Raw genomic sequence first — 72,089 nt, 5'->3', positions numbered from 1 at the left:
TTTTTTGCCAAAGTCAAGATCACAATGACTTTCTCTTCTTATTTTCTAGAAGTTTGATAGTTTAATTCTTTTTTTTTTTAAATTTTTTATTGTTATGTTAATCACCATATATTACATCATTAGTTTTTGGTGCAGTGTTCCATGATTCATTGTTTGTTCATAACACCCAGTGCTCCATGCAGAACGTGCCCTCCTCAATACCCATCACCAGGCTAACCCATCCCCCTACCCCCCTCCCCTCTAGAACCCTCAGTTTGTTTTTCAGAGTCCATCATCTCTCATGGTTCGTCTCCCCCTCTGACATACTCCCCTTTTCTTCCTCTCCTATTATCTTCTTCTTTTTCTTTTTTCTTAAAATATGTTGCGTTATTTGTTTCAGAAGTACAGAACTGTGATTCAACAGTCTTGCACAATTCACAGCGCTCACCGTAGCACATTTAATTCTTACATTCATGTCTGTGAGAATACTAGATCCATTAACATGGTTGTCTTTAGATTTATTTAGATCTTCTTAAATTCCTTTCAATAATGCTTTATAGTTTTAAGTGTAAAAGTTATGCACTTCTTTGTATAGTAAATATATTCCTGGGTATTTTATTCTTTTATGCTATCATAATAGAATTACTTTCTTAATTTCATTTTTGTAATATTCACTAATGTAATTGGCTTTAATATATTTATCATCAACAATAATAGTGAATCTTGCAATCTTGATGACTTCATTAATTATTAGTTTTATTGATGTTATTGGATTCCATAGGATTTTCTATGTAGACGATCATGTCAACTGCAAATAAGATAATTTTACTTATTCTTTTCTTTTGTCAGCCATGGTAGGAACCTCTAGTACAAGGTTAATAGATGTGGCAAGAATGCACATACATGTTCCTCATTTTTGGAGGAAAGCATTCTTTTTCACCACTTAGGGTTATGTTAGGTTGGGTATTTTGTAGAGATTATCAGGTTGAATAAGTTGTTTCCTATTATTCATAGTTTGCAGATGTTCTTCATCAGTTTTTAATCATCATAGATTCGTTTTTTGAATTGCTTTTTCTGTGTTTAATGAGATGGTCATGTGTTTTTGTATTTTATTTTATTAATATGGCGTAAAACGTTATTTCTTTTTATTGTTAAGCCAACCTTACATTCCTGAGGTAAATAGCATTTGGTTATTGTTATACACTGCATGTTTGTGTTATCCCCAAATTCGTATCTTGAAACCCCCAACGTGATGGTATTTGGAGATGGGGTCTTTGGGAGGTAATTAGGTCATAAGAATGGAGCCTTCATGATGACATTAGTGTCCTCATAAGAAGAGACATGAGAGAGCATTTTTCTTTCCACCATGTCAGGATACAATGAGAAGAATGCCATCTGCAAATCAAATAAAAAGGATTCTCAGCAAGAACCAAATGGACCAGCACCTTGATTTTGGACTTCCCAACCTTCATAACTGTGAGTGGTAAATTTCTGTTTTTTAAGCCACCTAGTCTATGGTATTTTGTTATAAGCAGCCTAACTAAAACAATTATAGTGCATAATAGCTTATTTAATTTACTGACATTTTATCAAGGATTTTACATATATGATCAAGAGGGATATTTTTCTGTTCTCTTTTCTTGGGTTATCTTTGGATTGAATAACAAAGTAATGCTAGTCTTAGAAAATGGGTTGGTAAGTGATTCCTCTTCTTACATTAAAAAAATAATTTGTAAAAAATTTATAATAATTCCTTCCTTTGTTTGATAGAATTCACCCTGAGCTTTTCTTTGTGGGAACATTTTCAATTACCAGTTTCTTTATATTTTATAAGTATATTAAGATTTGCTGTTTCTTCCTAAGTCAGTTTTGATCATTTCTTTGTACATTTTCCTGCTTCATCTCAGTTATATAATTTGTTGGTATAAAGTTATTCACAGTAATCCCTTACATATTTTTGTTTCTCTAAGGTCATTAATGATGTTTCCTTTTTTCTTTCTGGCTTTTGGTAATTTGCGTTTTTTGAATTCTTCAAAAAACAAAACTTCAGGTTTCATTGATTTTTCTCAGTTGTTTATCTGCTATTTCATTGATGCCTCTTCTAATACTTTTTAGTTCTTCGCTTCTAGTTGTTTAGAGTTTAGTTGCTCATGAGTATCTAGTTTCTTAAGGTGGAAACTTGGGTTATTATTGAGACCTTTCTTTCTATCCGATATAAGCCAAATGACTATAAATTTCTCTCTAGGCGCTGTTTTAGCTGCATCACATAAATTATGGCATATAGTGTTTTCATTTTCATTAATTTCAGAATATTTTCTGTTTTACCTGTGATTTTTCCTTTGATCCATGTAGTTAGAATAGTGTTGTTTAATAATATTAGGGAATTTTCCATATTTCTTCCTGTTGTTGATTTCTAATGTATTTATTGTAATCAGATCCCCTGACACCAACTCTTTTTGGGTTTCCAGATCCAATTCCAATATGTGCCTGAATGTTCCCCCCTCCCCCCCGCCCTGATACAACACCAAGCAAACATTGGACACCAGTGAAGTATCCAAGAATTCAACTCAGTTGTTACCCTACCTGAGAGAGCATCAGATTCCACAGCTTAAGGGTTCAGTTCTATAAGACTTTCCTCTACCCTGAACCCCCACCCCCTTCAGATGCTAGTTGCAAGCCCTAGGTTGTTATGTATGTTGACAGACTGGCTACAGATTAGAGGTTCTGACCTCCTCCTCCTTAGGTTCTTTTAATTTGCTAGAGTGGCTCACAGAACTCAGGGAAACACTTCAGTAGTTAAATGAAGAGATGCATAGGGTGATGTATGGAGAAAGGGTACAGAATTTCCATGCGTTCTCCAGATATATCACTCCCCCCTCCCCTCATCTCCACATGTTCACCAACCCAGAAGCTCTCTTAACCAAGTCCCCTTGGGTTTTTGTGGAGGCTTCATTGCATAGTCATGATTGACTAAGTCCTTGGCCATTGGCTAGTTCAACCTCCATCCCCTTCAGGGGACTGAAGGTTTCAACCCTCTAATCACATGGTTGGTCCTTCTGGCAACCAGCCCCTGCCCTTGGGTGGGGTCCAAAAGTCACCTTCATTAATACAAAAAAAAGACACCTGCTTCACTCTCAACACTTAGGAAGTTCCAAGAGTTTTGGGAGCTGTAAGCTAGTAACTGGATGAAGACCAAATACATATGAGAAATATATTTTGGTCATCTGAATGAATACGTATTCCTTAGAAATCACAATATTCTATAAGATAATACACTATGTATGATTTCAGTACTTTTGAAAGTAGTATGACTTGTTTTATTGCCTAGCATATGGTGTATCCTGGAGAATGGTCATAAAAAGAATGTGGATTCTGCTGTTGTTGGGTGGAATTTATTATAGATCTCTGTTAGGTTGATAATGTTGTTCAGGTCTTCTATATAGTTTCTGAGTTTTCTGAGTAGTTCTATCACTTACTGAATAAAGTATCAAACTTTCTCATTATTTTTGTTGAATTGCCTATTTCTCCCTTTAGTTCTGTCCATTTTTTATTTCATATATTTTGGGCCAGTGTTGTTAGGTGCATACATGTTTATAATTGTTATCTTTTCTTGATGTATTGATCCTTTTATCATTATGGAATTACATAACATTTCTTTCCTAATGTCTGTTTTGTGTTATATTAATATAACATTCCAGATCTCTTATGTTTACTGTTGGCATGATAAATCTTTTTGTATAATTTTAATTTAAATCTACTCTTTGTCTCGTCATTTCAGGTAAATATCTTGTAAACAGCTTACAGTTGGTCTTGCTTTTATTTTTCTCCCCCCATATACAATCTGACAATCTGTTCCTGTTGATTGGGGTATTTAGACTATTCCTATTCGAAGTGATTATTGATATAGTTGAATTTATCTTTGTCATTTGTAATTTACCTTCTAGTTTCTAATTTGTTATTTATTTTTTCTCTGTTACTCCAAGGCTGCATCCTTTTGTGCTAAATAAGTATTTTTTAATGTGGAATTTGCATTCATCTGTTGATTTTTCAGTGAATTTATTTGGTCATTTTCTGATGGTTGTTTTAAGGATTATAATATGCATATTAACTTAATCACAAATTACTTCAGATTAATACCAGGCCAATTTTGGTTAAATTATCAAACCTTATTCCAGTATACATTCATTCCCTCTCCCTTCCTTTTGCTGTTATTGTCAAATATGTTCTATTTATATATATTCTGAGTCGAAGCAATACAGTGTTATCACTTTATATAATCTTTTGCCTTCTGTAAAAGTTAAGAATGAAGATAAAAGCATATTTATATATTTATATAAATCTACAGAAAACAGATTTACATTTCTATTGTTTATATTAACTCATATGTTTGCCTTTTCCTGTGATCTAAATTTGCTTCTGTGGATTTCATTTGCAATCTGGTGTCATTTTTGTCAGCCTGAAGAAATACCTTTGATATTTCTTGTAAGGCAGTTCTGCCAGCGAAAATTTTCTTATTTTTCATTTCACCTTATTTTTGTAGAATTGTTTTGCAATGCATAGGATTCTTTGTTGACCATTTACATTTTTTCCACCACTTTGAATATGCCATACCACTACCTTCTGACTTCCATTGTTTCTTTTTTTTTTAATGATTTTATTTATTTATTTGACACAGAGAGAGAGAGAGAGAGAATAAGCGGTGGAGCAACAGGCAGAGGGAGAGGGAGAAACAGGCTTCCCGCTGAGCAAGGAGCCTGGTGTGGGGCTCCATCCTAGGATTCTGGGATCATGACCTGAACCAAAGGCAGACACTTAACTGACTGAGCCACTCAGGCGCCCCTCACCTTCATTTTTTCTGATGAGAAACAATAATATTGATGCTCCTTTGTATGTAATGAATTGTTTTTTCTTGCTGATTTCAAGATTTTGACTTTGCCTTTAAATAGTTTGAATATGATGTCTCTAAATATGGATCTCCTTGTATTTATCCTGCTTAGGTTTTTGAGGTTCTTGGCTGTGTAAATATTATTTTAATCAAATTTGCAAGTTTTTAGACCTATTTTATCAAATATTTTGTTTGCTTCATCTTTTCTTCCCTGTAACAGTGATCAGTCTTAGTCAGGAATATGCTTGTCTCCTAACCACATGATATCAAGCTAGTAGACATGGTATGTTGACCACCCCTGCCTTCACTCACGTACCTCTGAGAAGTCACATCCACTGACAGTGTTGCTGGGCATGGGTGTCACCTGTCACCCCAAATAAAGTAAGCCCCCTTTTCATGCTGTAGAGACTCTGATAGTCCTTGTGTCTTAACCCATCCTGGCAGAACCGCCAAGCCAAGTTGGGAGTGCAGGAGAGAATGGGAGCATGTCCAGGCCAGGATGCCATAGATCTCCACTCTTCTTGCTTAACGTCCAGCTGTTTTTAAGTCATAAGTACTTTGCAGATTGTATTTTACTTTTGATTGATTTCTGGAGGACTGAAGTGGTTTTCTTCGTTTTTGTTTTATGTTTTTGGTCTATTGTTTGGCTATATACTTGCTTTTTGAGAAGAGAATTTGCCATTCTCTTCAATTGGTCATAGCCATAATTCCTGCCACTCTTAAAAAAAAAGAAAAGAAAAAGAAAAAAGAAAGAAAAAACCCCAAAACCAAACAAAACCCACTTTATTTTGGCCAATTAATTAACTGGCTTAGGGTGGGTCTGTGTATCAAAAAATTTTGCCTTCAGACTGCATGACACACTGCTTTCTGAAGTGAAGGGGCTTTCAGTTAGGACATTTTGATATGAAAAGTTGTCTTCTCAGTTTTTTTGTTCGAATACAATGCAAAACTTGTTTAAAATATCAAAAACTCAAGGCTTGCATAATATACTGTGGAAGCATAGATTCTGAGAAAATTTATCTTTAATACATATTAAAGAAGTTATTTATTGTTTTTGTTTTGTTTCCCCTTCCATCTCTTGTAAAGAAGGAGGTTCATGCCAGGCCAAATTGAACCTTCAGCTGTTCAAAACTTTGCTCTGCTTTCCTGACTCCCCATCAGGGGATATCATTACCTACAGCAATTTAATTATGATACTCTTTACTCAAACCCTGCGAGAACTCAGAAGTGGGTTAAATTGGGAAATTTGATAAAAGAACAATATCTTGCTTCAATAAAATGCCTCTTTATTTAATGGGGCAGGATAAAAACTAACATGCATTTTAAATGTCTTCACCTGTGTCACTAATGGCATCATAAGTTGCTTAAATGAAACTATTCTACAGTTCTGGTTGACTCAACTATTTCACTAAACTTGGCTTGGTGGAGCCTTCTCCTAAACTAGAGTATTATGATTGAGAAGCAGTAACAAAAAACAAGCTATTACTTTCTGCCTGAAAATTTATAAGAGATCTAAAAAAAAAGGTGTTTATAAACTTTATAGTTTATCTTTATATCTTTATATAAGATATGGTATATATAAAGATATATACCATATCTTTAAAGTATTTGCATTTATGTTTTGTTTTTATTTAACCGTAAAAGACAGTTTAGCTTTTCTAACTACTTATACCCCAATATGAATTTTTGTTACCTTCCTTTTAGTATCACTTCAGTTTTACCTGGGTTTATACTTGCTAAAGTTATTGGCTAAATGTTCTTTCTTTCTTTCTTTCTTTTTTAAAAAGACGTATTTATTTGAGAGAGAAAGAAAGAGAGAGAGAGCAAGCAAGCAGGGGGAGGGGCAGAGGGAGAGAGAGAATCCTCAAGATCCTGAAGCAGACTCCTTGCTGAGCGTGGAGCCTGACAAAGAGCTTGATTCCAGAACCCTGAGATCATGACCTTAGCCAAATCAAGAGTTGGCCACTTAGCTTACTGAGCCACCCAGGTGCTGCTTTGCTACATTTTCTTATCTACTTTGTATATAGGAGTGGCCATGAAAGTTAGCTTCAGAGAGGTAAACCAACATTCCAAATTTTACACAGTAATTTCTTGTGGAGCTGGGACACAAAACTGTACCTTCAATGTCTAATAGAAACTTTTGCTGTTAAAATAACTTTCTAAGCCATCCTGTAGGGATAGGTTAATCTCTAGATTAGCCACAGTTAACTTTTAATATGGATTTCATTCTTAGTAGTCGCTGATCCTATAGAATTTTTTCTTTTAGCTCTTTATGAACAAAATGAAAACCATTCTAGGTAAAGAGAGTTTATTCATATACATTTTAAACCTGATCACATTTGGGTGATGTAATAGTGATGATCTACAAATGGCCAAAGAGGACTCACTATTCAAAAGGTCATAGAATTTCCATCCATCATAAGATTAAATAACAGAAAACAAAGGTGCAACTGCATGTAATGGGTCATTCTGAATGCTGGGTATCCAGTAGAATCAATAGACCATTAGTTCGGTTTTGACCCACAAATGAAAGAAAGAAAATTGACAGATCATAGTTTTCTGATCAACCACTGAAGAAAAAAAAGGTGGACTTAGGTTACATATGGCTTCTTTAAAATGATCCAATATCAGGAATCATGAAAGCAGACATTTTTATTTGAAAGTAAATTTGGTGTTGTTATTGCTGTCATTGTGAGCTTAGGTTTCTAGCACTACCCTCTACCTTCAAATCGTGTAGGATGGAGGAAGCTGTTTTGGTGGATGAGAAGTGAGGATGGGCATTAAAAGACATGGGAGTGGAGGCTTCTGGATGGACCAGTAACTTAGTCACTTCAGTGAGGTCACCGAATCTTTTTACTGAACCTGGTTGGATTTTTTTTTTTTACCTGAAAAATGAGAAGAGTTTCATAATTCATCAATTCTAATGCCTACTCCTCCTACCCCTATTTTTATCCCCTTTAAATTGGAGCACATCTAACAATAAATACCACCTCCTGAGTGAGGGCATGTTTTCAGTCTTAGTTGTACTTAAAATGATGATCCATCTTTTAGTTGATGGTGCCATTAACCTGATCAAACCACCTCAAATCTTATAGAGAAAATCTATTTAAAAAGTTAAATGCAGGATGCCATTTTAAGACATTATCACAAATACTTAGGAATATTAAAATTACTTCAGCTTTTGGGGCACCCGGGTGGCTCAGTCATTAAGCATCTGCCTTACACTCAGGTCATGATCCCAGGGTCCTGGGATTGAGCCCCGCATTGGGGTCCCTGCTCCGCAGGAAGCCTGCTTCTCCCTCTCCCACTCCCCCTGCTTGTGTTCCCTCTCTCACTGTGTCTCTCTCTGTCAAATAAATAAAATCTTTTAAAAAAATTGCTAAAATTACTTCAGCTTTTAAAAAATGACCCTAAACAAGTACTTAAAAACACAAACATTAAACATGCTATTTGTTTAATAATGCCAGACTGTATTCTTGAAATAAAACTTGATTCTCCATTTGAAAAGGATACACAATCTATTGGTGAGTGGTGTGGAAAGAAAACTGAAAGATCAAAATTAAGACATATTTTGGGGATGCTGATCTTCAAGGACAGAGAAGGAAGTTAATGTCTAGGCAGAAAAAGCAAGTTATCAAGGAAGAGGAAAATTTTAAGTTAAGTTTCTTTTCGCAACAGCATATATCAAAAAACTGCAGCAATGTACATTATCTTTTGCATGAAACAAAATATCACGAATAATTTAAACCCAGCCAAATTGTCTTTATTATTTAAATAAAGCCAAGGGACAGACATTCTCAAAAGGCAAGAATTAAGCAATTATATCACCCATCCATTTTTCTTAAAGGATAACAAATCTTGATAATGAAATCCAGCCCACAGAAGAATTAATTCATAATAAGGAACTTAGGACTGAATATATGTGAAAGGGACTGGCACTGAGCATTTAGTCAATTTTAAATAATGATTATACAAGATAATATATGTTAAGAACACTGACAGTGTAAAATTTCAATATAGTTAAGAAAATTGGAAGGAGAATGAAGTTCTTGCTCATCTTTCATAGCAGAGTCAGTTGATAGAGTTTAAAGTTGATTAAACTTGTAAAGTGAAGTTAAAAACTATTTCAACCTCAATATTTCTCACGGTTCTTAATTAAATTTTGTATCAAGATATTCTAGTAATACCTTTTACTGTTAAGACACACTTCTTTAAATTTAATAACTATTTTAGTTTAGCTAAAAGTCAGCATTTTTATTACATATGTTAATTTTAATTGAAATTAATCTCAATATTTAATTTTTTAAAGTACAGATAATATGAATTCATGTTCACTAATGTCTTTATAAATAATAATCTTGTGGTTCTATCTACTTAGCCTGATAGAATAATTTACAAGATCACCATATTACACATATAAATAATATAATATATCATACATATAGAACCTCACCATCCTGAATGAAGTACGCTGAACGCTGGCAATTGTTATTTCTCAGTGGTAGGATTTAGAGTGATTTGATACCTTCTTCTTTACTCTTTTTTTATTAAAAAAACCCTAAGAGCATATCTATTTCTACATTTACAAATGACAATAAATTTAAATGGAAGTTTGTATACATTTCTAACTAAATCCTATTCACCATTCACAGGCTGCACCATGCTTTTTTGCAATCTGCTCCTGCCTTGTGTGGCTATACCCTTTTGAATGCTGCTGGTCTTAGCTGCATTTTTCAGTTTCTTTACTCAGTCTTGAGGAGTCCATACTAAGATGTGGACAATCTCTTGCTTTGCATTCTTCAAGTTACTACTCCTAAAGGGCAACTAAAAATGCCTTTTAAAAAATCCAGCATTAGTTTATCAACTGGAACATCAGTTTTGCATAGTCGTTAAGATCATGTCCTTTGAGGTCACATAACTCTTGGTCACTCAGGGCACTGCCAATTACAAAGTATGTGACCTTGAGCTACCTAGCATCACTCAGACACATTTTTCATTTCTATAATATTGACTTAATGAAAGTATCAAGCTCACAGGGTTATTTTAAAGATTACATTATGTAGCATTTGCAAAGCACTTAGCATAATGACACACATGTAGAGCTTAGTCGGCAAAAGCCATACAAATAATCAATTGCCATTGTCCTAAATTCGGCAGAGGAGATATACAGGACACTGTGGGAGGACATGGCAGGTCCGAACCTGATCAGGAAGTTCAGCAAATATTTCCAATGCTCCGAATCATCCATCCACAACAGCATTTCCACAAATTATCTAGTGTAGTAGGAGACCTCTGTGAATTTCTGATGATGGTAAGGAAAAATGGTTTCCCTTATTACATTAGATTAGAAATCTGTTTTCTGTTCTTACAAAAAAAGAAAAATCAGAAGACACCATGTGAATTTGGAGGAATCACTTGCCTGAGAGTAGCTCATTAGGTAATGAGATGTCAAAGAATCTTACCTGTATCATAACTTTTATGATAACTTTAAGCATAAAAGTGCTTTCCCCCTTTTTAAAATTTTTAATAAGAAGTGAAAGAATTTGGGGGCGCCTGGGTGGCTCAGATGGTTAAGCCACTGCCTTCAGCTCAGGTCATGATCCCGGGGTCATGGGATTGAGCCCCACATCGGGCTCCTGGCTCAGCGAGGAGCCTGCTTCTCCCTCTGCCTCTCTCCCTGCTCATGCTTTCTCTCTTTGTATCTCTGTGTCTCAAATGAATAAATAAAATCTTAAAAAATAAGAAGTGAAAGAATTTGAAAGAGAACTGAAATATACCCTGAAAAGTTTAATCTACTACCCAAAGGAAAAAGATTACCAAAAATTATTGGCATCACAAACAAACAACATACATACTGAGCTGAAGATACTGATATTTTTAATTGTAAATCCTGAGGGCTTTTGAGGTATCAGTGAGTTTTATTTTCCTGACCCAGAAACCTGTATTCAATATACTTTCTGAACTATACCTTATGTACAACAGAGACCCTTCTACCAACTAACATATTAGGAAACACTTACAGTTGTGTTAATAACACCAAATGCATCCTCCTTAGCCCAGGACTAAAATGCCTGCTCCTTCCTCTTGTTGGAAAAATCTTTCTGCTCTGCCTGTGCCACAGAGGGTCAAAGAGGTATTTCAGAGGCTCTGCAGGTTCCTTCCTAGACAACTATCTGGGAATGGCTGTTAGAATGTGAGTGGAGAGCACAGCAGATCCTCCCAGGCATTCACGGCTTTAGAAGGGTTGTCCTAAGCCCCATACTTTAGAAAGTCTAAATTGTGTCAAAGTGACAAAATGTTGACTTAGGAAGTGAGATGGTTGGAGAAAGGTAAGGGGTTGAACAAAGGAGATACTTAAATAATTTGAAAAATCTGGAAGTCCTTTCCACCAAAGCACCACTAAATCTGTGGGGCAAACAGAGTTAGTCCAGCACCTTTTCAGACCTCAGACCATCCTATGTTTTGTTTTGTTTGCTTTTGTCTTCAAATCTTTGTTTAATGACAGCACACATATGTTGGGGGGAAATGAGGGGCCATAGTGGCTATTGCTCAGAGCATCCTTATGTAAGGAATGAAGAGAGTAGCTGCACCTGGGATGACAAGTATTTCTTGGAGTACCCCTCTGTGCGCACACAGGTTGATGGGTATAGCAACCGACCATATATATGTGAAAATTTTCAGAACTAGTTTGAATCTATCTTATAAATATGTTGAAAGAGCAAAAATATCATGAAGAGTCAGTTTATATCCACCCTCCACCCGCCCCAGATGGCACCATCGCTGTAATTGCTTCTCTTGCAAAACGTTTTCTAAGTGCCAAGTTATGCAGGGAATGAAGCGTTACCTAGCAATATGGCCAACTTTCAATTATCCATGGCAATGGGAGACAGAGATAGTAGAGATAATTAAAATTCACAGACTGTCCCCAAACTTGAGTTTAATCATTTACATCATTCTCCTCTTGCACTAAGCTTGTTGGAAGCACTACCTAGAGATGATGTCTTTTGATTTCGGGTTTCATCTCTTTTCATGTCGCTTGTTCTCCAAACAGGGAAAACAACAGAAAGCTTTATTTAATCTTTCTATCTTCAGGCCCTAATAACAAATTTGGATCATAGTGGATGTTAAAAAATATTGAACTGTTAGACTGGAATGAAATGGCTGCAGTTTGGTATTGTGGAGTGAAAGGATCCGTCTAATTCCTGAAGTGGGAGCTGGATATGGTCTTTCCTTATTTCTGCAGGTGAGATCAGCCAGAGTTTCATAGTATTCAAAGAATGCAAATAGCTTTCCTTCTCAAATTATTATACTTAAACTCATTCATTCAGTCATTCACAAATGTTAAGTGTTTACAATGTGCTGGTCTTTGTTCTGAGTATTGGACATTCCCCGAAGAACAGGGTAGTTAAGGTTCTTCCCTTCATGGAGCTTAGATTCTAGTTGGAGAAGCCAGATTAAAAGCAAATTAAAAATATATATATATTAGTGGAATGTGTTAGTGCTGTGAAGAAAATACAAGGAGACACAATACTGTGTAATTTGGGCTGGGAAGCATTCTAATCATGCTTCTAATCATAGCATGATTAGAAATTCCTCTCTGTTGATATATAAGATAGACCCCACTATGCCAGAGAAAGAGCATTCCAGGTAAAAAGGATTTAAGCAGAGAAAGAATTTTAATCTTAGAACAAATATCCAGTAGTATAAAATCTCAACTCTTACATCACTTCTTCAAATGGATCAGCTGGGAGCCAAGAGAGTTATCCTTCTTTCCTGATTCTCAAATAGGAAGCTTTAAAATGCTAATCCCTAGGTCTAAACAAGTGATTCTTCACTGTATTTAGGTCATAGATCTCATTTGCGTCTCTAATTGAATGTGTGGCACACATACATGCAAGGTGCATTCTTTTTAAAGTAATTCTGGACTTCAGTGACAACAGGTCATTTAATTGTTGGAAACTTAGGATATTTTATTCAGTCATTTATTGAATGCCACTTTTTATTCGGTACTGTTCTCAGGCACTAAGGTTAAACACAAAGACCTACTTCTCATGGAGCTTTGTCTATAGCATAATTTTTAGGTGGCTTTACAAATGCCTGTGACCTTATTTTCTGCTCTCACTTCTTTTCAGGCCAAACATTTTAGTGATTGCCACTGCCAGGAGCCTGCTAATATGAGAGATAAATATAGTGTTCTTCTAACTTTGAGCAGTTATCTTGCTATTTTATTGTCTTGCCAAGAAAGCTGTACTCATCTCTATAATTCTGGTATTCAAATTAAGGTAACTGAGTCATACCCCCTCCTTGAGATTGTTGAAGTAAGATAATGTATGCTTTTCGTCCCTCTGAGCAGAAACAAGTTTATCATGGAGGCCACCAACTAGTGACTCTCCAGTGGTTTTTATGAAATTCTTTTCTTTTTTCTTCATTTGCCTCTAGTCACATATCCTAGCACATATGAGAGTTGGGGCTTCACCAGAGCGCAGAGAACAGTGGTAAAATGATGCTTTTAACCCTGAGGAGTCTGAGTTGATGATCTGGAGGAAGTTCCTCCATTTCCACAGTAGGGGGCAGACCTGAAGCCTGGCTTTGAGAACCAGGTGGAAAAGTCCACAGCCCTGCCCTGTTTGTTCATAGGCAAAAGACAGAGGCCCACCACTCTCACTGGTGGCAATTGGAGAGCTTCCTCAGGATGAAGGGTATCTCTACTCCTTTGCAGACATGGAGTGGGCTGCAGAGGCCTTGATGAGGACGTACCCGGGATGAAATTCAGTTTTTATTGTCACTTCCCCGTGTGTACCATCGTGTTGAAGGTCTGTGGAGAGGAGACTGGTTAGCACCATCAGCACCTGGAGTTTTTATGATTGAACAGATCTAATTTTGAAGCTCATGTACTGTAGACATAAATTCTCAAAGTGATTGCTACTCATCAAGTCCAATTTATCTCATCATAAAAATTGTATAAGCTAAAATATTAATAGCAATTTTCTAGGTTTGGGCCTGTCTCCTCCCAGTTGATGATTTACTCACCACCAATAGATTCAGTATACTTTTTTTTTTCATTTGACCACTTTACTAAGAAATAATTGATGTATAATAACCTGCACACATATAAAGTGTACAGTTTGACAAGTTCTGTCATAGGTATATCGCTGTGGAACCATCACCACCATCAAGATAATGAATGACTCATCCTCAAAAGTTTACTGATGCCCCTTTGAAATCAGTCCCTCCTGTCACACCTCCCATCAGGCAACCATTGATCTATCTGCCTCCTGTAACTACAGATTAGTTGGCATTTTCTAGAATATATAAATGGAATCATATAAGTATGTACCTTTTTTTTTTTTCTTTTTGGTCTAACTTCTTTCACTCAACATGATTATCTTGAGAAACCTTGATGGGTTGCTAAATGTATCAATAGATTTTCATTTTTTATTACTGAAATATAATTTACATGCCATCAAATTTACTCCTCTTAAAATATACAATTCAGTGATTTTTTTAGTGTATTCAAAAGATTGTACACTTTCTAATTCCAGAACTCCATTGTCTAATTCCAGAACAATTTTATCTCCCCCACAAAAAAATCCTATACCCATTAGCAGTCACTCCCATTTTCTCTTCCCCCAAGTCTCTGGCAACCATTAATTTACTTTCTGTCTTATGGACTTGCTTATTCCAGAAATTTTACATAAATGGATAACACAATATTTGGTCTTTTGTGTGTGGCTTCTTTCAGTTAGCATAGTTTTTTCAAGGTTCATCCTTGTGGCATTTATCAGTGTTTAATTCCTTTTTATGGCTGGGTAGTACTCCATCCTATGGATATGTTACATTATATTTATCCATTCATCAGTTGATTGTCACTTAGGGTTATTTTCACTTTGGGGCTATTGTGAATAATCCTACTATGAACATTCCTGTACAAATTTTTGCATGAAAATATGCTTCTGTTTGTCTTGGGTATACATCTAGGAGTGGAGTTTCTCAGTCATATGGTAATCCTATGTTTAACCTTTGAAGAACTGTCAAACTATTTTTCAGGTGGCTGTACCATTTCACATTCCCATCAGCGATACATAAGGGTTTCAATTTTTCTATATCTTTGCCAACTTTTTATTGTTTTTTTTTTTGATTATAGCTATCCTAGTGGATGTGAAGTGGCATCTTTTTGTTTTTACTTATAATTCCCTAATGACTAATGGTGTTGAGCATCTTTCCATATGCTTATTGGCCATTTATGTATTCTTGGGAGAAATGTATATTCAAATTCTTTGTCCACTTTTTGAGGTTTTTTTTTTTCATTTTGGAGCTTTTTATATGTTCTGGATACAAGACTCTTATCAGATATATGATTTGCAAGTTTTAACTCCCATTTGGTGGATTGTCCTTTCACTTTCTTGATAGTGACCTTTGAGGCAGAAAGGTTTTTAAATTTGATGAAGTCCAACTTGGCCTGTTTTTTTTCCTTGGTTAGCTTGTGCTTTAGGTGCAATATCTAAGAACCCATTGCCTAATTCTTGGTCATGAACATTTACCATGAACATTTACATGTATTTTGTTCTAAGAGTTTTAAAGTTTTATCTTTTACATTTAGGTTTTTGATTGACTTTGAGTTAATTTTGGTTATGTTGGGAAGATGTCCAACTTAATTTGCCTGTGGATACCCAGTTATCCCAACATCATTTGTTGAAGAGACTATTCTCTCCTCATCAAATTGTCTTGGGGCCCTTGTCAAAAATCATTTAACTATGCATATATGGTTTTATTTCTGAAATCTCAAATCTATTCCATTGATGTATATGTCAGTTCTTATGCCAGTACCCTAGTTTTGATTATGAAAAATGAACATCGAATTATGATCAATTGGTTGGTACAATAGCCAAAACAAATGGAACAGCAAGAAAAGTATTAAGCAAATGAATGGCTATTCAGAATATTCAAAAGTATTTTTCCTTGAGGAATTAAAATGCATTGTTGGCTGAGAGTCAGAAAAGAGAAAGTTATGAGAATGTATTTGAAGTCTAATTCTACTTACAATTTTATTTTATTATAAAGTTCCACCTTTTGATGTCTAAACTGTAATGTGCTTCAAAAACAGACATGTCAGATGCTGAGGTTATTAATGGACCTTTAACTTACTCATGGGTTTATAGGTTCACCACCTTAGTCACAATCCAGTGGGCAAACACAGAGATACTTTCACCACTGGAATTAATCAGCTTCTCAGAGATAATGAGTTGTATTCCATTTCCACATACCATAAATCAAACTAAAATGATGATGAAGAAACACTGATTTGTTTACGGTAGTGTTCTGTTGGGGAAGATGTGGCAGAGGATGGCAGGAAGCAGCCACATCTGAATTTTTATGCATGTTCTCTTCAGCTTTTTTGGGGGGGGGCACTGTTGAAATAGAGCATGATAATTAAGTTCATGGGAGCTGGCTAAGATCGGGCAGCCAATTCACAGGTGTGGGAAACATCTGAGTCAACCCCTTGCAGTGGTGAGGGTGCCAAAGTGAACACCTGGCTGCGCATAGGAGTTGCTTTGTCTGCCAAAATCGTTGCTGTAATGATCAGCAGAATGAACAGCAATCCAAAGACTGAGCACAACTGAACACAGAATGAAAAGAGGACCCTGAGGATAAGAAATTCAAGATTGGGAGCTAAAGGTTGGAGCAAATGCTATTTAAATGCAGCAAACAAAATAACTTTTTTGATTACTGTTGTCAAGGATTTTGGGCCTTGGAGAATCGTTGATACTTCATTAAAAAAAGCATTCCAAATTCTTGTGATAATACAGTGCTTTGTTTATAATATTATAGTAGCAAGAAATTTTAAAGATCATTTAGGTTAAATGGATTGTCTGATATTTGAATATCCCTATAGCTAGGAACTGAGCTACGCATGGGTGCATGGAGGTGAATGTATAGTGTTCACTTTCAGAGAATTCATAATGCAGATAAACTGTTGATATAGCCCATTTTGGTAAGTTACAGTAGTAAATGTATTACAGTTCTATACAGATTCTGTTATAAGGGGCAAATATAGGAAGCAAAGTTAAATTAGAGAGCATAGAATGCCAAGCAGGGCTTTGCACAGGAGAATATCAATTGTGAAGGACAGAGTATTTAGGTAGAAGGTGGGGGAGGCATACAATAATATAGCATGTTCAGGCAACTATATGAAGATATTCCATTTGTGGGCATAGCACCTTTGCATATGTTTTTTAAGTCCTGTCTCTCTTTTGGCTGTTCTTTCTACATCAGCTGAATAGGGCCAACTTTCTAGAATTTCCACTATGTAGCCATATTTAGATCACTCCCTAGGATTATAGTGCTTCAATTTATAGAATTACACTTGGTGAGTATGGTGGATTATATTATCTAATAAAAATTCTTCCTTTCCTCTCTGCCCTTGCTTCACTTAAAGTGGAATATTCATCTCCATTCCATTTATGTTGGGCTTGACTTTATGACTTACACTGACCAATGGAATTTAGAAGGAAAGGATACGATGCCAGTTTTGAGTCATGTCCTTAAAGAAGCAGGTTGCCACTCATCTCTCTGAAGCTCCTCTGATCCATTATGAGATAAAAAAATCTGCCAAATCACGAGCATGAAATAAAATGTTGTGAGCTACTGAGATTTTATGGTTGTTTTTATACAATTAGTACTGTAGCAAAAGCTAATAAAGCAACTGTGTTCATTGTTAAAAGCTATTGCAAACTAGTTATTGTTGCTTCAGATGAGGAATATGAATTTCAGTTTTTGAAGCAACCTATTACTATAAAGATTACAGGATTAAAAACCAAATACAATGAAAACATCTAAAGAGTGGAATAATTGCTGCAAAATAAGATCATGCCATGGTCTTGTGGGACAGAGCCTTTCAATGGCAATATGAGGGTAATGTAGAGGATTAAAATTTAAAAAGGTAATAAGTAAAATTAATAGGATGAGGGACCCACACAATATTGGGCTTTGCAATAAAATTTTTGTGGTGATATATGACAGAAGCCTAATTCAAAATACTTTTCCTGGCTACACTATATCAATTTTTAACACCTCTTTACCTTCAGCAGCACCCATTATCCTATTCTGCTTCATTTTCTTTTTCTGAGCATGTGTCCTACCTAACACACTTTAAATAATTACTTACATATATATTTTTAACTATCTCTCCACTAGCGTATGAGCTCCACAAAGTCAGGGCTTGGTCTGTTTTGTTTGTAGCTGTGTTTTTATTATCTACAATAGTGGCCAAGCAAATCACATGTAATGAATATATATCTACTGGAAATTAAAAAAGAATAAATGGCTGAAGCAAAAAGGAAATTACATGTTCAGCTAGAAAAGATGCACTTTACCTAATCAAAGAAAAAAATTACAAAGAAATAATTTCCTCAGAGGAATCAGAAAATGATTAATGCCTCTAGAATACCCTCTCTTTGTCCTTTTTTTTCCCCAATACCACGTATCTCTGCCTCTTTGTTGTGTATGTGTATGTGAGCACATGCACATGTGTGTGTATGCATGTGCATGTGTTGGTCTTATTTGCTCCTACTGTAGATGGTCTTCCTCCATGCAAGTAGAAAATATGGCCACTAGTGTTTGAGAAATACATGATCTCATTGCAACCTCAGAAGGAAAGAGAATGCTTCTTCCTCCTGGACATCTTCTATCAGTCCCTAGCAAGGCATATGTTTTTAGGTCATTTGTTCACTCTTTGTAAGAATTGCTAAAATGGGAGAACAGGTAGTGTTATTGGAAGGCCTGAAACACATTCCCATCAATGAAGTTGGCAGGGTGAGGTGGACAGGTATGTTTAGTAGTATATAGATTGGAGCTGTAGCCAAGTGAATGAGGGCAAGGTAATTCTCTAAGTGAAAGGAAATATGCTGCCTGAGCACTATGGGTTCAACTCCACTTATAGTTGAAGGGAGATTCTGCAACCTATATCGTGGGTAACTAATTTTAATCAATAAATATGCCATTTCTCACTCAACCTGGGTATGGCCCTGGAATCTTATCTTATTGAGGCTTGATATGGACTCAGAATTCATTTCTGTGTAGACTTCCATACATCTCTACAATTTGATTGATTTTAGACCTTCATATGAAGCCCATTTTGTATTAGGTCCTAAATAATTGCAGACTACCAGAAAAATGTACAAATAATGAGTTTGGAAATAAATGAAGTGTCATGGCTAATAGATCTGTCATAGAAGAGGTAATTCTACTCTAGTCCAAGGAATGGGGGTATGTGTCAGCTCTGCTCCGAGGTCGACAGATATGGATAATATACCAGGTGGGATGTTGTTATTTCTAAGAGCCACAAGGAGTAAAACTCTTCCTGAGGATGATAATGTGAAAAGTGAGCAAGAAGGGGTTGCTTAGCAGCCACAGCTTGAACAAGAGTACCTATTCAGATCAAGATCTAGAGATTTAAGAACAACCATGGTAAAATTGAAGGTGAAATCAGGGAATCCAGGAATCCACAGAAGAGAAGGAATTGGAAGATCGATAGGATATTGAGTAAATTCCCATGAAATTGCTGTGGCACAGTCTGGTTGATCTTTTAGAAACTCCAACTCAGGGCTTGTGGAGAAGCAGCTGAATCAGACATAGAATCCCCTTCTATTCATATTGGTCTAAGTCAGTATATTTAGGTAGCAATTTTCATCACACAACCTCAGTTAAAATAATGTTTTTCTATTTTTCAACTTCCAGTAAATACACCATTTGCATGATGGGTTTGATTCAAATGATTATTTTTTTGGATGTCAGCTGAGGCCACTTCCAAGGCCCCATCCCAGTCACTATCATTACCATTTAATACCTACTCATTGCTTGAATCATTTTCCTTGGGAGCTCTTTTCACAACCTCTATTTCCCAGCCCCCAAAGAAGGAGTCCACTTGAGAAATGGGTTTCTCTTCATTCTGGTTCACCACCATCACTTTAGCCCATATAAATTACCTATACTAGCAAGTCAATTTTAATTCAATAGTACATAAATATTATCTTCTTCCTTTGTAAAATTCAGAGCTTGTTATTTTTTCCAAGTGGCAAGCAACAGTGAATGTAATCTGGACAAATGTAATTGTCCTAAAGGGCTCTGAGGGTATGCGGTGACCTACATTAGTAGAAATGTTTCATCTATTGAAATTCACTGATCTGTTTCAATACATCAGTTTGTGGGGCTCCTGTTGGCCATAAGCCTTTATGTTTCATGTTAAACACCATATAAAAGATGCTGGTGATTGGGCTCTAAAACATTTATATGCATCAGTTAGTTAATAAACTTATATAGAATGAATCATTAATTTCTTCAAAATAGATGGTTTTTATAGTTATATTTTACTTAACAGGTAGGACTTTCTCCTGGTTTGCAGGTTTTATCTCTCATTAGTTAAATTTTTTTTCCAAGAAAAAAAAACAACAACAAGCAAAGCAGCATTCTGTCTCTTTTCCCTCTTCCTAAAGCAGAGGAAATTTGAGTTAAACATTTTTTTTCTGGCAGTGAGTATATATAGTGTAAAGATTGAGTTACCTTTGGCTTAGATCCTTGCCCTGAGGGTTATAACAAATCTAGATTTTGTGGTCATTTGAGAGAAGGCTCTGCCTGGCCAGATTAGCATGAGGGTTGTGGGCTGGAGATGATTTTGTTAACTGTTTTTAGCACCAATTAATCATGTGAAGTTGATGGATCTGTGTCTCACCAGTGTACTGAGTGTATTCAAATGCCCTGACCTTATATTAATGATGTGGTTGGATTTGGTCAGTGGTTGCTCCAAATCCAAATTTTGTAGAAAAAGTTAGCAAAAATATTTGCCACTACTTTCCCACATACTTTGCACTCAGAATCTAATATAGGCATACCTTGGAGATACTGTGGGTTTGATTCCAGACCACTACAATAAAGCGACTCAAATGAATTTTTTGGTTTCTCAGGGCATATAAAAGTTATGTTTACACTATACTGTGCCCTCTTTAGTGTGCAATGACATGTCTAAGAAACATATAAACCTTAATTAAAAAATACTTTTATTGCTAAAAAGTGCTAATCATCTGAGCTCTTAGTGAGTTACAGTCTTTTTGCTGGTGGAGGGTCTTCCTTCAGTGTTGATGGCTGCTGACTGATCAGGTTGGTGGTTGCTGAAGGTCTGGGTGGCTGTGGCATTTTTTAAAATTAGACAGCAATGAGGTTTGCCATGTTGATTAACTTTTTTTTCACAAATGATTTTTCTGGATCATGCAAGACTCTTTGCTAGCATTTTATCCACAGAACTTCCAAAATTGGAGCCAATCCACTCAAACCCTGCTGTTACCTTATCAAATAACTTTATATTTTGTTGTCATTTTACCAGTGTTCACAGCATCTTCACCAGGAGTAGATTCCATCTCAGGAAACCACTTTGCTCATCTATAAGAAACAACTCCTCTATTTAAGTTTTATCATGGGATTGCAGGAATTTAGTCACATCTTCAGGATCCACTTCTAATTCCAATTCTCTTGCCATTTCCAGCACATCTGCAGTGACTTCTTCCTCTGAAGTCTTGAACACTTCAAAGTCATCTATGAGGGCAGGAATCACTTTCTTCCAAGCTCCTGTTCATGTTGGTATTTGGATCTCTTCCCATGAATCCACAAATGTTTTTTTTTTTTTTTAAAGATTTTCATTTATTTATTTGAGAGAGAATGAGAGAGAGAGAGAGAGAGAGCATGAGAGGGGGGAGGGTCAGAGGGAGAAGCAGACTCCCCGCTGAGCGAATCCACAGATGTTCTTAATAGCATCTAGAATGTTTCTCAGAAGGTTTTTAATTTACTTTGCCCAATACGTCACCACCATCTATAGCAGCTCTAGCCTTACAAAATGTATTTGTTTAAAGATTTATTTATTTATTTAAGAGAGAGGAAGCAGGGGGAGGGGCAGAAGGAGAGAAACAGACTCCCTGCTGAGCATGGAGCATGACTCAGGGCTTGATCTCACAACCCCGAGATCATGACCTGAGCTGAAATCAAGAGTCCAACACTTAACTGACTGAGCCACCCAGGTGCCCCTCAAAATGTATTTCTTTCTTTTTCTCTTTTTTAATTATAAGCAACTAATGAATCATTGAACACTACATCAAAAACTATTGATATATTATATGTTGGCTAATTGAACATAGAAAAAGATATATATTTCCATATTCCTAAATAAAATTCCTACACTGCTAAAAAAAATCAAAATGTATTTCTTAAGTAAAAGACGTGAAGGCCGAAATTACTCCTTGATCCATGGGCTGCAGAATGGATGTTGTGTTAGCAATTGTGAAAACTACATTAATCTCTTTGTCCATCTCCATCAGAGCTCTTGGGTGACCAGGTGCATTGTCAATGAGTCATATTTTGAAAGTAATCTTTTTTTTTTCTGTGCAGGAGGTCTCAACAGGGGGCCTAAAATATTAAATAAACCATGTTATAAACAGATGCGCTGTTACCCAGACTTTGTTGTTGTTCCATTTATAGAGCATAGGCAGAGTGGATTTACCATAAGTCTTAAGGTCCCTAAGATTTTCAGAATGGTCAGGGAGCATTGGCTTCAGTTGAGTCACCAGCCCTGAACAAGAGAACCTATTTTTTGAAGCTTTGAAGTCAAGCATTTACTTCTCCTCTCTAGCTATGAAAATCCAAATGACACCTTCTCTCAATATAAGACTGTTTTGCCTGCTTTGAAAATTATTGTTTAGTGTAGCCACCTTCGTTAATTATCTTTGCTAGATCTTCTGGAAAACTTGCTGCTTTACCTTACACTTTTATGTTATGGAGAAGGCTGCTTAAACCTCATGAACCATTTTCTGCTAGCGTCAAACTTTTTTTCTGCAGCTTCCTTACCTCTCCCAGCCTTCACAGAATTGAAGAGTTAGGGCCTTGCTCTGGATGAGGCTTTGGCTTAAGGGAATGTTATGGCTGGTTTGATCTTCTATCCAGATGACTAAAAGTTTCCCCATATCAGTAATAAGGCTGTTTCACTTTCTTATTGTTCATGTGTTTACTGGAGTAGCACTTTTAATTTCCTTCAAGAATTTTTCCTTTGCCCTCACAACTTGGCTAGCTGTTTGGTACAAGAGACCTCATTTTGGCCTCTTTTGGCTTTTGACATGCCGCCTTCTGTAAGGTTAATCATTTCTGGCTTTTGATTTAAAGTGAGAGATTGGCAACTCTTCCTTTCATTTGAACACCTAGAAGCCATTGTAGAGTTATTAATTGGCCTAATTTTCAATATTGTGTCTCAGGGAATAAGGAGGCCTGAGGAGAGGGTGGGAGATGGAAATGGTTGGTTGTTAGAGCAGTCAGAACATGTACAACATGTATTGACTAAGTTTGCCATCTTGTATGGGCAGTTTGTGGTGCCCCAAAGCAACTACAATAGTGACATCAAAGACCACTGATCAAGATCACTGGAACAAATATAATAATAATGAAAAAGTTTGAAATATTGTGATACTTATCAAAATGGGACACACAGACACAAAATGACCAAATACTGTTAAAAAATGGTACCAATAGATTCGCTTGATGCAGGGTTGCCAGAAACCTTCAGTCTGTAAAAAACACAGTATTTGCAGAGCACATTAAGGGAAAGTGCAATGAAATAAGGTATGCCTGTACCTGGGCTATCAAGATCATTGGTAGCAGTTTCTGTTTTTTGCTTTTATTTTTCTCTCTCTCTTTTTTTAGATTCTCTGAAAGAGTATTCTACACATATCAAGTTTGTTGGAAGTATGGCTTGGGCTTCTCCTCATCCTTCTGTTTTGTAGTGTTATTAGATAAGAATATATTACAAAATAGTGAGTCTAATGGGGCAAAATGTGAGCTTGATTACTGGCTATACTGGATTGGGTGGAAGGGGGAGCATTTGTTTTTCTTGCTTCAAATCCAAACCCTGGGATATATAACTTTGTCTGTTGATTTAGTCAGTGGTAGGGAGGAACACTGGAAGAGCTAGAACATAGAGCATGCCTAACACGCCTAGCGTGCCCAGATGGAAACAGGTTTGGGAGGGCCAGAGGCAACAGGCTGGATTATACATTAAGACTGAATCTAGCAGGACTCCACGCACTGGGAATATGAAGCTTTTAGATTAGCGTTCTTCTTCCCATGAGGAAATGCCAGAAAAGGGAGAATAAATAGAAGAACCAAGATTTTTTTACCCAGTGTTATCACACTGTAGGTGGTAAGAGGAAATATCCTGAAATCTTCAGGGAAATGGCTGTGTTGACTCTTTCTGTTTACATATAGGTAAGCCCTGGCATAAAACTGAATGCAGACAAAAAATAAGGATAAATTTGAGATTACATGACTTAAAGATATGCTGTTCTTATCTAAAAGTAAAATCCATAATGTTTGGTACTGATATTTGGGTTAGCTGTATTGATGTTTGAGCCATAAAAGGTAATACTTCTGCATAATTGGCGTTCTTAAGTAGTATAAAATATATGTGTGTACAACAACTCTTTAGAAATCTTTGCCTAAATTAGTATTTCCTGGCTATTTGTTCAGGGTAAACCTCAGAAAACATACCTTCACATTTGAGTACAATTTTTTTTTTTTTGTCACCACCATTACTGAAGTTGGAAGTAGAAAATGAAGGAGTTGCATCACTCTACTATGTTACATTGTGCTTCTAATAATTCTCATTTTTGATAGAAATATATTTTTAGGTTTGAGATACAACTCAGGGCAAACATACTCAAAGGTAGTAGCTGTTTATTTTTATATTTAGTGGGAATCACATATCTGAGAATTGTTATAAGCTTTGGATCTTTTCCCTAGAAAAATACATATTACATACATACGGAAAATTCAACATATGTTTTTATAGCGTTTATGGATAATCCAGGAGCTCACTCCCATTCCTCAGTTTTAGAGTCCCTAACTGGAGACAAATCTTCACTCAATGAGTTATGTGAGTGGTTAGTGCAGTGGAAAGAATCATTTTTCTGAGTTTCTTAACCATCTGAAAGAGAGCATTTACTTATCTCTGCCTTCTTCTATATCATGTATTTTGGAAAACAGAAAGAGTTATGACCTGGAATAAATGTATTGTAATAATTTTATAGATTTAAGCGTGAGGTAGTGTTATCCAAAGGTTCAAATGTAGTGCTTTGTACTGTTTGTTATCCTGAACTACACTGTGGGCTTTTAGGATTATTGCAGTAATGAAGGACTATTTGGCTGAGGATTTGCTTGTTTCTTATGTGACTTTCAGTGAAACCCAATACAAGAAAAGATTCCCAAATTATCATATAATAAAAGCTACATTACATATATCATTATAATGTATTATTAACATATATAATACATATGTATGATATATATTTGTGTGGGCATATACATAAATTAAAGAAAAAATATATGTGTGCATGTATGCATGTGTACATATATGTATATGTGTGTATATGTATATGTACATATACATATATGTATATAATATATATGGAGAGAGGGAGAGGGAGAGAGAAGAAGCATGTATTTAAAATCTTCCTATACAGCTTTCTAAAAAGGGAGGCAAACACACCATTACCTAGTCCAAGAGATTGAGGAATTTTTTTTTATATCCTTCTCTATAGCAGCAAGGAAGTACTTTATTGGCAGTTCTTCTCAAAAGCATATCAAAACATTAAATGCATATAAAATGACATGCAGCAAGCCAATTTCATATATTGCCTCTACTTCTCCACAGCTGAGCTCCCAGCCTCTCTCATTTACATTGTTCCCAAACAAAGCCTTCCTAGCCTTAATCTTGTGGAAATGGCTGCAAGAAGGTATGCCTGTAATGAGACTGAGCCATATGTAGGAGTCTTTTCTCTTACGGCTCATTCCACACACCATCAGTGGGCTTTGTCTGGTGCATATGGTTGAGGGGGAAGTTAGTTCAAGAAGTTGCACTGAAAGCTGAATTCCCCCTTGCAGTACTGAAGGCAGTTACCTTCTTGACTTTTATTTGGGGGCATTTTCTTAACAGGAAGAAAAACCGCTGAAGTTGTCTTTGTCCTTTTTTGCTAAAAAACATTACTAACAATTATATTTGCTTTTTTTTAAAGGTTTTTATTATTTATTTATTTGACAGAGAGAAAGAGACAGAGAGAGCAGGAACACAAGCAGGGGGAGTGGGAGAGGGAGAAGCAGGCTTCCCGCTGAGCAGGGAGCCTGATGTGGGACTCCATCCCAGGACCCTGGGATCATGACCTGAGCCGAAGGCAGACACCTAACAACTGAGCCACCCAGGCGCCCCTATATTTGCTCTTATCCTTTATTTTGTTGAACCGAGCTGGTCCAAAAATGAAACCAATGTTGATTTGAGGAGTAAGCTCTTCATTGGCTTCTGAATCCAATTGTCCATACTTTACTGCCTTCCTTTAACACAGTATCCCCACTGTGGAGGAACTACTTGAAGTCCGCTTCTCTCCCTGTTCTATATCAAAGTCCAGGCCAGATCCTGACAACATTTGTGGATGAGGAGATACAATTCCATAGTGGATTCAAGTAGATTTATTGAGGTCCACTTATGTGCTAGCTACTGTATAAGGCATTTAAATTATGCTTTCTTATTTAATCTTTAAGATATCCCTACGGAGTAAGTAGGCTAACAGTAGTTTATAGATGAGAAAACTGAAGTTCAGAAGGGCAAAGTAACTTTTCCAAGATTACACAAATAATAAGTAGCAGAGTTGGAATTTGGACTTGGTTTTTCAGGTCTTTTACTTCCCAAAGACAATACTCAGAGGACTTAGATTTCAGGAAACAGCTCCAGTCTAGCTCTGACCTTGTAGCCTACTTCTATAATTTGGAATTTCTGCCTCATTCCTGAGACAAAGCCACCACATTTCACTCTATTCCTGGTAAAGATTTTGCTTGAACATTTGTTTGAATAACATGCCCAGATTTTATAATGCCTGCCCTTGTTCCCAGAATTTTTCTTCTGCATTCCTTTACTGAAAGGTGCGCTATAGATCTCTTCCTGCTGGTATAGATCTCTTAATAGTGTTTGGTCATAAGCCTTCTATCACTAGGATACCAGATTATCTCTTGCTGGACAATCCCATTTTCAATAATTAACCTAGATTACTATTTACTGTCAGCCATAGCATTCTTTGGCATTCCAGAATTTCCAGCTACCTGACTGAGATGTTTTGTTTATGTAGCCAGTGGAATAAACTATGGGGTAAGTAGGTGAATTTGTGAAAAAACAAAAACAAAAACAAATAAAACAGCTATAACAAAACAACCTCACATACCCTTCACTGTTTGAGATTGAATATTAAGTTTAAATGTCTGGATTTTTCCTTATCAATATTTCTTCAACTTTTTAATCTTTCTCAGATTTCTTAAAAATTATCTATAACTGCAGAAGTGGTTTGTATGTTCTATACAAATCTAATATAAAATTTGCTTTTGGAAAAAAATCTCGAGTTGTTACATTATCCTTTCCTCTGGTGAGTTATTAACAATATTTGTTTTTGTTTTGTTTTGAAAGGACCATACTTTCTTGGGTGAGTTTGAGTACAAAAATGGACTGATTTTACTAATGGTAATGCTCAGTAAACATTTATTAAATTAAATATTGTATACTCAAGATAGCCACTAGATTTTATCCAAATCAACTCATACCAGTCAGTACTGGCTGCTTGTTTCACAGGTTTGAAAGGAATTGAATGAACCCTCTTCAGGTTTATTGGGGAAAATGAGGATCATGATTGATCAGTGGTGGATACCATGGAAGTGGAGGGGGAAGGGAAGGTAGTATCATATAACCTCAAATTTGCTCAGCACTATGCTTTACTTACCTTAGAAGACTTGCTCCCATTGCTTAGTCTGCAGTGTCTTCTCTCCTTTAGTGCATTGCCCTGATTATAGTTCTAGCCTCTCTGAATTTTCCTGTTGTATTGTTGTTAATCCATAAGTGTCCACTGAGTCATTAGTCATAGCACCAACTTGACAATTCTGAGGTAACTTTTTTGTCTACACTGAGGAAAACCCAATATCATTATATGATATTCAACGGTTGGACAAACCATTTAGTACTTGATAGGAACCAATAGAAACGGCAAGAACCAGCAAAGGTCATAGCAGAGATGCCATGCCCTTGATTTTGACTGTACAAAACCATTCATACGCCTTGGGTAAGGCCCTTGCTGTTCCAAATATAATCTATAGTTACAGTTTAATCTCCTCATTCATTTTTATGCATACCTTAAGTACTAAACAAATTAAATTTGCTGCCTCCAGAAGCTGCCTTTTTATTTACTTATTTTTAATCAGGATTTTTGTATGGGCTGGTTTCAAAGTTGGGTCCACACAAGGCCCTTTTTGTGGGACTGGGCCTATGTTAGGTCCATCTCACAATCAGGTAAATGGTTCTTCACTGTCTTTGGACTTTCGAGTTGAATTTTAGGGGTTCTAATCATAGCTCTACTAATATATGAATGCATGAGAATTATTTAACTTGTCTGAATCTCTATTAAATTATCTTTAAAATGGCTACAATATACTGCACAAAGCAATTTACACATTTAATACAATCCCCCTCAAAATACCACCAGCATAGTTCAGAGCCAGAACAAACAATCCTAAAGTTTGTATGAAACCACAAAAGACCCTGAATAGTCAAAGCAATTCTGAAAAAGAAAAAACTAGAGGCATCGTGATTCTGGATTTTAAGCTGTATTACAAAGCTGTAGTCATCAAGACGGTATGGTACTGGCACAAAAACAGACACATAGATCAATGGAACAGAATAGAGAGCCCAGAAATGGACCTACAACTATATGGTCAATTAATCTTCAACAAAATAGTAAAGAATATTCAATGGAAAAACAATAGACACTTCAACAAGTAGTGTTGGGAAAACTGGACAGCAACATACAGTAGAATGAAACTGGACCACTTTCTTACACCATACACAAAAAGAAGTTCAAAATGGATAAAAGACCTTAATGTGAGAGAGGAAACCATCAAAATCCTAGAGGAGAACACAGGCAGCAACATCTTCGACCTTCGCTGTAGAAACTTCTTATTAGACATGTCGCCGGAGGCAAGGGAAACAAAAGCAAAAATGAACTATTAGGACTTCATTAGGATGAAAAGCTGCACAGCAAAGAAAACAATGGGAGAAGATATTTGCAAATGACATATCTCATAAAGGGTTAATATCCAAAATCTACAAAGAACTTATCAAACTGAACACCTAAAAACCAAATAACCCAGGTAAGAAATGGGCAGAAGACATGAATAGAAGACATTCAGATGGCTAAGAGACACATAAGAAGATGCTCAACATCACTCATCATCAGGGAAAAACAAATCAAAACCATAATGAGATACCATCTCACAGCTGTCAGGATGGCTAAAATTAACAACATGAGAAACAACAGATGTTGGCAAGGATGTGGAGAAGGGAACTCTCTTGCACTGTTGGTGGGAATGCAAACTGGTGCAGCCACTGTGGAAAACAGTACGGAGGTTCCTCAGAAATTTAAAAATAGAACTACCCTATGATCCAGCAAATACACTACTAAGTATTTACCCAAAGGATATAAAAATACAGATTCAGAGGGATACCTGCGCCCTGATGTTTATAGCAGCATTATTAACAATAGCCAAAGTATGGAGAGAGCCCAAATGTCTATCGACTGATGAATAGATAAAGAAGAGTGGTATATATATATACAATGGAATATTGTTCAGCCATCAAAAAGAATGAAATCTCGCCATTTCCAATGACATGGATGGAGCTAAAGTATACTATGCTAAGTGAAATGAATCAGTCAGAGAAAGACAAATACCATATGATCTCATTCATATGTGAAATTTAACAGAAAACAGATGAACATAGGGGACGGGGGAAAGAATAAAAGGAGAGAGGGAAACAAGCCATAAGAGACTCTTAAGGATTGACAACAAACTGAGGGTTGGTAGAGGGGAGGTGGGTGAGGGATGGGCTAGGTGAGTGATGGATATTAAGGAGAGCACTTGTTGTGATGACCACTGGGTACTGTATGTAAATGATAAATCACTGAATTCTACTCCAGAAAACAATATTGCACTGCATGTTAACTACCTAAAATTTAAATTGGGGCGCCTGGGTGGCTCAGTCACTGAGCGTCTGCCTTTGGCTCAGGTCATGATCCCAGGTTCCTGGGATCAAGTCCCGCATCGGGCTCCCTGCTCCGCGGGAAGCCTGCTTCTCCCTCTCCCACTCCCCCTGCTTGTGTTCCTGCTCTCGCTATCTCTCTCTGTCAAATAAATAAAATCTTAAAAAAAAAATTTAAATTGAAAAAAATGGCTACAATAACAATTATCACATAGATTTGTCATAATAAGTGAGCTAAGGTATGTTAATACACTTAGCATATAGCATGCAGTCATTAATGATTTATAATGTAAGTGCAATTTTTATTAGTGAATTAATTCTGTGGGTGAGACTGAGATTTCTGAAATGCAACTGATTATAAGACCAAAAGGTGGATAACTTCAGGTATAAATGGTGAAATGTACTTTATACTCTCAATTTATTTAATGTATTCAACTTTGGGGGTATTTTATGAATAAAACCAGTAAAACCAAACTTCTGAGTCTTTATATAACTAATTCTCTTAAAGGCATTATTTTTCATGCATTATGTAACATTTCATTATTGAGGTTCTTATATTACTTTCTAAGTCTCAACTCAGCATCTGACAAATACCATTGCTTTGGTACTTCCTCTCTGCTGAGCACTATCTACTAGGATCCCAATACGTGTCAACTCTATTCTTCATAACTTTATAAGAGAGATTTTATTATGTCAACATTACAGATAAGGGAACTAAGGCTCAGAGTTGTTAAAGTTACTGGTACAGTTAGAAAAGAATTTCAGATTGATTTAGTTTTGATTCAAAACCTTATATTCAGTGCACTACCCAAAGTTAAGCAAGAGGGTTTCCAGCTCTGCCAGGTAGACACTCATTAATAAAACTAGTGCAGGTATGATCATTATGAGAAAATCATTGTGAAGCATAGCAAGTTTATTTAAAGTTTCACATATTGACTCTCCTATCACATTCTCATTAGCAATAATTAGCATCATTATGATTGCTATGAGTCCATCAAAACACATTGTAGTTTAGCTCATTTATTTGAGGGCAGATTGTGGCTGCACAAGCGAGTGGACTGAGCCCAAAATAAGTCTTTTGTTTTCATAACTATCCAATTAACTTAAATAGACCTAAAACAGGTAACCTCTCCCTACAACAAACATAACAACATGAACAAAGGGACAATATACCCTTAATATTGACTGTTAAGTATTAAATTACTGTAATGTTTTGGGAAACCAATCGTAGTGTTTGGATTGGCATATTTCCCATTTCATAGGAAGAAGCTAATGTAATATATAAACATTGTAAATCAAGGTTTTAATTAAGTTAAATGTATGTATATGTATATATATTTTTAGAAGTTAAATATATGTTATATATGTGTGGATATGTATACACATCCATACGTATTCACAGTCACTTTCTGTCTTTAATGTTTCTCAGTTTTTATGGTGAAGCAACAGCCTCACTGAATTATCTCCCAACTCATGCTTCAGAGAATTAATCCATGATTGGAGAACAACAATCATAATTACTCAAATGGCTTTGAACAACCAATGCATTGGAATTGGAAATTGACAAAGTCAAAGAGAGCTCTAATAATTGCAATTAGGAGGAAGGAATGGTATCAGCAGATGCTACACTAACAGAATTCAAGTTAGTCCAATTATTGGTGGCACATTATACCTGTAAGCAAATTATAGTGCTTGTTGCAAGAAATTTGGAAAATTGCTCACGGTGAATCTGTTATTCATTTGGCTTTTCTGGGATGAGCATCAGGCTGGTAAAGCTGACTCTGCAACTGTAGAAGATACTTTTTTGCCATTTATAATCTCCCATAATTGAAATAAAATTAATAACTCATCTTAGCCAAGTGTTGGGTTATTTTGGTTGCTGTGAGGAGGAACTACTTTGAAATTTAAAGCACTGTCTTAGTTTAACAAATTGTTGATGTCTATATATTGGGCATTTTTTTCCCCTTTCAGTGTGTCTTAACACAGAAGATGAGTAAGATATCACCTTCTTCCATATACCCAAATTTAAAAAAATGAACCCCAAACTGCCAATTATGATTAATATCCTTAATCACATTAGTCTCTACAATATTATTTTACCTTGAGGGAAGGTATTAAAGATAAGTCTAAGTTGGACCTAATTAACAGTAGTAATAGTTAAAAATTCCTTAAATAATCCTTTTTAATCTTTTCAGCCCTGTAAAATAAATATTTTATTAATTTCACTTTAAAGATGACAAGATGAAGCTTAGAAAAGTTGAGTGCTTTGCCCAAGCTAAAAACTGAAAGAATAAATATTTAAGCACCCAGACTAGTGTTTGCTCTTAGTCATTACATTATACTGCTTTTTTGAGGAGAGTCTGACTGTAATAACCCATAAAAGCTGTTATGATATATACATTTAATAGACATTCATTTAATATCTTAGGTGTTCCAGGCATAATAACAACAAACAATACAACAGTTTAAAGACATGACTGTTCTTTTAAGAGCACTTGTCTGAGAGATAACATGTGTATGAGAGATAACATGTGCCCAAATATAACAATAGTCATGAATGCCAAGATACAGAAAAAGTATGATAAGAGGTCAGATGTGAGAGCTAATATTGCTAGGCATAGTATAGTTAAAGGCTATAATAGAAATGGGAAAACCCAGATACAGTGTGTAGTGAAGTACCTGTGTTTGGAATTTCGCCTTTGTTTTTTAGTAATGTGTCTTTCATTGATAAAATTGTTCTGACAGGGATGCCTGGGTGGTGTAGTCAGTTAAGCATCTGCCTTCAGCTCAGGTCATGGTTTTGGGGTCCTGGGAGAGAGCCCCGCATTGGACTCTCTGCTCAGTTCGGAGTCTGCTTCTCCCTCTCCCCCCTCTGATCTGTCTCACTTTCGCTCTCTCTCAAATAAAATCTTAAAAAAAATAAAATTGTTCTGACATTTTGTAGTTATTGTTTAATAGAGCACTTGGTTTTCTGCTCAGGATGTTGCCACCTGATTGCTACTCTAATTACCAATTGTATTGATTACATTTGTCAAAGGCAACCTTACTATGAATGTCTTTTCTTTAATAAGTGATGGATGAATACTTACATAGCACTTACCGAGGTTCAGTAAATTCCGCACTTTGCTTTTATTTCTCTTTAAAATGTAGCCACAGTAGAAATGTTCACTGTATGGTTAAACAAAGTCTATCAGGAATTGTCCCCCATGAATTGAAAAATACTCATAGTCTCAGAATTCTCTTAAATAGAATTGTTGATTTGTGTGTTTTGAGACCTGTATTGGTTGATTAGAATAAGGCCATTTCAAAGTTGGTGTTAAGATTTTGTCCCATAGTAGAAGTTGGATTCCATATAGTGTAACTGAAAGGCTACTAGGAAGAAATTTCTTTTTTTAAATATTTTATTTATTTATGAGGGATAGAGAGCACGAGCAGAGAGAGGGGCAGAGGGACAAGCAGAATCCTGCTGAGCAGGGAGCCCGATGCGGGACTCGATCCCAGGATCCTGGGATCATGACCTGAGCCAAAGGCAGACGCTTAACCGACTGAGCCAACCAGTGCCCCTAGGAAGACATTTCTACCCATAAAATACCCCAAGCTTTCACACTTGCTGAAATTCTTCAATAACATTCATCCATCTGAATTAAGCATTGCCCCTGACTGTAACCTCTTTTAAAACATGGATTTTCTGAAGAGCCTCTCAATTAAGACCCACCTGATTTAGTCAGCAAATTCTTTAATATCCTAATGAACATCGAGGGGCAGGAATAGAGAGATAAGTACATAATATCTATATATAGATGATACATCATATATATAATATAAGGCATGATTCCTGTTACCCTCTTAATCCTCTTATATTCTATGGAACATTATGATTAGTAAATAATATTTGGCATCCATTAAATTCCATTAAAAATTCAACCATATGTAATCTCAGTATAATGTGATATGTCAAGCAAAATGTAACTACAGTCATAAAAATAAGAATTAATTCCAGATGGAATAAAGATGGAATATGGCAATTTTGGAAGGAAGAGATAACATGGAATATTAAAGAGAGAAGGTGAAATCTGAATTTGGACTTTGAAAAATGACCACAATAGGATCTAGAGTTTTCTGGGGATTCTTTGAAAGCTAATCAGATGAGAGACCAAACTGGTAGTACTAGGATTCTATTGAATTGTTCTGAATCCCAATTCTAAGTCACATAATGCATAACCCATTAGTAATCTGCTGTGTGATTCTATGTAACTAGTTTCTTCATTAGTACTTTTGCAACCTTGCCAAAGAATCAATCCTAACCTGAATATCCTTGAACTTTCCCCCTTTCATCTATATTTTGTCAATGAAAATAATGGCATGAATATCGGATAATATAAATACAGTTTGGATCTCACAGTATGTCTGTGTCATCCAGTAGAGCAGATATTCACATAAGGAGAAAATATTCTAAATAAACTATAGAATTTTCTGCAGTAATGGAAATGTTCTGTGATTTGCACTATCCAGTATGGTAGCCTGGCTACTGAGCATTTGAAATCTGGCTAGTATGAATGAGGAACTGAATTTTTAATTATATTTCATTTTAGTTAACTTAAATTTAAATAGCCACACATGGTGTATTGGACAGTGCAGTTCCAGGAGGAGCAAAAAGTAGGCCCAGAGGAAAAGATTCATGTGTATTCAGAAATCAGATAATAATTTGTAAATGCTAGAGCATAGATGAATGCTATAGTGTATTTGAATATGAAGCTGGATAATAGCCTATGGTAAATTGGGAAAGATTTCCAATAGCAAGCCAAGCTGCAAGGTTGGCCAGGGACATTGAAGCCTGACTGACATGATGAAATCTCTTTTAGGACAACCTTGTTGGCATATGAGAGAATAATACAAGATAGGCGACAGGAAGTAGATATGGGATGAATGTTACAAAGAGACAAATGTAATGAAATTATAAATTAGAATTGTGACTATAGAACATAGAATGAAATAGTTAAATTTAAAAAATATTATAAGAGTAGAATTGACATAACTTATGATGGTCTGGGGTGTGTGTGTGTGTGTGTGTGTGTGTGTGTGTGTGTGTGTGTGTGTGTTGGTGAGTAGGGGAAAGAATATAATCATGAAGATAATTTGGAGATTACTAGCTTAGGTAATTAACAGATGATAATAATGTGGGAGCTAGAGGGAAATCCGGTTTGAGAGAGTATTCTATCAGTTAACAATTACAATAATGCTGTATAGCAATCAGCAGGCAACTCTGTGGCTTTAAACACACATTTGTCATTTCTCATAGGTTTACAGGTTGATTGGGTTTTGGCTGAGCATTTCTTAGAGATAAGGAATGATAATATTACTTAGGGATATTAGCTGGTTATCAGAAATTTTTTTTTTTACTAATTAAGAAAACTCTCAACTTGGTTGACTGTCTCTGTGACACATATCTCAACCTCTGGCTGGCAAATCTAAACATACTCTGATGGAAAACCAAAGGGAGTATCAAGTACTTTTTAATCCTCTGTTTGTGATAAGTTTGCTAGTGGCCTTTTGGCCACAGTAACTCATGTAACCAAACCCAGAGTCCACATAGGAGGGTGGTACCACAAAGAACATGAATAGAGAAAGACATGAAAACTTAGAGGCACAAATAGAATCACTTTACCAACATCTTCCCTCTGATTCATGTCTTTTCCACATGTAAATACTCCATATGCATATCCCATTTCCCTTTAATAGTCTATATACTCATTGATCACTATATTAGACTGAGAGTCCAGGAACTCATGCTTTACATGAGGTCCATATAGTTTAGTTTGTCATCATCCAGAGATCTATACATTAGAAAGACAAGTTATTCTCCTCCCCGCCACCAAGTCTTTACATACTCATAACATAATCAGGTAAGTACAGGATAACTGCAATAGTCCATTTCATTTAAAATGTAGGGTGGGATATGGACTCTGAGAAACAAACTGAGGGTTCTAGAGGGGAGGGGGTGGGGGGTTGAGTTAGCCTGGTGATGGGTATTAAAGAGGGCACGTTCCGCGTGGAGCACTGGGTGTTATGCACAAACAATGAATCATGGAACACTACATCAAAAACTAACGATGTAATGTATGTAATGATATAATGTAAAAAAGACAACTAAAAAATAAAATGTAGGGTGGGGGTCATGTAGCAGTCACTGCTTCATAAAAACTGTAGAATCCAGTTGGAACAATGTTACAAATTCCCACTACCCCAAGTGTGGGCGGGGTGGTGTTTCTTGATTAGACCAAGATTTGCTCCTTGGGATTGGCTCTCTAGACTATTGTTCTCTATTGTTCTATGTGAGTAAACTCTCTTTTCCATTATTTTTCACAGCTTAATGGCTCTGCACATTGGGATGTCTTTCCAGGTCTATTACCTTCACTTTTTAACTTCTGAAAAGGTCATTGAAAAGTATACTCTTTCAGCTACTTTCTCAGCCTGATCTTGCACATAGAAAGGTATATGTCCCAAAATCTTTTGAAAGGCCTTGAAATATATTTTGAAATGCATAGATTCTTTTTAACTCTAGGCCAATGGCACTTTCATCAACATTGAAAAAGTATTGTGGGTTATCTAAAAAATAACAAATATTGTGGCTATCTAAAACACTTTTTTGATTCCATTTTATGCTTGAAGTGTCACACCAAGAATTTTTTTTTGAGGCATGCCTGTCTCTCCAGACTTATTCAGTGATATTTTGTGTGTCACTGTCTGCAGTGGGATAATGCCTTTCTGACTTTAAGAAATCCTTTTACTTAGTTAGGTGAGTCTCTCTTGATTTGATCTTTGCTCTTAGGTATTTTACTTTTTTTTTCCCAGTTGAGAATTTGGAGACAAGAGACAATTTTATGCTCTCTCCTGAAAATACTTGTTCATCTATCTCATATACATAAACAACTCAGAAAAGCCAACACACTTTCCACTTTGTGCCTGGAAACCCCTGTTGCTCAATTCTGAAATTTTATTAGGTACATTTTACATCTTCCAACTTACTGCAAGTGACAATTACACCAGTTGTTTTGCCACTATAAAACATTTTTTAGCAGCATTCTCAGTATTGTTCTAGTCTTTGTTCAATGCCCATTCGAGAAGCCAATGAAACATGTTACTGTTTTTTGTTATGGTACTATTTACTGTCCAATGCTTCATTGCTTAGATCCTTAAATAATGGTGATTTACTAATGTTCATGAATCTACAAATGATATTCGTATGGCTTGTCTGACCATTTCTTTTGGCCTCAGCTTGGGATGCATATGTGAATGTTTCCTTGCTGTTGGCTGATGGCGTAAGATTACTGGGATGAGTGTACTTAATCCATGCCTATCAGCCTGCAGAAAGTGGACCTGATCATATTCCTAGGTGTCCAAGAATGGAAGTAGAAATATGCAAACACTTTTTTGGGACTTTTTTGCATCAAGTTTTGTGTTGTCCCATTGGCCAGAGCAAATCACATCACTTAATAAGTCCAAAATCCATGTGAGAGAGTATTAAAAATGCATGGGTACCAGGAGATATGGAAATTGTGTGTATCAGTGCAGTCAGTCTATCACAGAGAGCACAGAATGAGTTTGGTTTTGTATAAGAGAGGAGGCGAAGACGCCAAAGCAATATCATTGAGGTTCTTTATTCTAGGCTGTAAAGTCTGTATCTGTACTGAGGGGAATGAGAAAATAGTGAAGCATTTTAAGCAGAGGATCAATATGATACGGTTTTTCCCCCTGACAAATCACTCTGCAGCACTGTATAGGGATTTATGAAGATTATGGCTCAGAAGCAAGGGGACCAGTTAGAAGAATATTGTCTTAATTCAGGTGATAAATCATAAGTGCCCAGTAAATTAATAACAGTAGGAATAGAGGAAGTACTGCAGGATATTTGACCAGGGGAGAGAGGAATTAAAATTTGAAATCAGTACTTTTCTCTTACTATTTCAAAGAAGTGAAAGAAAAAAAAATAATGATGCCACTAATCCGAAGATAAGGTTGAAAATTTTTTCATTAAAAATGATCCCCAATTCCCTTCTTTTAATTTACAATTCTTATTTCAGACAGGTTTAGAATCTCCTCTAGATTCACAGTCTCAGTCTCAGGTAATTGACTGTAAGAAATTTGTTGATCCCCTCATTTGAAAAAGCTAACATAGCTTTCAGGAAAGGAAGCCTGTTGTGTTTTGAGTGTTATTCCAAACAAAAGTTCCTCTAAGCTTTGATTATTAATTTTTATCTTCCCCTATTAAATCACACTTTAGGATATGGACTTAATTCAGTGGTGTGCTGGAGCCGGCTCACATTGACCTGAGTCATCTTCGCTGTTGCTTCTGTGCAGTTTGTACCAGGCACAGTGAGACGTGAGACGCACACTTCTCTCTTGGCACTTAGTGTTGCAGGTGTTGAAAAAGAAAATGGTCATTTGTCTCACTGAGGTTGAACTGACTCTCCTGAAGTGGTTTTATTATCCAGGGTAAATGTCTTAGGGAATGTTTGCCAAATTGAAACATAATACTGCAAAGAAAAAGATACAGATGTAGGGATCCGAAGGGGTACGTGCACCCCGATGTTTATAGCAGCAATGTCCACAATAGCCAAACTGTGGAAAGAGCCAAGATGTCCATCGACAGATGAATGGATAAAGAAGAAGTGGTGTATATCTATCTATCTATCTATCTATCTATCTATCTATCTATCTATCTATCTATCTATCTATACACACACACACACACACACACACACACACACACACACACACACACACAATGGAATATTATGCAGCCATCAAAAGGAATGAGATCTTGCCATTTGCAATGACGTGGATGGAACTGGAGGGTGTTATGCTGAGTGAAATAAGTCAATCAGAGAAAGACATGTATCATATGATCTCACTGATATGAGGAATTCTTAATCTCAGGAAACAAACTGAGGGTTGCTGGAGTGGTGGGGGGTGGGAGGGATGGGGTGGCTGGGTGATGGACATTGGGGAGGGTATGTGCTATGGTGAGTGCTGTGAATTGTGTAAGACTGATGAATCACAGACCTGTACCCCTGAAACAAATAATACATTATATGTTAAAAAAAAAAAGAAGAAGAAAAAAGCAGGAAGGGAAAAATGAAGGGGGGAAATCGGAGGGGGAGACAAACCATGAGAGACTATGGACTCTGAGAAACAAACTGAGGGTTCTAGAGGGGAGGGGAGAGGGGATGGGTTAGCCTGGGGGGATGGGTTGTGTATAACTGGGTGTTATATGCAAACAATGAACCATGGAACACTACATCAAAAACTAATGATGTAATGTATGGTGATTAACATAACATAATAAAAAAATGTTTAACCTTAAAAAAGAAAGAAAGAAAGAATAATATAATGAGATATTTATGAAATAGTTCAAGAAAGATGCACACACACATACATAAATATGTTTGTTTGTTTTTTGAATAGACTCCATGCCCAGTGTGGAGGCCAATGTGGGGCTTGAGCTCACAACCCTGAGATCAAGACCTGAGCTGAGATCAGGAGTCAGATGCTTAACTGACTGAACCACGCAGGTGCCCCTGGGTTTTGTTTTTTTTTTAAATTAGGAATTTTATCCATTCTTTAACAAGTACAATAACTTGTGTGGTTGGGGGAGAAAGAAGTTAAACTCTTTTGGACATGATTTTGAAAGCAAAGTAGTTCAAGGAAAAGGCAGCCTGACTGAATGTCAAATATTGAGTGGGGGCCAATTCAGAATTAATTCTAAAAAAGCAAATTTTAGAGGAAAGCAAAGATAACCTCTTTAAAAATATTTTAAGGAGTAACTCATCATAGGTAACTCCAGTACCTACCTTAAGTTGCCTATAGTAAAATGCTTTATAGGCCTGTTTGTAGAATTTTTGCAACAGACTTAGTTCAGATTGTCTCCCTGTATGTATTGTTTGAAGTTATGAATTTGGATGCACCCATTCAAGAAACACTTTTAAGAAAATCCCTATCCTGGAACATAACAGAGAATCTTTACCTTGGTATCTAATGAAATAATTGATATTCAGATAATAATTGACCAAGGCAAATCAACAGTAAAATTTAAAAATAAGTAAATTTATTGGGTAAATACATATCTACTGTGATTCTCAGCCTGTTTATATTAAATGCCTTTTGCATCTAGTTTTATGTTTATTTTTCATTTTACATTCTGCTCACTCCTTTATAGTCTTCTCACCTGTGAATAAAATTTATAATGCTGTGCTGAATCTCCACTGATGAGGTTAAAGACATGAGACATAGCCTTTAGTCTTTGCAGTACAGGAATGGGCAGTGTAAGGCAAGGATTGCCTTTGATGCACAGTGTCCATGGAGAGAGGAGGAAGGGGTGATGATTGTCTCCCTTGTTAAATGTTTCTCTGTTTCTCATGCATTTGCCTTTTCCTTGTTAATCATGAGCCTGGGTAAACTGAGTTTCTTCACTCTAGAAAGGAGCAACTTCCTTTGGTTTTATCTCAGGCTAGGGCAAGACTTAGGAGCTTCACACCTGTGCCTCTTCCTAGGACACCAATCTAGAAGAGAAGTATCTAGCCAGACTCATTGAAAAAGGATTCCATGAGACTCAGGTGGTCCCACCAGGTCTTGGTCATGTTACCACATTTAAAATTGTAGTTGGAAGAGAGAAAGGATAGTATCAGAGGAGGAGACATGGCAATAGACCCATCACTAAATGGTGGTATGATGGATTAAAAATGGCCACAGTTCTTTCACCACTTCTAGAATCTAGACTGAAATCTGCTGAAAGTAGATCTTAAGAGTTCTTACCAAAAACAAACAAAACTATGTGAGGTGATAGGTATGTTAATTAACTTGATTGTGGAAATCATTTCACAATGTATACATCCTGTTGTACACTTTAAATATATACACTATTTGCCAGATTATGCCTCATTGAACCAACTGGATGATAGAACTGGCCTGTGAACTCCTGTGATCTGGTTCCAGAGTCCATGCTTTTGGACTACCACACTGTTATTGCCTTTCAACCAAGCTGCCTGCAAATGTTAGAGGGATTTGTCTTCCCATGGAATGCCTTTGAGAAGGCCTTGTGAAGACTTCTGAGCAGATAGAGGACACAGCCTTCTCATTATATTATAGTCATGCTGTGTATGAGAAAATTAGGGAGACATTTTTCATTAAATCTCTGGTGTGATTGCATTGCTACTTAAATTGCAATCTGAAAATGAAAGAGCATTTCTTTAGTCATTAAAATCACACCAAAAACTGATGTGGAAAGGAGGATTACTATGCAGTGGGTGGCAAAAAGGGGCTGATTTAGTAATGACATAATTTGTGTTTGCATGCTTAAGCTCTCTCTCTCAAGCATCCTTGAATATAGTAGATGTGAGCCTGTTAATCAATTGTGTTTGTAAAAAAAAACAAAAACCAAAAAAAAAAAAAAACAAAAAAAACCTTACACCACTTACTCTTCTCTACGAATAATTCATATCCTTGGTGCAATTGATATCCCATAGTGATCCCTAGTAGTGTGTGCATATTGCCAAATGTTAAGAAAGCTTTAAAAATAACTAAAATGTACCATGAAAGTAATTTAATAGAACTCATATTGTGATCCTAGGTTCTTGATTGACTTTTATCATCTTTGTTTGCTCAGTCAAGAGCCTGCCGTCACCATGAAATTAACAATGTTCAACCCTATTAAATGAAGCTTAAAAAGTTATGGAGTCTGAATGTTACACTAATACCATTTTATAACTAAAACCTTGTAATTCATTTCCTTTGAAACTGTCTTATAAATAATCTCAAATTTGCATTTATTTAAGCAGTCATTTGATATGAGGGGTTTTTTTTCTTTCTTTTTTTTTCTTTTTGGCTTCTAGACTATGAGATTAAGTCCAATAATTTTAAACTGAAATGTAAAAATCTAATTGTAGTCTTTCTGATTCTATCGTTTGGAACTTACTATATTTCAGGATTAGTGAATTTGTTTCATATTTTCATTAATTATGAGTGGAAAGAAAAAAGATAAACAGTGTTTCCATGATTGAATTCTAGCCCCAGCTATGCATGGTTTTGTTGGAGGAAATATTTTTTGTAAAATCTCTTGTTGCTCCCAAATCATGTAACAATAATATAGAACTTTTGAAAATGAATAAGTGATCCAAGGAGAATAGTCTACCTTTGAATAGATAGAGATGTAAAAAACTAATAACAACAACCAACATTTATTGAGTACTTGCTGTGTGCCAGGTATGATTTAAATACTTTACATACACTTCTGATCCAATTGTTCAACAACCCAAGCTAATGTTTATTAATATTGGAAATCCACTCTAGATCCCTTTACTCTTTGGATTCTACTTCTACTTACCATCCTGAAGGAAGAGAACCAGTTATCTGTAATGGCCCTCATAGTCTAAATTTGATCCATAAGCACTGGGAAGGGAAAAAAAAATCTGTCATTCTGTTTCCTAGATTTGCAGAGAACTTATAGGCAGGAGAGGACACTGGGTTGTTAGAGAAAACCCTAACCTATAGCATGTCACTGTTCTTATGCATGGATGCTGGATTTAAGTGTATCATGTGTTTCTCCATTCTTTCTTTTGGCTTTATTCAGTAACTTTTTAAAAGAAAAATACAGCCATAAAAGTGGTAATAGCTCATAATGTGATTATAGTAGTGAGAAATTAGAAATGACTTTTAAATGGAGAAATTATTACATATGTTTAAAATTAAAGAAATATTATTTAGATATGAAGACTGCTTATAGTGCCCAAACCATATTTTCTATAAATATTAAGAGGGAAAGGCTGAAATGTAAACTCAGTATGAACATTGGACTATATAAAATTACCTTTGTAACAACACAAGTTGAAAAATTAGAATTTTTTTTTTTAAGATAATGGAACTTTGGATAACTTTATTTCTTTGAGAACTTACTTACAAATGTAAAAGTAAAAATCTGACGGAAGAATTACTTCAAAAATTAGCAATGACATCTTGTGCATGAATTTTCTCTCTTCTGTGTCTACTAAAAATAAAGCAAATGGTTTCTAACCGGAATGTATTTTTGAGTGTACAAATACACAATTACTCATTTAAATCTAAAGTTTTATTTTTAATGTGTCACTTGCTATAGTACATCAATCAAAGAAAGCATCCTTCGGGTTTCCAAGGTGGTTAGCACTGTGTGGAACACATCTCTATTTCCTTAGAATAATTTTAGCTTAAATTGGAACTTGCACTGCTCAGGGTTCAATATAGTCCAGAGCACAGAATTCGTTACTTCCTAGTAAAAGTTCCTGTCCATTCATAATTGCCCCAAGATACAGTGGGTGATTTCCCTAGTCAATTTAGAACTTTCTGTCTTGGTTAGTTGTAGCACTGTGTGTTGTTCAATACCTCTATATAATACCACCTTAAAAGTTTTATGAGAAAATGTGGTATTCCTCTAGGAAAACAAAGTAGAACAAGTATCAATATTCTGGCACAACTATGAGGCAAAGGAATATTTAAAAAAATCAGAAAAAGAAAATCACTTAAATCTGTTACTCAAACATTACCTTAGGGAGTGGCTCAGTTGAGACAGTAAGTAGCCTGTGTCTCCAGCGTCTCCATCCCCTGCAATTATAGCACATTTAGAAATCAACAGAAACCTTGAAGTGTCAGAGATACACTGTGCCCTCTACATCTGCAGTTACAGAGATGCTGCCAGGGTGTTTGAGGCTTCAGCAAACTTACCCTCATTCCACAAGGTGGGGTTGTTTCTGTGTGAAATAAAAGAGCAAGAGGCTCAACCTGAGATAGGTTCTTACCCTATTTCTAGAACAAAAAATCTATTTTGTCATTAAAGAAGAAGAAAAGACAATTTTGTGAATGTATAAGATGGAAGTTCTTGGTGAACTTTATTTTATTTTTTTTTAATTCTAAGCAATGCTTTATCCAGATTTGAAATTGAGATGATTCTGTTCCTGACCCAATAATTAAATAACATGAGTAATATTTGTTAATTCAACAAATAGTTATTGATTTTCTCCTATATGCCAGGACTGCCTTTCACAGCTTGAATATAGGGAACTGAACAAATCAGTAAAAAGCAATCACAACAAAAGTCTTGATGGAGCTTATATTCTCTCAGGGCTGTGGAGGGCCCTCTGAGTTGAAGATGGAACACACAAAACAAACACATAACCCAATCAGATAGCATACTAGATGATAATATGTTCTAGGGAGAAAGTAAAAAGAATGGAGGATGCCCAGGGTTGGGGGTAGGGTATTGTTACAATTGAATGATTTGATCTCTGAATACTCCCCTGAAAAGGGGATACAGCTTGCTAATGGACTGGATGTGGGAGTAAGATAAATCATGATTCCCAGATCACAAAACTTATTATATTGTCAGATATTTTTTCCAAGTCCATAAAAAGTGCTCCTAGAAGTTTAGCTTTTGGCCTGTATATCTGGTTTGGGATCAGTATAGGCTATCCAAGACAGCTTGTATGCACTTGAAGTCATGGATCTTTAGATCTAGTTGCATCCGTGCCGTTCTTTAGCTGAGTGACTTTGAGCAAGTTACTTTTCATGAAAATGATGGATTGATGGATCGCCATGGTGACAGCTACTACTAGGGCTGACAACACGGCTCCATGTTCCCCTGCATTTCCCATCCTCATTTGCTATCACCTGAGGCTCTCTGACTGGGTGATAGCCAATGGGATGTATTAAAAGGAGATTTTAATACATATAAATAATAACACTTTGTGATAGTGGAGCTTCATCATAGAGTAATTAGCAGTTTTTCCATTTAAACACCTAAAATAATGGTACTTCCTATGATCAGTGGTATCTTAAGACTCTGAAATGCCAGTAGTATTATCCCTAATATCTGATAGTCCTTAACTTATTCTCATAGGACATTTGGTTTTATGTTTTGCATAGATATGAGATTATTACAACATAAAGGTGGAAAACTATATTTCTAAAAGTGGAACTAGTTTTTGTGAAGATTTTCAAATGAAGAGAGGAAGAAAGCTCACGGTTATTGAATATTTTTGTCCAGTCCTGGGCTTGGTGTTTCCATTCTAAGTATCTAATTTAATTATCACAGTAATTTAGAAAGAGGAGAAAGCTGTGATTCTGTCCATTTTGCATGGGCAATGAGATTGAAGGGGTTACGAATCTTGTTCAAAGTCATTCAGCACATATGAGGTATGGAGCAAAGACCTAGCCTTGGTCCTTTGTCTCCAAGGCCTACGCCTTTTACACGTCCCAGAAAAAAACAAAGGAGATTCATCAGGAAGACTTTTTAAAAAGAAATTATAAATGACTGTTAAAGAGTACAGACTTGGAAGCCAAGCACTACCATTTGTGTCTCAGCTCTTCGACCTGGTAGTTTTGTGACATTGAGCAAGTTCCTTAGCTAACCTGTGCTTTGAGTTTCTCATCCATAGAAGGGGGAAATATTAGTAGCTAGCACATGGAGATGTTGTAAGGATTCAATGAATTCAACGAAAGAACAAATTGGTGGAATGAGCAACTGGTTCTCCCTTTTTCCTAGTCACTCAGACTTGTCCTTTCTCCTTATGTCTGGACCTGGACTGATAAAGATTCCCATGAGGAGTGATCTTGCTGCAAATTGGACAGCATCTCTGAGAACTCAGTTCCATACTCGAAATGGCAGTATCAGCCTGTGTTCAGAAACTGATGGACATAGAGGGTTTCTGGTCCAGCTGTGACAGTAGCAGAGGCAACGATAAAAGAGACAGCAGGATGGAACGTCCACTTGATCTGTGGTTCATAGGTCAACAGTGGCGAGATTTTCTGCATAACTGCCCTCTTATCTTCTTCTGTCTCACAGTGCTTTCACCACTTGTTTGTTTCACTAATGAGACTGATTATGCTACTGGAACTGATGGAGGCCCACATGCTTCCAAATTGAAGAGATTGGAAATGACACAGATTGAGTGCTGGTAAAACTGGTCCACTTAACTTGTGTTTAAATACCTGTTGTGTGGCTTGGGTATTTGAGTATCTATGATGTGAATAGGTATGATGTGTACCTATTACATGAACCAGATCTTGAAATATTGAAGGAAATAATGCCTCGAAGACAACAGAATAAAATATTACATAATGATAACATGGAGTGCCTTAAAATGAGTGCCAAAAGACACATAAGTTCTGTGTGGTATGGTTCAAAGGACAATTATCATGTCTGGCTTATGGAATCATGTGAGACATTATGGGGAAGATGTGTTTGAAATGAGTCTTGAAGAATGATGCCATCTAGACAAATAGATAGCGAGAGAAGGTACTGAGCTCCTTCCTCATCCTCCCCTCAGTATATGTAGCTTACTTGGGGGTGGAAATTGTAGTAGCTGGCTTGCAGTATCATTGGAAAATTTACTGAATTCATGTTTCAACATCAGAGGTGTAGACAAGATAACATTTTGAGGGAAGCTCACAAGATCAATTTTTACAAAGATTTTTATTGGTTAAGATCTTTTCCACATTGCAACATATTTACATAGTTCTTCCCCATTAAAGCTTTGTTTTCTTACAACCACACATGTATCATAATAGTTGGCATGATGTTATTAAGAGAAAGCATGAACCTGCAATTAAAATCTTTATTCACAGTTTGGAAGTAGAATTTCTCAGGAGTCACAGTTGTTAACCTCATTGGCCTGGACAAGTAAACTGATCAGTTTCTTCATTGTTGGGAAACTCTGACATTTTGCCAATAATGATATTGGTCAGTTTCATAAACTTAATTTCCAATGTCCAGTATCAGTACTTTAAGCCTTCCTAGAAAATGTAGGGAAAAAAAATAATCCAGCTCTGTGAATGTACATGAATTAGAATGAAAAGACTCAAAATCATCTTTAGATAAAAAATACATGTAGGCGATGACCAAAGATACAGGATGAAAACCAGTTCTTAGAAGAGTGCTATAAACATAAATGAAACAAACTGATGTGAAATGAAGGCCAAAACAGCACTGAAATATCCATTGACCACAGACTGCTGCTCTTTTGTGTGTGTCTCTCAATGCCTTTCCATGGATTTGTTGTTGAACATGAACTTGGGTTTGGCAGGCTGCCCATGTGGAAAAATCCAGCGTGGAATTGGAACTGCTGATCTCAGTCTCTGATGAGAGGTCAAAGCTAGAAATGTAGTTGTGAAAATCCCTCACACAGATATGATAGTACAACTATGGGAGTGTTTGGCATAAAAGGTTAGAACAGTGATTATTAATCCTAAGGATTACCCCAGCACTGTATTATAAAAACACAGATCACAGATTGTATACTTGACCACTTGGATCAGAATCTTTTATCTCCATGTACACATGTATAAATTGTTTTAATTCAGGAAAAGTCTTTCAAAAATAACCACAAATTTGAAAACAGAAGCCATTTTTCTTTTTATATATATTAAACAAATCCAAAAGTATTTCTGTGCTCTATAGCTTATGCATTATTAGAATCAAAGAAATGTTGCATTAGAAGTGCTTTTATATCTACAGTATTAATTAATTCTTTAACTTGTGCCAAATAATTAATTTTTATATAAGCATTTCTTCATTCTGTTTTACCAAGTATCCATTAACTGTAGTCTCTACAACTGCTAATATTTCATAATTAATGCATAATTCATAAACAAATAGCTTAACATGGAACCTTGTTTATTAACAAGTAGCCCCACAAAGGAACTAATCTCTCAACAGTACAAAAGAGTGTTTTTAAGAATTGGAGATCTAGGGGCACCTGGGTGGCTCAGTGGGTTAAGCGTCTGCATTCAGCTCAGGTCATGATCTTGGGGTCCCTTCTCCCTCTGACCCTCCTCCTGCTCATGCTCTTGCTGTCTGAAATAAATAAAATCTTTATAAAGAATGTGATAGTCCCATTTCTTCCTTACACATTCTGAACGTGGAGATAGCCACATCCTCTAAATTGTAGATGGTTGTGCTCAGATGAAAGTAAGGCCCACTTGTTTTGCCACTTTCCATAATCAAGGTTCTTGCTGAAGTGTCCAGGTTTGCATGTTCTTCTTGAGCTTCCCCTCCATTAAGGTAATGACTGTGCCTTTGGTGTAATCATAGATTTTGAAGGATTGTGCTGTGAACTAGGCCAAGCGAATACTACTTTCTACTAAACTCCAGGAAGTAGTTCCCCTCCACAAATGCATTTTAAATTATATATTTTGAGGGGCGCCTGGGTGGCTCAGTCATTAAGCGTCTGCCTTCGGCTCAGGTCATGATCCCAGGGTCCTGGGATCGAGCCCCGCAGTGGGCTCCTTGCTCTGCTGGAAGCCTGCTTCTCCCTCTCCCACTCCCCCTGCTTGTGTTCCCTCTCTCGCTGTGTCTCTCTCTGTCAAATAAATAAATAAAGTCTTTAAAAAAATAAATTATGTATTTTGATATTTAACTCCTTTCATATATAGCCTATCACCTGCCCTTTTGCCCTAAGAAATTTTCAAGATGGGGCTTTCATTGCCCTCAAGAAACGTTATAAAATTCTTTTTATGTTATGGCATCAGCTCAGCCTGTTTCATTTGCAATCCTGCTATAAAATATAGTCTCACACTCAGAGTTCTAATTATTGTAAGTAAAAAGAGAACATGTGTGTGTGTGTGAGAGAGACAAAGAGAAGCTATACCCTAAATCTATGATTATACATGATTGTATAAAAAATTTTAGAGATCAAAAATTTAATAGCTCTAAAGAAAGAAAGGTACTATGGAGGTGAAGCATTTCTAAAGCAAAAGGCTGATAATACTATAGGACAGAGTGAATAAGAAAATTGTACACCTGGGCAAGTGATAACAATTGTCTTGGTACTGATGAAAATATGTGGAATTACTCTTAGCACACCAGGATTTGCCCTACTGCTTTATTTTTATTTTTCCACTTATATAAAACTTTTAAAGAGAAAAAAAACCCTAAAAACATATAATGACATAAAATATATGTTAGAAATTCTGGCAATGCACTGTCAAGAAATCGAAAAGCAAGTTGAAAATTATTTTTTTAAAATTTGTTCTTTCAGCGAATACTTAATGAGTTCTTATTTTGAGCTGAATGCTGTTCTAGATGCTTTGTGGCAGTCAAGATAGACTCAGTCACTATTTTCATGACATTTACTTTGTGGAGATAGAAATACATAAGAATCAAGTAATTTTCATAAGGTCTGACGAGTGTTAGGAGAAGAGACATAGAAGGTGCAGAGGGAACTTGTAACAGCGTTGGGATACCATAACCATTCTGTGCAGGTGATGAAGCTGGAGGGATATCTGGTCAACAGGAAGACACAGCCAAGGTTGTGAGGTCTAAGAAAAGCTGTGGGGTTCCAGAGAGGGATGGAAGTTCCAAACACCTGGCAGGTGGAAGCACTAGACGTGGTGCTGGACACTGGAAGATCATCACAAGGAGGTGAAAGCGGGAAAGAAGGACAGGGCCCCCATAGAGGCACCCTGACAACTGGGAAGCCACTGAAGGATTTTAAGCAGAAGAATGAGCTGGTTAGATTTTTGAAGCTACTCTGCGTGCTATGATGGAGGAGTTGGGGTGAATCACATGGAGACTGTAGGGAGGTGAGAGAGTGGGTAGCTTAGACCAAGCAGAAGTCAGGAGGTTGGAGCTGTCATTAGTTACGTCCTGCTCTGTTAGCCTGAGAAACTTATCAATGGGCAGAGGCCTCATGTTATATTTCAAGAACATGTATGTCTTCTTCCGGAATTCCTTCTCCCATAAGAAGTCCATTCAGTTCAATGGGTTCCCCAAAATTATTTTAACTACTATTTGGCTTTGAGCACTATTTCATCATTTTGTATTTTAGGAGTAGATTATGAGCTAAAAATGGTAAAACTAGTTTGTGTTTACTACTTACCAAGTCTTTTGTAGATAGTCTCCAAAATCTCTTTAGAATATATGAGTAAGAGGGCACCTGGGTGGCTCAGTTGGTTAAGCATCTGCTTTTGGCTTAGGTCATGATCCCAGGGTCCTGGGATCTAGGCCTGTGTCAGGCTCCCTGCTCAGTGGGGAGTCTGCTTCTCCCTCTGCCCCTCCCCCTGCTCATGCTTGCTAGCTCTCTCTCTCTGTCTCTCTCTGAAATAAATAAATAAAATCTTTAAAAAAGAATATATATAAGAAGTATTCTTAGTTCCTGTATTTGAGGACTCAGCCATTGTTGAAGTAGGAAATCTCCCACTTAAACATAATAAGGTATATTAACATAACAGGTTGTCTGTTCTGGTTACTACTGTTGCTTGTGTAAGACCTTCATCTAAGTACATTCCGGTTAACATAGGAATGTAAAAGTCGATGAAGTACTTTTTATTTTCCAAATGTGGCTGTACATTTGGAAATGTACACATGTATCTCCCATCCCTTGTCCTTTTTGAACTTTACTACTCTACCATCCACATGTGGTCCCCAATTACCCTCTTCTTGGAATCTGAGCTGGCTTGAAGTTAGTTTGTAAACAGTTCAATTTGGCAGAAGTGATGCAACATGATTCTCAAGACCTGGTCATAAAAGGCAACACGATTTCTGGCTTGTTAGCTGGGAAGCATAACTTTGGAGCCCTGAGAAATGATGTAAAGACTATCTTTAGGGGACCATGCTGTGAGGAAATGCAGGCCTCATGAAAAAGCCATGTGAAGTATTCTGCTCAACTGCTCTGGTTCTGGTTCCAGCCAGTAGCTAGCACTGGCTATCAGACACGTTTACACAGTCCTAGCCCCCTGTGTTCAAGTCACCTCAGCCTTTGCACCTTTCCAGCTGAGGCTTCAGATGAGGGACAGACACAGATCGTTCTTGCTATACTTTATTCATTACAGACACACAGAATCCATGAGCCTAATTTTTTTAATCATTATTTTGGGGTGGTTTTGTTACACAGCAATAGTAACTGGAACAGTTAATGTGATTCCCAAACATTGTGTTTACAGAGGAGAGTTAATATGAACCAATAATATTTAAAAGAGGAATGCTGTCTTATGGAAATTAGGATTTAATTTAAAAAATACAATGGTCAGGAATATCAAGTCCTTTGGTTTTTCTATTGTTTGTGTAATTGGGTCAAGGTGAGATTAGAAATATGAGAGAGAGAGAGATTATTGGCACTAAATAAACTTATTTGAATTTAGCCTTTTCAAAAAAAAAAAACACGAAAAACTCTCTACTTCTTAGAATTTCATTATAAGACCATCCTTAGTTTTCAAGGTTTTTCATTTGTTTTGCTGGACTTTGCATCAAAGAGGGAAAAAATGATAAAACACTAGATAACAAATAGATGCTTTTATAATGCTGTGAAAGATAAGAATAAATAAGTTCTAGGATCTGAGAAACTCACTGAATTGTTCATCATAAAATGCACTCAGTTAATTTTTCATCTCTTTTTTTATTTCTAGATTTTAAAGGAACATAATTATATGTGTGTTGTGTTAAGACTTAATCAAAAGGGAGAGAAGCAGAGAGTCACATAATTTTAACAATCCAAATTGTATTCTTTTCCAGAAGCTGAGGAGCTCTTTAGACTTTATCTAACATTCTGTGTGCTATCCTGCCATGACACTGAGGTCTGTAGCTTCTAGTTAATGCCACTTAAAATCATCAGGCTTATGTTGTGTCCCTTTCTCATTGCATGAAGATTTACAAACAGGAGATAAGATCAGTCAAAATTATGCATATCAATTCAGCAACGATAGATGAATCTAGGCACTTTCCTGTTTACAAAGGAATGAAATACATTTTTGATCAGAGAAAGTTGAGAGGTTGCTTGTGTTTCTTGTTGCTCATAGCTATTGAGTAAGATTATGTAATTATTTAAATACTGTGCAGATTTTTACAAAGCCTATGCATGTCAAACATGCAAATTTAGTTCATTGGAAGCATTACAAAATTCTGTTAGTCTGGTATAAATATAGTGCTGATGAAAGATGGCCAACATGGATAATGAAAGAATATTTTCCTACAGAACCATGTGTTCAAGTGGCCATTTAATAAATATTCCTCTTTACACTACTATAATGCGTTGGTGATGGTTTCTCTGCCAAGTTTTTCGGTTATGCTGTATCTCTAATCTGGAAGACTTTCTATTCAAAATGATAGAAAAATTGTAATAATTAAAAATAAAACAATAATTAAAAACTGCCTTATTGAAATGCATTAAAAACCATGGAAATTCAATTGTTTTCATAACTATTATGAAATGCTTCCAAGAAATACTGTGAAAAATAAGACAATATGATAAGCATTGCAGGAGGTAAAAGAAAAATTAATCTGATATTGTTCCTGACCTCAAGGCTATATAAATATTTTTATATAGAACAGGAAGTGTGATGGGTGTTAATAACCATAAAACAAGGAAACAGAAGAGTGGACACCTCCACAGGCTTCTCATCTTTTTTGTTCTGTTCTGAGATCACTTCTGTCTGTTCTACACACAACAGCAGAAAGACCTTAAAGCACAAAAAAGATAACGTCTTACCATATTGGGACCCTGTCAGTGGCATTCTGCCTCATTCAGAGTAAAATCCAAATGTCTGATAGAACCTCCAAAACCGTATGTAACCTGGTCTCTGGCTGCTTTGTTGACGCTATCTTAGGCCATTCTTTCCCTTCTTTACTCTTGAGTTACACTTTGTTTTTGGTGTTCCTTAAACATTTCTGCCATGGTCTTGCCTCAGCCTGGGTAAAGTGCTTCTCTAGGGTTTCCCATGGCAACATTGTCTCTTAGTTGAGGTCTCTGTATTACCCTTGGAGAAGGGGATTGTGTAGGCCACACAACTCACGTTGTCTCATGACTCAGATGTTCTTCCTCATTGTGAATTAATGAAGTCAGTTTAAAATGAACAAGTGGGGAGCGCCTGGGTGGCTCAGTCATTGGGTGTCTGCCTTCGGCTCAGGTCACGGTCCCAGGGTCCTGGGATCGAGCCCCGCGTCGGGCTCCCCGCTCCGTGGGAAGCCTGCTTCTCCCTCTCCCACTCCCCCCTGCTTGCGTTCTGCTTCTCACTGTGTCTCTCTCTGTCAAATAAATAAATAAATAAATAAATAAATAAATAAATAAATAAAATCTTTAATAAATAAATAAATAAAATGAACAAGTGGGAAACAATCACAAAAGGTGGGAGACGAATAGGTGGGATTGGATAGTCCCACCACGCCGAAAGTATTGGTAGTACGGGTCCAGGGGGGTAGTTGCAGACATCTGGATTTCAGTGTCCTTGGCACCAAGGATTGGAGTTCCTTGTGTAACCGAACCAATGTGAGTTTGCTCCTTCGTGAGTCAGAAAACTGCACCAGGTTGAGTTTTTGCAGCAATTAGGAGGATTGTGGGAGTGGCTTCTAATGCCATGACTCCCTGAGCAAGGGTGAATGGGTTCCTTTATTTAGGGTTAGGATGAATATTTAGATAGGTAACCCTTGTCATCATATGTAGAGGAGGGCATATGGACACACTTGTACCTTAAGGAAACATGCTTGTACATACATTGTGTTATGTAAATGAGGCTCGTGCTGCTTCGTCTTTTTTTTTTTTTAAAGATTTTGTTTATTTATTTGACAGAGAGACAGCAAGAGAGGGAACACAAGCAGGGGGAGTGGGGGAGGGAGAAGCAGGCTTCCCGCCGAGCAGGGAGCCCGATGCGGAGCTCGATCCCAGGACCCTGGGATCGTGACCTGAGCCAAAGGCAGACGCTTAACAACTGAGCCACCCAGGTGCCCCTCGTTCTTCTTCTTGGGTGGAGATTTTAGTATTATAAATGAGGTAAAGGTAGTTGTTGGTCATTCTAGAAGTCACTCCGCAGTCCGTCTGTGCAGGTGTGAATCGAGGCTTACACTCAAACTGCTCTGGGTGGTCTGGGCTGGCTTGAGGTTTTGTCAGGGTAGTGACTATGCTGGAGTGCTTGCATTTTCCTGAGTTAAGAGAGAAGTTGGAAAGAAGAGCTCAAAGAAAATGTGGGATAGAGGTCAGTGAGTAGAAGCAGGTGGGCAGTAAAGGTCAAATCTTGGAGAGTAGCTGGTGGCACTTGTCCTAGTGAAGTTTACTTTCTAAAGAATAGGGTATAAGACTTTAAGGCTCTGCCTAGTGACCCAGTTGTAGGTAAGAATAATTTTATATATCCATACATGCATCTCCATCTATATCCATATCTATCTATCATCAGACATAAAGTTCTTAACCTGTTCAATGAACTCTAGTGCCTCATTAATATCAAATGGAAATGATGATATATGTATCTTCTCATAAAATCATCATCCATTGAATAAGTACTTGATAAGCACCCCCCATGGCCTCTAAAGCATTGGTAAACTGTTGTGTGACAATCTAATGTGAGTGGGGTTGAGCTCAAATAAAATTCCCTGAGCGCTTGCTTTGAGTTTGGGTGCATACTTTTGATAGCGCAGCCATTATTCATGTGTCAACAATAAGCAATTACTGTTGGTTTGGCACAGCTTAAGGTAAAATCCTTAAAGACAAAATAAAAGAAATCAATTTATGGAAAACCACTACAGGGTTTATAAGAATAATAATTTAATCATTTAGGAGATGATATTAATGATGAAGACCATAAAGATGGTGGTGATGATAATTAACACATATTATTAAGTATTTATTATGACCTATGTACTTTTAAATAAAAGGTACTTAATTCTCAAACAATCCTGTACTATAGATACCATTATCCCCCTTTCACTGATGAGAAAGAACGAAGTGCACAAAGAAGTTAAATAACTTGACTAAAGTTGCAAAGCTGATGATTGACAGAGCCAGGACTTGAATTAAGGTTGTCTCTCTCCAGCTTCTAGAAATTCTGACAGTGAGATTTATTCTGAATTATCAACATGATAACATGTTTATGAAGGTAAGTGAAATTGGGATATATAGAATACATTTTTGATATTGATAAGAATATTTACCAGTGACTGTGTTATATTCCCAATAGTTTAATTGGGAACACTGTTAGTTCTGAGTGTGACTGATTGTACAGAGAATAGTGGTGATGAGGACAAAGGTAGAACATGGAGACATGATTGGCTGACCTAAGTAATTTCCAGTTCCAATTACCATGAATTTTTGAACTGTCAGGAAAAGAATTCTTGTTTGAACTAGCTGATTTTGAGCAAATCACTCTTCGGGAACTGATCCTAAAAGATAGTCTCAATCATTCTTGGAGGCAGAGGGACTGATGCTGTTTGACATATTGCTGGCATGTTCCAAATCCACATGCCTGTCAGGATTTTGAAAGACATAAAAGTAGTTTTCAGCTATGAAGCTATTCAAATTGGGGGCTTGGGGGAGACTCTGAGTCTCACAATTGGGAAAGAAATAAATTGTGACATGTGTTTACTACTCAAATCCTCTCTCAAAATTGGCATGTCAGATTTGCAGGAGAGAGTGGACCCTTCATGTCATTTCCAGTAATAGTAGGGAAGAGCGTTTCAGATCTGCAGCACTGAACAACACAGAAGGGGTGGGAGATACTGCTGTACAGATTGGGTGTCAAGATTAAAAGGTAGGGAGGCAGTGCCGGAAAAGTAATCATATTTTTATAAATGTGTCCTGTTTCTACTTTTGTTACTTCAGATGCTTTTTAACTCTGAAGCTACAGCAGGCATTTCACCAAAGAGTTAAACAGGTTCAGAGTGAGTCCCAAGTCATTAACCAATATGAAGTCTTCATTATTTTATCTTAAAAAGTATTACTGCATCTTCACATTGTGAATGATACAAATACCACAGAGACATGTAATACACAGAGTATACATACGCTGCTATTTTTAGTTATACTCTTTGAAGTAACCACGTATTAGCAATTTCAAGTTTATCCTTGCAGTTTTCATTCTGTATTTCGCATATGTATGTATACATACACAAGGTTTTGTGGCTTTGTGAACACTGCTTTTTTAAAAAAAAATTTTTTATTTTAACAATGTGTCATAGACGTCTCTCCATGTCATTCTTTTCAAAGGCAAGTTGGAGTTTAAAGATAAGCATGCAGCATAAATTTAACCAATTATATATTAATGAGTATTTGGTTTGTTTCTAATTTTTTTGTTGGTACTTTTGTTCTTCAACACAATGCTTTAGAAACTCCACATCTGGCCATGGTTGGGTAACTGGTTCCAAATTTACCCTTCTGCCATAAGGAACTATACAACTGCCCAAAGTGTATGACACAGCTCTCCTCAGGCCTTGGACAACAGGCAATGCAATATGGTGATCCTTGGGAGAAGTCCCTACCTGTGTCCTGACCTGATGCCTGATGGCACTTTTCTGGAATACTGTGTAGTGGGCTAAATCCCAGAAGAGCAAGGAGGTCTTGCTGAATTGGGACATTCTAGACCACTGGAACACCTGGAATTTGGAAAGCAGGGAAGTCTAAGGGAAGAAGCTGTGCAGGGAGGCGGGGACCAGAAAGCTGGTGGGTTGCCTGAGGATCATTGTGCGAGTGCTGAGCTAACAGAAGACACAGCTCCAAGAGACCCAGCAGAGAGGGGCTGCTATGGAGCTGAGGGCTGAACGGTGGTATCCAAGGTAGGGAAGTGCTGGGGGGCGCTGGAATTTCACCCCAGCCATTATAGGAAGCCTTGCTTACTGAGCACCTAAGACATTCAGTTAAGACTCTAGAAAGGATACACCTTATCAGTAAAGACCAAACTGTTGAGTAAAGTCCAAAAACGGAAACAAAATAGACCAGCCGTGACAAAACATAAAGCCAAGGGCATCTGCCAGTCACTTTGTTCTGACAGGCAGATCAAAAGTCAACATCCTCTAAAAAAAGCAACACAATCTGGACTCCCTATGGCATATCATCCACGATTTTCAGCATAAAAATGTTTATGTTGTTTTTCTAGACATATAAAGAAGTAAGTTTCATCCATTATCATAAAATGTGTTCGATATAAATAGGCTGTGAGATGGCCCAGGTATTTGCAATTATCAGATATGTCCATCCGCCTTTCTTCCTTCCTTCCTTCCTTCCTTCCTTCCTTCCTTCCTTCTCTCCTTCCTTTCTACTCGTACATGTACTTTAAAACAGATATTGTAAATACATTCAGGGGCTTGCAGAAACAGATGCAATGAGTGAATAGATAGGAAATATTAGCAAAGAAATGGAAACTATGTAGAAAAAAGAACTGCTTAGGACTGATTTAAAAGGCACATTAATAGGTATTATAGAGAGCTGAAATTTTGCAAAAATAAAGGAACAATGATGTGTGGAACAATATTACTCTCTCTAGCATATCTGTAATGGGAATATTACTATGAGAGAAGGGGGGGACAGGAAAAAATGAAGAAGTAATGCCCCCAAATGTCCCAAAGTAGTTGAAAATATCAAACTTCACAGCCAAAAGTGTCAGAAAAATACTAAGCAGGATAAATACAAAGAAAACAAAATGACACCTAGGTGACATATATAACAATGGAATGCTTTAACGATATTCAACTTTGTCAAAGTATTTTAATACTTTACTTTTTATTTTGATTTCAGTGGAAATAAATACTTGATTCTTCTCATTTTGCAGCATACTATGTAGAGGTGTCTCTGTGGGAAGCAATTCACCCTCTTGTATAAGGAGGCAATATACCTTTGTAAAATATACTTTTGTAGGTCCAATCTGGCATCAAGAGGTCTGTGTGATTCCAAGTCTATTAAGGAGTGTTCTTTCCCAGGCAGCTGGAAACAAAAATCTGGTGTTAGGAATATCTGGCTATTAATCGAAAGTCATGCCTCGTGAACAACAACAAAAGAATACCATAGAGAAATACAAATGCAGCAGTTTCAAATAGGAATGCCAAAAAGACTGTGCTAAACATTTTAAAAGCAAGTTTAGGTTTTCAAATGACATTATTTTTGAGCCCTAAAATGAAAAATTAGGCAAAACAACTTTGTGGTTAGTGATTCAATTCTGGAAAAATGTGTAGCCATTGGCACATTAAACATTGTATATCCTCCTATTTTCCTATTCTTTCCCCCTTCTTATGATATTCCTAATAGACTATATCAGACCTTTAAATTCTGTTACTCATGGAAAATCATTATTTTTAAAAATGATACCCATGTTTTTATTTCTCTATGCTCCATTTTGGGTGATTTCCTTAGACACCAAATTCAGTTTAATAATTCTTTCTTTGGCTTTGTGGAATTTGCTCTTTAACCTATAAACTGAGTTTTTATTCCAAGTCACTCTATTTCACATGCATGAAAATTTTATTTGATTCCTCTGTAAATATGTGCCTATTCTGGTTAATATTATTTGATTATTTTGATTTTGTTTCCTACTCTGTATGTTTTTAATTATTTTAAGAAGATTTTTAAATAAGTTTGTTCAGGTGCCTTATTATTTTAGATTCCTTTCTTGAATGTTTGCATTATTTACTATCACTCATGAAAATTCATTTATTCATGTGGTTTGCAATTATTTTAGTTTTCATTCATAACTGGCAAGAATGTTATCCTTTGTGGGAGTCCCACAAAGGATAACTTTCGGCTTTGAAAGTGGATCCTATAGGAACAGCTTTTTATTTCAATCAGATCAATAGAAGTTTTGACAGTTTGATACCAGATTTTGTCAATTTCTCAGCAACATTCTCTCTCACTTCCTAGTGTGAATTTGTACCTCACATCCATATGTGGTATTTGGTTTTGTGTTTTTACCTGCAGTCTAGAAAAAGCAGCGCTTACAGAAGAGGACTTACATGCTATTATTTTAAGGGAACTATGATGTGGAGAGTAGCAGTAATATGGGACAAGGGGAGTGTGAATAGAATAGAGAGTTGATGTGCACATGGGTTATCTGGCTGCTAAGTGTGACTTATAGTTTCATCCTTTGGATCATATCTCTGAGCAGCCTTGTAAATTGCCAATCAGTAGCATTGCTGTGTCTTAGGCAGGGCTAGGAGGGAGAGAAAAAGGAGAAAGAAATTTGTCTGGGATCTACTGGATTCTGTCCTCCATTGGTAAAGAGTTCAGGCTATACCCGTGAACTTCCCTGCACTTCAAGGTTTCATTTGCATGGGTGTCCAGAAGGATTCCTCATGTTTGAGGAAGACCCAGGACAGAGGCAGGAAGCATACAGCATGCAGGCAGGTAAGGGGTATTGTGTGGTGAGGTGGGGAGTCTTAGTTAGGTCTTGTCTGGGTACTCAAGAGCCACCAGGAGTACAAACGTGTTGGTCATTTTGACTCTTACGAATCTCTGGTTAGCGGCACCTGGGTGGCTCAGCCGTTTAGTGTCTGCCTTCGGCTCAGGTCATGATCCCAGGGTCCTGGGATCAAGCCCTGCACTGGGCTCCCTGCTCTTCAGGAAACCTGCTTCTGCCTCTCCCACTCCCCCTACTTGTATTCCCTCTCTCGCTGTGTCTGTCAAATAAATAAATAAAATCTTAAAAAAAAAAAAATCTCTTGTTAGCCTGGATCTGGACCCTGAAAAGAGTCTGAGTAATCATCAGACCTGGTTTGATCAAAAGACAAGTATGTGATCCTGGAAATTACATAATGCAATGTAGTATATTTTGGTTTCATTTTCCTGTGGAGTACATTTTTTCTTTCCTTTTCTCTTGATAACTGATCATCTTTCTCAGTTTATATACATGGATGGGTAGACACATGTCTAGTTCCTTTATTTTCATGGAAGTAGTAGCTATTTTGTCTTCCAGGTTTTATGCAGAATGTCAAAATTCCAAGTATCCTGCTTCATCTCATGCACAGGTATATTTGGCAAGCTATTGTAATGATCCAAGTGAGAGAGAATCACATATATATGTATGTAAAACTTTCTTCCTCACAGGGGATGATTGAATAAGAAATGTAAAGTGAGATATGTATGATTTTTAAAAACTGTGGAATACTATGTACATCTTGTTCTTATATTGGTGTTTATTAATTTATGAAGTTTCAAAGAGAAGAGAAATTTATATTTTTAACACACCTCAGTTCCAGTGACAATGTCTTAGTGTATAATTTTAGGCATTATCTCACCCAGTTTCTAGTACACAAATGTTCTTGCTCTATGGGTAATGTCACTCAGATATTTTGGATGCTTTTAAAGTCATCTGAAGAAAAATGCATAAATAATCTAGACAATGTTATTTATTTAAAAAGATTTTGTCTAGTTTCTATGTTTAAAAGTTTAGCTATGTTTCCTTCATGTGGATCTCATTGCAGATAGATCTGCTTCTGTTTTGTGTCAGAATTGGAATGCTTCCACAACTATATAAATTGTACAGCTTCCAACATTATGGGCTGAAAAAGTTTATAAGTTTCTAAAGTGTGAATCAGCTAAATTAATATTAAAATATTTAAAATAGTATATTTGATGTGGAAATATGACACAAAGTTTAGTAATTATTTTTATTAACTATGTCACGGCAGATAGCTAGAAAAGCTAGAAAAGACAAGAGTAGTTCTATTTACCATTAAGCTAGAGCTAAAACACAAAGGAGGAGTAGATTGATTGACCTTCAAATAATAACAATAAAATGATTTTCTATTTAATTGCCTCCTTCACATCTGGGTTAGTTCTATAAGCACTATAGGTCATCAAAATTCTTTGTATTTTTTTTTCTCCTTATTTAACCACATTGATGCCTTTGCAAAGTAGACCAAGGGAGAAGGTTTTCCACTGGTAGTCTGGGATGAATGAGCAATTATGATTAATAAATCCCAGATTATTGCACATTACATAGACAGTTGCCTTTCTGAGATTTTTAGGCAGTAAAGGACTTAAAAGCCCATGGACAGCAATTAAAACATAAGAAAATAATATTTCCTGACTAGAGAATTATAAGAAGACATGCCAGAACGCAAACCCAAATTTAGAAACTTGGAAAAATAATTGCAGGCAACCAAATCTTGTTTGGCTTAGTGTACATATGGCTAGGGTTTTTCTACCTTGTGACGATGTTTGGACTTTGAGATGAAGCTTTCCCATTTCACCTCTTCTGCTCACCTCTCTTGCCATGGTCTCACAGAATCTTTCAGTATCTAGTTCTTTGTAAGGGAAAAATAAGTTTGTTTTTAGGATTTTTAGTTGATGAGACTTGAACATTTGCTCAGTAGCTTTTAAGTTAAAGGGAGAGAGTGAGCAGAACTACCAACCCAAACTCTTCCGTTTAGAATATAGAGAATACAGCATTCTATGGGAAGAAATAGATGATCTTTGTGGATACATTATTTATGAGACAGTAACTTTTCCTGTATAATAGGAATAAAAATTAAGTAGCACTATAAAACTGGTTATGTGTTGACCCAGCAGTGACACTTCTATCCCGACAGATACGGCACAAATGAGTACTCAACAGTGTGAATACACTTAGTATACATGTAGTGAATACACAGTGCTCAGCTGTATACTTAAAAATGATTAAGATGGTAAATTTTATGTTGTGTGTATTTTATCACAATTTAAAAAGAACCACATTAATGCATTTATTATCCTACACCATTTTTGAGGGCCAGGAATGCAAAAGCAACATAACTGAATGTTTCTGGCTTTGGGTCTGCCATGAGGCTGTGGTTAAGCTATCCGCTCAGGTTGCAGCCATGCAAAAGCTTGACTGGGGCTGGAGGATTCATTTTCTTTTACTTAATTTTTTTTTTTTTTAATTTGAGGATGGTTGACACACATTCACTAGTTTCAGGTTTATAACAATAGTGATTCAACTTCTCTATACAGTATGTCATGCTCACCACAAGTGTAGCTACCATCTGTCACCATACAACACTATTAGAGTATCATTGACTATATTCCCTTTGCTGTGCCTTTTATTCTCATGAATTACATGTTCCATAACTGGAAACCTGGGTTTCCCGCTCCCTCTCACTTATTTTGCTCATCCTGTACCTCTTTCCCTCTGACAACCATCCATTTGTTTTCTATTATTTATAGGTCTCCTTTTGTTTTTTGTTTGTTTATTCATTTTATATTTTAGATTCCACATATGGGTGAAATCACATGGTATTTGTCTTTCTCAGACTGACTTATTTCTGTTAGCATAATACACTCTAGGTCCATCAATGTTGCAAATGGGAAGATCTCATCTTTTTTATGGCTGTGTAATATTCGTGTGTGTGTGTGTGTGTGTGTGTGTGTGTGTGTGTGTGTATACATATATCACACTTTCCTTGACCTGGAGAATCCACATTTTTTTTTTTTTCCTGGAGGATCCATTTTCAAGATGACTCACTCATCTGGCTGTTGACAGGAGACCTCGTTTTCTCCTGATTCTTGGTAAAAGGCCTCAGTTTCCTAGTCTTTGACCTTTTCACTGGGCTTCCTGTCCTTATGGCATGGCATTGACTCCTGGAACAAGAGTTCAGGAGTGAGGCAGAAGCTACCGTGAGTTTTTTGACCTAGCCTCAGTAGTGATGTACATTCTCTTGTGCTATATTCTAATCCACAGACCGAACCTCATGGACTCTGAGAAGAGACTGCGTAAGAGTGAGAATATCAGGAGATAGGGATCATTTGGGCTCATCTTGGATGCTGGCTATGGGACCATTCAAAACTGACATTTGTTTCTTTTTCTTGCGACACAGTATATTATATTGGATTAACTTATCCATCAAAATATTTCTGAAAACTGTGTAAGATACAAAGATCATTTTTGAGGCTAGGAGAAGGCAAACAAGGAAGTCAGAATTTGAGAGGCCAGGATACCTGAGAGAGTCCACATGCTTCACTGAGACCCACCTTTACCTGCTTTTTCTGCTGAGAGCATTTGCTGATTTGTGGCACTGAGCACAGAGGACAAGCAAGCAGCAGTGACAGTTTTCTGGGGCTGGGGAAAGGAAAATTGGAGTTTGGGGTTGCATGCTCAACCAAGGACCAGCATCTACTCAGTTTTATAGCTGTAGGTATTGGAGCAGACAGTAAGACTTGAGGATGTTGGCCTGCATTATATATACTCTGTCTCCTCGTCTCTTTTACTTCCTAGCCCCTGGCATTTGATGAATATGATTTGGTGAACTTTTTATATCAGACTGGAAATATATGAGAATCAATTTTGTGATTAGAAAAAAACAATAAATTTTACATTGAAATCAAACCCCAGGTAATAATAATAGTAATCATAATAATAAATACTCTAATTGTTATGTTGGCCTTTTCCTGTGTACTCCATTGGTGGCCTCAGAAGGAGAGGGATTGAGGCATGTAAGATTAAGCTAGTTCTGGTCCATATATTGTCTTTATTTATAGAAATAAGACTTTGGCTTATTTTATCAGGGCAACAATAATGCATGTGTTTTCACCTAATTTGGAAAGTATACTTGATATTGCTTTATTTATATCCTATATATAATGGTTGATTTAAAATTCACTTTGCACAGTTATACACACGCTCTTTGTATAGTTATATACACGAAATCATGCATATAATAATAACACATAATATACACAAAATAGTTATACACACGCTCTTTGTATAGTTATATACACAAAATCATGCATATAATAATAACACATAATATACACAAAATAGTTATATAAATATATAACTAATATTATATATGCTTGTTATGTGTGTTTATGTATGTATATGTACTTGATTTTATTTATTTATTTATGTGCTTACTTTGGGCAGACACTTCCAGTGCTTTATAGACATTACATCAGTTAATCTCTAGAGACATCGCTGTGAGGTAAATATATCACTCAAAGTCAGGCTTACCTGCTATAACACATTGAAAACATATGTAGAATGATATGTCTAATATACTAGTTCTAAGAAAGTATTCCATGTCAGCAAGTGTTTTCATTTCATATAGCATGAAGGGACCTAATTCATTCTGTTTTTTTCTATTCCTCGAGGTATCGTCCTCACTTACATAAAAAAGGTTGATGACTTAAAATTCAGGTTTTAGCTGGATTAAGAAAAAGTAAACTGCAAGAGGAACATGAAAGAATACTCTTAATCTTACAGATGTAGGCCTAGAAGTAGCTCTCATCACTTTTACTCCCATTTCAATGGTGGTAACATCTAAATACAATGGGCTTGAGAATATAGTCCCGGTTATTTGTGGAAAACTAGCAGTCTTCCTTATTATAGATATGATAGAGATGCTGGTTGTTTCTCAATATATTCTTCCCTTTTACTGTGGTGATACAATCCCTACTTTTTGTCTTCAGGGAAGTCCATCTAAAGTGGATGCCATATTTTCCAGCCTTTTTTTGCAGCTGGATATGGCCCCATGTCTAATTCTCGCCAGTGGGACATAAGCCCTTTGTGCCATATATCTGCTTTTTTTAGAGTCAACATCTGTTTACCCTTTCTTTACCTCTCCATATTCCTTCCTTCCTTCCTTCCTTCCTTCCTTCCTTCCTTCCTTCCTTCCTTCCTTCCTTCTTGGTCACATCAAAATGCTGCTTTCTCTGATCTCGGAGATAGAGGCCATGACAGATAGAACAAGTTCAAAGGATTCTGGTCCCTTGATGCCATTCCCATCTTCTTGCTCAGTGTTTTATATGAAAGAGCATAAACTTAAGTTTTGCTTAGGTCTTTGTTACCGTTTGGATTTCTGTCACTAGAAGCAAATATAATCCTAACTGATGTAATTTGATATTATTATCATTATTTATTTATTTTTTTTAAGAGAGAAAGAGAGGGGAGGGAGGGGCAGAGGGAGAGGAAGAGAGAGAATCTTAACCAGGCTTCATGCCCAGCACAGAGCCCGACACAGGGCTTGATCTTGCAACCCTAAGATCATGACCTGAGCCAAAACCAAGAGTCAGACACTTAACCGACTGAGCCACCTAGGCGCCCCTATCCTTATTCTAATGACAAATGTGTGGCCAGTGAGGTAAATGATCTTGATTTAGGATATAAACCCAATTTGTCTTGCTCCAGATTCAGTGCTTTTGCCCCTGTACACGTAAGCCAAGACACAGATGAAAACAAATCACAATTTTTTTAGTACCAATGGGAATATACATATGTCTCTTGAGGCGAGAATTTTAGTAAGCTGTTTAGTCAAATCACTGTGCGCTGAACCAACTTTTTATGTCAGTGTGTCAAAACAGTGCTAGCTTTCCTTTCCTTAGCAAGCCTCATCCAGGTAGCTCTTTGTAAAAGCTCTAGAATTCTGAGCCTCAAAGGAAGAAATAAAGAAGAAAGTTGGATTTGTTGAGTTAAAATTAAACACCAGATAAAAGTAAACAGGGAAGTGTCATCAGTTGAGAGAATAAACATTGTATTTATTCTAGTCTGTGTCTCCAGTGCCTTAGAATGGAAGGATACAAATTGAATCTCCTCTCTCTTTATTTTCCTTTCTGGACAACAAATGTTGTGAACATTAAATCAGTCAGAGTGCTTGTGGGGAGATAGGTTAGCCGATCCTTCCCAATGATTGACATCTTTGAGTTGCAGAGAATTGACTGAGGTAGAGATGATCTAGTCTTTTGACCTTGAGGCTGTTGTATTGATAGTGTCATGGGGTTTGCACTGGTTACAAGTTGCTGACTGAACCTGCTTTTTTTCCTCCCATATGAACTAGGATTATGCATTAAATGGGGGAAAAATGAAAGCTTAAGCTGCAGTAATAGCCTTTTCTCCTAATAACAACATTAATATTCTTAATGTGTTCTGAGATGCACATTAGGCGTGTAGTTACTGATTAAGCCATTATTATAAAATATTCTCTTATAGAAAATAAAAAAAGATAATATTGCAGGGATTCACTTTGGCAGTGTGGAAAGAACATAGAAAGATAAAGATATGAGTTCTAGACTCAGCTCTGCTACTAAATCACAGGGTGACCTTGAAGAAGGAAATCACCTGAACTTTCTGAATCTCATTTTCCACATCTATAAAAATAAGAGCTAAACAACCTCTGAGGGGTCTTTCAACTGTAAAATTAAAAGGGGAAGAATCTGGACTTTCATTATCTCAATTCTAATATAAACCCTTTCTTGTGCTAATTTCTGGGAGCAGGAATCACTCTCAATAGAACTACTTTTATCAGTATTTTACCATATGGAGTTATTTTTGATTGAGGGAACACAATTTGACGTCTAGTCTTTTCAGTTTTTATAACACCAAACCATGTAATAATAACCAGAATGGATTACCACAATATCTGCTAAGAGTTTTCTGCACTTTTTGAGAAATTGAAGGTAATTATTTGTTTGAACTTCGACTATCATATAAATTCTGTGTCGACAGCAAGGAAAATTAGTCCCCAATTTTTGAAGTGGATTATGTTTTAAGCATGCATTTCTAAACTTTCCTCCTTGGTAATTATGTTGTGAATGATTGCTATTATTTTAGAGACTAAGTCACGTAGATACAAGGAGTGAAACAGCAACATTGTCAAATGTAGGACTCTTAAAATTCTAGGGATGCAGTTTTATTTTATGACTGCTCCATTTCCTGATTCTGTAGACCTTCTTGGACTCTATGACATAGGGCTTAATACTATGAATTACTTGAGTATAATTTAACCAAAACAAATGTCCCCATCACCCAGTTTATAAACATTTGTATTTTGCTAGTTTTAGGTCTCTTTTTTTTCTTTATTATAACTTTACTAATAAGGCTGAAGCTTCCTTTTTACTCCTTATGCTTCTTATTCCCTTTCTTACCTCCTAAATATAAACCCCATCCTAAAAGTATTATGAATTACTCATATCTACAAACAATATATATACACTAGCTTTTAAATTTTTTCTTTAAGATTATCTTTTTGGATGTATCCTTCTAATTATTATTATTTAGTGAGTAGAAGCTGGGGATGCTGCTAAACATTCTGTATTCCACAGGACAGTCCCCATGACGAAGAATAATTAGGGCCAAAATACCCCCAAATACTGTTGATATGGAGAAACCTGATTAACTAATTTAAGCATTTTTATCTCATTGTATTAATTGAGTTAAGTTGAATTGAGGTCCTAAGTGTGTATAGTTAGGGGGGGAAAGCAGGCATTCTATACTGTCTTGCTTTTCTCAAGTTGAGAAACATAGTGCCTCTAACTTGTGAAGGAAGAAAAAAAAAGTATGTGACAACATTATATTGGTGAGCTCCTCTCCAAATATATCTTGGAGAGCATTCTGAACTTTAAGCTTGGAATGCTTTTCCCCCCATCCCACTCTCTTGGTTTTATCAAGAAAGTTGGGGTTTTACATTTAACTTTCTGTAAGTATCTATTTTAACTTAATTGTCAAAATGTGTTAATCACTTAACAGACAGAAATAATGTCTTCTTACATAGTAGTGACTGTTTTATTTTTTCTTCTTTGTGTTAACATCTGGATGTTTGAGGAACTAGTTCCTAATTTAGAGAAATGCTGGTTAGTTTCACTACTCGAACACAATTTTTAAAAATTATTATTTTATTGAAGTATAATTTACATACCATAAAATTCACTCATTTTAAGCGTACAATGCAGTGAATTTTAGTAAAGTTACCAAGTTGTGCTATCACCAGAATCCAGTTTTAGAATATTTTCATCATTCTAATAAGATCACTCATATCTGTTTATGGTTAATTCCTATCCTCCACCTCCCACCGCACTTAGGTTAGACAATTGCTAATCTCTTTTCTGTCTCCATAGATTTACCTTTTTCAAACATTCTTCATAAATGGAATCATACAATAGGTGGTCTTTTGTGCCTGGCTTCTTTCCCAAACAGATTTTATTTCTTTTCACAATAAAGTCCAGAAACTTCTGTAATGGTTTTAGTATGAGTCCTTGGTGGAAGGCACTGAGTTTTAGGGCAAGGTTTTTAATTGTAATGGTTTAATGAGCTGAACTTGGATTGAGATCACTGAATAATAATTGGAAGCCACATGTTAGAATTAGTTGAGAGCACAACTGTGCTCTCATTTATGTAGATCATAGTTTTCTGGAAAATTAAAAAAAAACAGCAACATATTTTCATTCTTGTCTTATTGAAAGTGTCGTGGAACCTAACCTTATTCACTGCCCATGTTGAATGCTTATAATATGACATCAGTGTGTCTTGTGCCTTCTGCTATGTAAAGAAACATGGAATCATTTTCAATACATTTGGTATTTCATTTTAATACATTTCAAAACATTCATTCAGGGCGCCTGGGTGGCTCAGTTGGTTGAGCCACTGCCTTCGGCTCGGATCGTGATCCTGGAGTCCCGGGATCGAGTCCCACATCGGGCTCCCTGCTCGGCGGGGAGTCTGCTTCTCCCTCTGACCCTCTTCCCTCTCGTGCTTTCTATCTGTCATTCTCTCTCTCTCAAATAAATAAAATCTTAAAAAAAAAAAAAACATTCATTCATGGTGAAAGTGTTTCATAAACTATTAAGCATTTTGAAGCTGGCTATAGGACAAAACATGAAAGACATTACCTTTTAGTGTAAGTAACATTACATTTACATATTTGCATATTTTGCTACTATAGAGGTAAACATTATTTATGTTTTTTAAAGAGTCTATCCTAATATGATTATTATTGTCTTTTTTCCTTGGATTAAAATCAAGAAATATCAAATCAACAAAACAAAGTTGAAATACAGCAAAACGCAAAGCACATGTCAAGTCTTACATAGTATCGGGAGTCCTTTATTCAGTTATTCCCAATCACAAGAATATTTTAGGATGCCTGAAAAGAGAATATCAAAGATTGTAACTCCTGAGGAACATATAGGATTCTAAATTCAGTACAAAAATCTTCCTATTTCAAACTATTCTTAGGAAAAAGATTATAGAATTTTGTTCTGCTATTAAGCATACTGATTCACATAAAATTTGAAAAAAATAAAAACTTTTTGGACTTAAAATATTCTGCTAATGCACGTTTTAGTTGATACTTTTTAAAAAAAATATGAGTACAATTTATATACAACAAAATGCAGAGGTCTTAGGTGATAAGTTTAAAGAGTTGTAACAATTGTTTCACTGCGATGATCACAATAAACAACATATACAAGAATTTCATCATTCTAGAAAGTTCTTTTGTGTTCCTTCCTCTGTTTGTTTCCCTCACTTAGATTTTCATTTCTATATGTGAGTTTTTCCTGTTTTGTAATTTTATATAAATGAGATTATATAATAGTCTTTTATGACAAGTTTCCTTCATTCAGTATAATTTGAATGTTTATATAATTTGATAAAGATTTGTGTAATCATTGTATTATATATACATTCATCTATGTTTATTCATATATATTTTTTTCTTTTTATTTTGTTGTCAAGTGGTATGGATACAGAAAATTTTGTTTATTGATTCTCAGTGGCTGGGCATTTGAGTTATTTTTAGTTTTGTTTGTTATGAATAAAGTTGATACAAATATTCTTATATAATCTCTTTTTTATTTTTTTATTTTTATTTTTATTTTTTATTGTTATGTTAATCACCATACATTACATCATTAGTTTTTGATGTAGTGTTCCATGATTCATTGTTTGTGCATAACACCCAGTGCTCCACGCAGAATGTGCCCTCTTTAATACCCATCACCAGGCTAACACATCCCCCCACCCTCCTCCCCTCTAGAACCCTCAGTTTGTTATTCAGAGTCCATCGTCTCATGGTTCATCTCCCCTTCCGATTTACCCCCTTCATTCTTCCCCTCCTGCTATCTTCTTCTTTTTCTTTTTTCTTAACATATGTTGCATTATTTGTTTCAGAAGTACAGATCTGTGATTCAACAGTCTTGCACAATTCACAGCGCTCACCATAGCACATACCCGCCCCAATGTCTATCATCCAGCCACCCCATCCCTCCCACCCCCCACCACTCCAGCAACACTTAGTTTGTTTCCTGAGATTAAGAATTCCTCATATCAGTGAGGTCATATGATACATGTCTTTCTCTGATTGATTTATTTCACTCAGCATAACACCCTCCAGTTCCATCCACATTGTTGCAAATGGCAAGATCTCATTCCTTTAATGGCTGCATAATATTCCATTGTGTATATATACCACTTCTTCTTTATCCATTCATCTGTCGATGGACATCTTGGCTCTTTCCACAGTTTGGCTATTGTGGACATTCCTGCTATAAACATTGGGGTGCACGTACCCCTTCGGATCTCTACATTTGTATCTTTGTGGTAAATACCCAGTAGTGCAATTGCTGGATCGTATGGTAGCTCTATTTTCCACTGTTTGAGGAACCTCCATACTGTTTTCCAGAGGGGTTGCACCAGCTTGCATTCCCACCAACAGTGTAGGAGGGTTCCCCTTTCTCCGCATCCGGCCAACATCTGTCGTTTCCTGACTTGTTAATTTTAGCCATTCTGACGGGTGTGAGGTGGTATCTCATTGAGGTTTTGATTTGGATTTCCCTGATGCCGAGCGATATTGAACACTTTTTCATGTGTCTGTTGGCCATTTGGATGTCTTCTTTGGAAAAATGTCTGTTCATGGCTTCTGCCCATTTCTCGATTGGATCATTTGTTCTTTGAGTGTTGAGTTTGATAGGTTCTTTATAGATTTTGGATACTAGCCCTTTATCTGATATGTCATTTGCAAATAGTTTCTCCCATTCTGTCGGTTGTCTTTTGGTTTTGTGGACTGTTTCTTTTGCTGTGCAAAAGCTTTTTATCTTGATGAAATCCCAATAGTTCATTTTTGCCCTTGCTTCCCTTGCCTTTGGCGATGTTTCTAGGAAAAAGTTGCTGTGGCTGAGGTCGAAGAGGTTGCTGCCTGTGTTCTCCTTTAGGATTTTGAGGGACTCCTGTCTCACGTTTAGGTCTTTCAACCATTTGGCATCTGTTTTTGTGTGTGGTGTAAGGAAATGGTCCAGTTTCATTCTTCTGCATGTGGCCGTCCAATTTTCCCAACACCATTTGTTGAAGAGACTGTCTTTTTTCCATTGGACATTCTTTCCTGCTTTGTCAAAGATTAGTTGACCATAGAGTTGAGGGTCCATTTCTGGGCTCTTGATTCTGTTCCATTGATCGATGTGTCTGTGTTTGTGCCAGTACCATACTGTCTTGATGATGACAGCCTTGTAATAGAGTTGGAAGTCAGGAATTGTGATGCCGCCAGCTTTGCTTTTCTTTTTCAAGATTCCTCTGGCTATTCAGGGTCTCTTCTGGTTCCATACAAATTTTAGGATTATTTGTTCCATTTCTTTGAAAAAAGTGGATGGTATTTTGATGGGGATTGCATATTGAATGTGTAGATTGCTCTAGATAGCACTGACATCTTCACAATGTTTGTTCTTCCAATCCATGAGCATGGAACGTTTTTCCATTTCTTTGTGTCTTCTTCAAATTCTTTCATGAGTATTTTATAGTTTTCTGAGTACAGATCCTTTGCCTCTTTGGTTAGATTTATTCCTAGGTATCTAATGGTTTTGGGTGCAATTGTAAATGGGATCGACTCCTTGATTTGTCTCTCTTCTGTCTTGTTGTTGGTGTATAGGGATGCCACTATTTCTGTGCATTGATTTTATATCCTGCTACTTGACTGAATTCCTGTATGAGTTCTAGCAGTTTTGGGGTGGAGTCTTTTGGGTTTTCCACATACAGTATCATATCATCTGCAAAGAGTGAGAGTTTGACTTCTCTTTGCTGATTTGGATGCCTTTGATTTCATTTTGTTGTCTGATTGCTGTGGCTAGGACTTCTAATACTATGTTGAATAGCAGTGGTGATAGTGGACATCCCTGCCGCGTTCCTGACCTTAGGGGAAAAGCTCTCAGCTTTTCCCCCTTGAGAATGATATTCGCTGTAGGTTTTTCATAGATGGCTTTTATGATATTGAGGTATGTACCTTCTATCCCTATACTCTGAAGAGTTTTGATCAAGAGGAGATGCTGTACTTTGTTAAATGCTTTTTCTGCATCTATTGAGAGGATCATATGATTTTTGTTCTTTCTTTTGTTAATGTATTGTATCACGTTGATGGATTTGCGGATGTTGAACCAACCTTGCAGCCCAGGGATAAATCCCACTTGGTCATGGTGAATAATCCTTTTAATGGACTGTTGGATCCTGTTGGCTAGTATTTTGGTGAGAATTTTTGCATCCATGTTCATCAAGGATATTGGTCTGTAATTCTCCTTTTTGATGGGGTCTTTGGTTTTGGGATCAAGGTAATGGTGGCCTCATAAAACAAGTTTGGAAGTTTTC

This window comes from Eumetopias jubatus, unplaced genomic scaffold, assembly GCF_037043125.1.
Source record: "Eumetopias jubatus isolate StellerSeaLion01/CBP00866 unplaced genomic scaffold, mEumJub1_p1.0 scaffold_13, whole genome shotgun sequence".
Taxonomy (NCBI): domain Eukaryota; kingdom Metazoa; phylum Chordata; class Mammalia; order Carnivora; family Otariidae; genus Eumetopias; species Eumetopias jubatus.
The sequence above is the reverse complement of the archived record's forward strand: the minus strand, read 5'-3'. Positions refer to the sequence as shown.